The sequence below is a fragment of the Cibotium barometz genome, chromosome 44 (assembly GCF_041138505.1).
Source record: "Cibotium barometz isolate CiBa-2024 chromosome 44, ASM4113850v1, whole genome shotgun sequence".
NCBI classification, from domain to species: domain Eukaryota; kingdom Viridiplantae; phylum Streptophyta; class Polypodiopsida; order Cyatheales; family Cibotiaceae; genus Cibotium; species Cibotium barometz.
In genome coordinates, this window is record NC_141089.1 from 43,046,584 (window position 1) to 43,118,672 (window position 72,089).

Here is a 72,089-nt window from a genome sequence, read left to right on the forward strand (position 1 = left end):
TTATATAATATATAATAAATATATATTTATATGTAGTATGTAAATAAAAAACTTTTATATCAATGTATATAACATCTATTTATTTGTGTGATAAACATATTTACATATTTTTAATATAATAAATATCTATTTATTATATAATAATTATTTAATTATTTTAAAATAAATTATATATATATATATAAAGTATATAATAAATATCTATATAGATATGTATATAGTAGATTTATAATAAGTATATATAAATATAAATATGTATTATATAATAAATATGTATATGAATATATATTTAATATATAATGAATATGTATATTTATCATAGAAAGAGCATAATATGTTTAAATTATAGTGTGTGTGTGTGTGTGTATGTATGTATGTATACATGTGTACACACACACACACACACACACTATGTGCATTAAAATTGCATGTGTATATGTGTGTACTGTTCGTGTGCACATACATATGTGTCTTTGCATGTGTGTATTCTCTTTGTGTGTGCACATGCATATATGTGTGTTTTATGTGCGTGTGCACATACATATGCTATGTGCATGTATATTACATGTGTATGTGTGTGTTCTCTTTATGTGTGTGTGTGTGTGTGTGTTGTATGTGTGTGTCCATGTGCATGTGTATGTGTCATAAACACTAACAAGTATGGACAATGGTTTAGACCAATCAACAACTTACTTGCCAAAGGCGAGTCTAACACTGGGTCGGACTTGTCTCGTAGGCGGGTTGGGCCCACTCGAGAAGAGTTTCACAAAGCTGCCATGTTGCACGGATTTAGAGGTTCGAGAAGGGGAGGTGAAAGTTATGGTAGAATTTGAATTTGGAGCTCTAAAAAAGAAAGAACTGCAAAACATGCGTTCTATATTATCCATCTATTTAAGCACCAGAGTAAAGGGGGCCAAGTGGCAAGACGGGAAAAGAGTGATATTTAGTATCCGAGTTTCTCAATGGAGTCAAAGGGTGGTGGTGAATAATCCAAGCTCAATAAAGACATTGGGAAGAAAGACTTCAAATGGAGCATTAAATTGAAGTGAAAGATAGGAGCGCTACCCGCCGTTGTTTTTTCAGGCGAAGCGTCTTCCAGCTTATCAAATGCAGCTCTGGTATGTCGGACTTTACAGGTTTCCATGTCGATGCCCTGTCCCTTTGTTACTTGTATCGTGGTATCTGCTTGCCGAATTATCATTGTGCGCTGTTATCTTTAGCCTACCGTGTTTTGATAAGGTCAAAACATGGCATGCAGTGAAAGAAGTCTCACCCTCCTTTTTTTTCAGCGTAATGGCTTTATCCAGAATCTAGAGTATCACTTACATGGCTCTGGGCATGAATTGCTACGGGCATGACCATGCCCATCCCATGGCTTGCCATAGCCATTGCCTGCCGGGTTGCCATGGGCATTGCCATGCCCATGCCATGAATTGCCATAGGCACTATCATGCTCATCAAAAAGTTGTGCCTGGGATGATCACGCACATGCCATATGGGTATTGAGCTTGCTTTAGCCATGGTTTGGGCATGGGTTGTCGAGGCCATGGCCTGCTCTGACCATGGATTGCAGTTCATCATAACGCTTAATGTGAGCTTCTACATATAAGGGGAATTATCAGTCAAAAGGGTCATCATACAGTTTGGAAAGAGCCCATTTCACTTAGTCAGCCAAATGATGTGACCTCGTAAGGTCAACCTTGATGCGGACAGAAGCCAATTGCTCAAGCTGCAAAATCTTCTATGCTGATGGCTTACTGAATGAATTTTCTTAGTTGTTGAGTGTGGTATGTGTTTGTGCTCATTTAAGTAGCACATATTTGGGGATTACATTTCCTTTTGACGTTGCAGTTTTTTGCATCTCTTCATGTGAATGGTTTTTGATAGTTGCAAAGCTGATTTAGTTCATATGGTCAAATTCTCAGCCAAAGTATTTCTTTCATGATGTTTTCTTTTTATGATGTATCTTATTATGTGTTCCCATGGCTTCATGCTTGCCCTTGAAGTTTAAGTTTTCAGTTCTCGTGTGATGACCAAATGATGTGACCTCTTGGGGTCAACTTTGATGCGGTCAGAAGCCCTTGGCTGAAGCTGCAAAATGATCTTGTCTGATGGTCATATAGGTTCCCCTTTTGGTAAGATACATGATCTTGTATACACAATACTGGCTCTAATGACTTGAGTGCTTCAAGATTACACCTCCAGTACTTCTGTATATGTCTAGAGACAGTTTTTGGGCTGAATTTTGATAGATGGGAAGTGTAGGGTTGCATCTAGAGGCATGCATGTGGTTGCTTGTATATGGTTAACGTAAGCTGGTTGGGTGTTACCTCTAAATAATGGTCAGCCCTCTCCTGGCTGCTGTTGCATCCCTATTTCAAGTCTGGGATCAGTGTCAAAATCTATGTGCAGGCTGGCAGGTATTGAAATTGGGCACGTAGTTTCCGGTTATGGGGAGATGATGTTATCCTTTTGGGTTAACCTTGATGCAGGCAGAAGCTGTAAAATTTCTCTCCCTATTTCAAGTCTGGGATCAGTGTCAAAATCTATGTGCAGGCTGTTAGGTATTGAAATCGTGGTTTCCAGTTATGGCCAGATGATGTTACCCTTTTGGGTTAACCTTGATGCGGGCAGAAGCTTTTCGCTGAAGCTGTAAAATTTCTCTCTTATGGCTATTCGAAGTGTCTTTTGAGTGGTATGATGGCAGTGCTTATTAAAGTCTTATTGATCAACCCGACGAAGGCGTTGGTAGTGTTGGGATTTTTTAAATTAAAATATTGTGAGGGAGGGTATTGAAGTTGAGTTGAAAAGTGAGGGGAAGGATGTGCACCCTTATATATCCCTCCTATGAGCTGGTTGGCTAGCTGTAGCATGCCGACAGCTGTCCTGTAGCATAAAAATGCTATAAAAAGCAAAAAAATGGTAGAAAAATCCCAAATAATATCTGCTAAAATATGCTAATGGAGGGACTCATAAAATGACTAGTCAAGCATGAAAAAGGTGTATGTAGACCCTCTGGAGACGATATATTCCAACACCTCCTCTTTAGCATCAGAGGGGCGGTCCAATACCAGCACACTGAAGTAACACCTCCAAAGTAGCTCTCGGAAGTGGTTTGGTGAAGAGATCAGCCACATTGTCCTTGGTAGAACAGTAGGCTAGTTGAAGAAGTCCCAACTCGATTCAGTCACGTACAAAATGATAATGCACCTCAACATGCTTGGATCGTCCCCGAATCATAGGATTTTGAGCTAGAGCAATAGCACTCTGAGAATCCGAGAAGATGGTAACTGGGAAAGTGTCGGCACAGCACAAATGCTCTAGAATTTGATGAATGCAAAGTGCCTCAATAGAGGAGAGAAGGTAGGATTTATACTCAGCCTCAGTGGAAGGATCAAAAAACAATCCTCTGCTTTTGAGACTTCCAAGAAACCAATCCTGTTGTCAAATCCCACGGATCCCCTCGTGATCGATCTTGGTTCGAACTCGAATCCTGCAAACAAACGAACAAACAAACAAGCAAGGGGGTGCAGGCCTGACTCACTTCCCAACCATGACAGCCGTGGGCGAGCCCACAGTCTTGGCTGTCCCCACTGAGCCACGAGCTGAGCTAACTAGGTTGACGTACCGACCAATCTCCTCCTCGCGACGTCCCATACCGCCACGAAGTTGCCCTCGCGGGCCTCGAGACTGCTGCCGGCCTCGGCTGCATAAAGCAGGTGCACGTCTGCACTAGATCCAGGCTCCAAGACCATAGAGCTCTCACAAACTCGCGAGACTCTCTATAATACAATAACTAACCTTGGCCACCCTTTTATAGGCTCTTGGCCGGTCATCGGGCGTCCACACTTGGCCGCCCGCCCGTCCATACTTGGGTGCCCGCCCGTTAGTATATCCCTAACTCAGCTTGTCAATCAGCCTGCCTAGTTCCAAGCTTCCCCAAGCCTCGAAACTAGTCTTGCATGCGTATAGCACACGGTAGATACCCACTGTGAGTATGTCAAACATGACATACTCCCCTTCCTCTAAGAGCTCACTCTTGAGCTCACTAAAAAGCCAGGGTAATCTCTCTGAAGAGAAGTCAATGTCTCCCATGTAGCGTCCTCCTCAACACGATCCTTCCACTTGATCTTGTATTCCGTGATAAGCGTATGACGCAATCTTCGTTCACGAAATCCAAGAATCTTTTCAGGTTCGTGCGGAACAAATGTCATGTCCTGGACATCTATAATTTCTTGAGGAGTAACTAACTGATCTGCTCCACCCAGTACTTCTTTAAGTCTACTGACATGAAATACAGGATGAACTTTCACATGAGAAGGCAAATCCAATTCATATGCAACTGAACCAATCCGTCGTGTAACACGAAATGGTCCACAGTAACTAGGGGATAATTTCGGAGATCTACCTGTCCGTAAAGTCTCGGAATCTTTCGGAACTCGCAAATACACCATCGTTCCTTCAGAGAACTCTCTAGGTGAACGATGTCTATTAGAGTAAAACCTGTCTCGGTCTTGAGCACTTCTAATAGATTCCTTTGCAACTTGTAACATTTCTTGCATATCTTGCAAAAAATTACGTGCTGCATCATGCTGAAGTCTTGAGAATCCTACTGTAATAGGTGATCTTGGTTGAAAACCGTACATAAGCATGAAAGGATTAAACCCTGTACTCGTATGCTTAGTACTGTTATATGCAAATTCTAACATAGGAAGATAATCCTCCCATGAACTTTGTCTTTTGGATACATATGCTCAAAGCATATCCTCCAAAATCTGATTCACTCTTTCAGTCTGGCCATCAGATTGAGGATGATCAGAGGAACTCAAATTCAAAGTTGTTTCCAACTTCTCAAAAACAAGTTTCCAAAATTCACTCGTAAACTTAGAGTCCCTATCACTGACTATGTCCTGCGGTAACCCGTACAGTCTAAACAATTGCTCGATAAACTGCCGAGCTAATTGCGTAGCTGTAATATTCTTCCGGGTCGGTAAAAATCTAGCCATCTTTGTCAAGCGATCTACCACAACCCAAATAGAATCGTGGCCTTGATGTGTTCTTGGCAATCCGGTAATAAAATCCATGGAAATACTTTCCCACTTATTACTTGGGATTTGCAAAGGATGCAACAATCCAGCCTGTCTAAAGCGTTCAGCTTTATTTGCCTGACAAATCTGACACTTGAGAACATAATCTTCTACATACCCTTTCATCTTCGGCCAATAAAAAGTGTGTTTCACTAATGATAGTGTCCTGTGTACCCCAGGGTGTCCAGCAGAAGGGGCGTCGTGACACTCCCTCAGAATCTTGGACCTAATGTCCGGGATCTGTGGTACACAAATTTTGTCATTACGGAATAGTAAACCATTCCGAATCATCCACTGACCTCCTGCAGCCTGAATGGTAGACTGCGCAGTCACCAAGTCTTGGTCAATCAATGAGCTCCCGTCCTGGATCTTCCGCCAAAATGGACCAAAATAACTATCAGTCCTGCAAAGCCCTCTCAATGTGACTGAAATAAGTCAGTAGAAATCTCGGTGAACGACAAAGAATTCACCTCTCTAATCCGACTAAGCGCATCTGCAATACTATTCATGGACCCTTTCCGATAACGGATCTCAAAATCAAAATCTTGCATTAACTCTGCCCAACGAGCTTTCCTGCCTCTCAAATCATCCGCATCACACACATACTTGATTGACTGATGATCAGTCAATACCACAAACTTGGAGCCATATAAATAATGTCTCTAAACCTTGAGAGCATGAATCACAGCATAAAGCTCCTTCTCAAGGGTTGGCCAACGAGATTGAGTGTCGTCTACCTTTTTACTTTCAAAAGCAACCGGTCTACCATCTTGAAATAAAGCAGCCCCGATAGCATAGTCACTGGCATCAGTTTCAAGAACATAAGGCCGACTAGGATCAGGTAATGCTAAGATAGGTGCTTCCTTGACTTTATCTTTCAAAAGTCTGAAGGCCATATCCAAATTGTTATTCCAAGTGATAGGCTGATTGGACTTACGTCCACGACCTTTCAATAAGTCGGTCATCGGTAGTGTGAGCTGAGAGTACTCCCGTACAGATTTCCTAAGAAAAACAACAAAACCGAGAAAAGAACGAAGTTGTTTCACTGTTCGTGGTATAGGCCAGTCCAAAACCTTCTGAACTCGGTCATAGTCAATGCTCAATCCATCTCTAGTGATCTTGTGTCCCAAGTAAATGATGTCGGTCATAAAGAACTCACATTTACTGAATTTAGCATATAATCGATTCTGTCTTAAAATAGATAAGACAATCGTGAGGTGTCTGACATGATTCTCAAGAGTACGACTATAAATCAAAATATCATCCAGGAACACCACCACAAATTTTCCCAAATGTTCACGAAAAAGATCGTTCATCATTTGCTGGAAAGTAGCTGGAGCATTGGTTAACCCAAAAGGTAATACGAGAAACTCGTAATGGCCATACCTAGTCCGAAAGGCGGTTCTTTCGACATGCCTTTCATGAATACGTATCTGGTGATAGCCAGTACGCAAATCTATCTTCGTGAAATATTTCGCTCTTGCTAACCGGTCAATTAGGTCATCTGATCTAGGGAGAGGATAACGGTTCTTAATTGTCAGCTTGTTCAATCTTTTGTAATCTATACACATTCTCCAAGTATTGTCCTTCTTTCTCCTAAGCAACATAGGTGCACCCCAAGGTGATTTACTTGGACGGATCTGGCCCATCCTCAAATAATATTCGAGTTGTTTAGCCAACTCATCTTCCTCAGCTTGGCTCATCCTATAAGGTGGAATACTCACAGGATGAGCACCAGGGATCAAGTTAATACGATGATCTACTGCCCGTTCAGGTGGTAAACCCGATGGCAGTTTCTTAGGAAATACATCTTGAAATGAATCAAGTATCTTCTGTAATTCTTTGCTTTCAAACACACTTAATTCATTCACATCCATGGAAGGGATGAGAAAAGAAGAAAGTGGAATCAAGACACAATGGAAAGCGGTGTACAAAGAAGAATTCATTATATTTCCAAAATCAATTGTATTTACAAGAGGTCCCTGAGAGGGATGAATACAATCACCTAAAATACTATACTTGGTGTCCCTATGCTGAAAAGAAAAAATATGACTAGATCAATCTATCTGGACGTCAAGAGTCTTAAACCACTCAATCCCTAATAACAAGTCTACATTTTCCAGATGCATAACATAGCATTCCAGAGTATCTTTGTAGTCCTGAATCTGGATTGGAAGCATCTCTACCTTGCGATCCCAAACTTGTCTGCCCGCAGGTAGACGTACCTCATAGGTATGGTCGCTGAGTGTCGTGTCAAGACTCAATTTCTGCACAAGTTTGTAGTTAACAAAGTTATGCGAACTGCCAGGGTCTAAAAGAATGTGAATTTTATGGCCATTCACTTCTCCATAAACTCGGAGAAGATCATGCATGCCAAATACCTTAGAATTGAACAGACAATCAGAACAAGTACTAGGGCGAGAAAGTACAGTAATTGACTTACCTGTCAAAGACAACTGGTTAGCTGCCTTTGGCTTGGGTCCTGCGTTTGTCTTGGTACCCTTTTGCTTCGGGCACTCATTATGCATGTGTCCTTTTTCTTCGCAGATAAAACAACGTCCTTCTTTCTTGAGCTTTAAAGCCCTAAGGAGTCGTTTCTTCTTCGCTGGTGTCGAACTTGTATTCTTCGAAGGTTGGTCCGAAGACTTGCCTTCATTCGTGTTAGCCATAGGTGCGGAGAACTTTCTTTTATGCTTGTTCCCCTGCTCGGTAACGGGTTTTGACTTGGAAGAGACCATCGTATCATCATAGATACGAGCTGAATGAATGGCCTCGTCCAATGTTGTACATTTGTTATTTTTAACCTGTAATCGGTACGAGTCTGGTAAACCAGCTACGAAAAACCCCAACAGAGTAGTGGGATCCATCTTTGTAGCTTTCATCTGCAAGTCACGAAACTTCTGGAGGTAGACCTCATAAGTGAGGTGCTGCGAGGTCATGGTCAAAGCTGAAAACCGGGCAACAACATCATAATCATCCTCTTTCTTGAGGAATTCTTTCTTGAAAATGTCTTCAAATTGTGCCCAAGTCGTTGGCTTAGGGTTCAGTTCCTTCCACCAAAGCAAAGCTTTGCCGGACAGGAAACCTGCTGCTAACTGTATCTTCTTTCCATCATCATATGGATGAAACTGAAAGTGAACTTGCCACTTGTGTAGCCACGTGTCCACGATCTCCTTGGTTCGCTGCTTTTGCTCACCCCCGAACGGTTTCGGAGTAATGTTGGGGCCTAAAGCTGAAGCCAAGGTATCCATTCCCGAAAAAGTAGAGAGGGTAGTGGTCAATAGAGCGATGGAGTTCTGCAAAGCTTGCATTTGAGCGTCGATTTGTGCCTGACGTTCCGACGAAGAAGCTTCGAGAGCTACTTTGAACTCTTGGAAATCTGATTTTGACACAAAATCGTCAAAAAGATCGGCATCGGTACCTTCTGTAGCCGGCAAGCCTTCGCGTTCCACGAGGGGCTCCAACTCCGATTCTTGGGTCGACATCGTGAAGAGGGTATGAGGAGAGAAAAGTTGATCTTTGCACAATGAAAGTGCAAGCGAACTCGAGAGCTTGAAAACTTGAGAACTCGAGAGATGTGTGGCAAGAAGCCCACTAGAGGGGGTTTATAAAGGTTTCCCAAAAGCCAAAAAAAAATTCGAAAAGCTAGACTTAGCTTTTGCTTTAGCTTTTGTGTTTTTTTTTTCGTGAATAAATATATATATATATATATATATATATATATATATATATATATATATATATATATATATATATATATATATATATATATGGATATATATATTCGCTTTTCTTAAAAAAATAAACATCTTGAACCCTTTAAGAGAGGAGGACTTTTAAACCTTTAAAAAAAAATTTAAACTCCCCTAAAAAAAACAAAAACGAAAGCACTAAGAAAAGAATGCTTTCCTTGCGTTGTTTTTTTTTTTTTCGCTTCCCTCCTAATTTGCTGGCACCTGGATTAGCCCGCCGGCGCATGCTGCTGACGAGTTCTTGCTGTCGTCATTGCTGCCGGCGCCAGGACCTTCGCACCAGCCTGCGACGCCAGCCGGATGTGGTTCCTACGCTTGCCGCCTACAGGGCGTGGTTGGCGTAGCGCTGGCCTGGGCCGCCTGCGCTAGGCTACGTAGGCCTGGGCGCTGCCCGCTTGGCCTAAGCGTCGCCTGGGCTGGCTGCCTTAGCCTGGCCACAAGGCCACGTGGCCTGGCCTAGCCGCCGGCCTGGCCTGGTTGCTTGGCCGCCTAGTCTGAGGCGCCTCCAGCCCGCTGCCTGCAAACATGCCAACGCATCCACCTACCCGCGTAGCCACCTTCTCACACGTGCTCACTCGTTCAAGCGTTCAACGAAAGCAACATGCTTGTGCTCTTTTTTTTTCTGTTTTCTCTCCATGCAAGGTATGCGACTGCACACAAGGCCTCTTCTTTGCAAAGCAATCAACCCTATTAAAACTACCATCTCCCATCATCAACATGGGTATCTTTGATGAAGAAAAAACACATACAAATTCTGAAAACTGCAGTATGCACAGAAAAAACAGCAAGCTTTTTTAACACATACCGTTCTTCGACCTCTTCTTCTCTACCTACCGACTTGCTCGTTCACGAGGTATGCTCTGATACCACTGTCAAATCTCACGGATCCCCTCGTGATCGATCTTGGTTCGAACTCGAATCCTGCAAACAAACGAACAAACAAACAAGCAAGGGGGTGCAGGCCTGACTCACCTCCCAACCATGACAGCCGTGGGCGAGCCCACAGTCTTGGCTGCCCCCACCGAGCCACAAGCTGAGCTAACTAGGTTGACGTACAGACCAATCTCCTCCTCGCGACGTCCCATACCGCCACGAAGCTGCCCTCGCGGGCCTCGAGACTGCTGCCGGCCTCGGCTGCATAAAGCAGGTGCACGTTTGCACTAGATTCTGGCTCCAAGACCATAGAGCTCTCACAAACTCGCGAGACTCTCTATAATACAATAACTAACCTTGGCCACCCTTTTATAGGCTCTTGGCCGGTCATCGGGCGTCCACACTTGGCCGCCCGCCCGTCCATACTTGGGTGCCCGCCCGTTAGTATATCCCTAACTCAGCTTGTCAATCAGCCTGCCTAGTTCCAAGCTTCCCCAAGCCTCGAAACTAGTCTTGCATGCGTATAGCACACGGTAGATACCTACTGTGCACATGACACCTGTGCCAAGCATGAAGCAATATCTAGATGTAGACCTCCGAGTATCAATGCAGCTTGCCCAATTAGAATCTGTGAAACCAACCAAATCAGCACCATTGGAATAGGTGATGCCATAATTTGAAGTACCTTGAAGATGATGAAGAACTCTCAAGGCTGCTTGCCACCAATGAGACCTTTGAGCGGTTGATGAGAACTCGCTGAGAACACTCATAGCATAGGAGATATTTGGACGGGTGTTGACTAGGTAAAGCAAGGAACCAATAATCTACCGGTATTTTGTGGAATCCACTAAGGGTGTATCATCCTCCTTGGATAACTTGGCATTGGGATCCATGGGACACGAGAGGTGTACAATCTGACAACCCATAAAGTGAGAGCAGCTGCTTCACATACTTTTGCTGAGAAATGAAGATACAGTCATCTTTCTGACCTCTAGCCCAAGGAAATAATGAAGAAGGCCAAGATCAGTCATCTTAGATGTCATTGAAAGCTTGGATAAACCTATGTGACTAGCTTAGTATCTAAACCAGAAAGGATGAGGTCATTAACATACAAAACAATGACACAAATATCCCCATCAGAAAGAAGTAGATTGTTGTCAGCATATGCCCTTTGAAAGCCAAGAGATAACAAGAAGGCATCAATCTTGTGATACCAGGCACGGGGTTCCTATTTGAGACCATAAAGAGGCTTCTGTAGAAGATACACATGGGCGTCTTGTCCCTGAATCACAAAACCAGGAGGCTGCTCAACATTAACTTCCTCCTCTAAATCTCCATTCAGAAAAGCTGATTTGACATCCATCTGGAACTTGGGCCATCTGAAGTGTGCAGCTAGAGCCAAAACAATCTTGATGGTGGTATACCTGGCTGTAGGAGCAAATGTCTCATCAAAGTCTTCACCTGTCTTCTGAGCATATCCTCAAGCAACAAGGTGGGCTTTGTACTTATCCAAAATACCAGCTTTGTACTTATCCATAATACCATCTGCATGAAACTTGACTTTGAATATCCATTTCACACCAATCACACAATGATGTAAAGGCCATGGCACCAAAGACCAAGTGTGATTCCTCTCAATAGAGGACATCTCTGCTTCCATGGCTTGCCGCCACTACGGTTGTGAAAGAGCCTCCTCTGGACTCTTAGGCTCATCGATCTCCTGAAGAGAACTCATGAGAGCCATAATTCACTGTGTGATAAGATGTGGAAGCCCGAGATGAACGGCAAGGTCCAAGGGTGGTGGTAGAGATCTGGTTATGGAGCTGTGCATCAGTGAGACCAGAATCTCTAAAGATTTGCTGAACCCACCGAGGTAGGCCAACCTTCTTGTCAAAGCGTGAAGAAGAAGATCCAGCTGCAAAGTAGAGGACTTACCCGATGTTGTTGGGAGAGGTGATGAAGTAAGCACTGGTGGGGGTAATCTTGGAGTCAAAGCAAGACTCGTAGAGGGACTGGGAGCTGTAGAAGTTGGTGCAACACAAACTGGTGGTTGTAAAGTAGCAGCTGTAGTAGTAGTAGGAGGGGGAGGAGCTGGACGTGGAAGAGGTATAAGATCACTAACATTTGCCGTGAATGGATCATCCAGAAAGTCGGAAGATGCATAGGTGGAGAGGAGTCGATTCCAAACAAGCTCTCATCAAACCGAGCATTACGGGGAATGATGATGTCATCAACCTCCGGATTCTAGAGGCGGTACCCTTTGGATCTCAGACTCTAGCCTTTGAAGATCATCCTCTTTGACTTCGATGCGAGTGTGGTCCTTTTTTGATCTGGGACATGTACATAAACAACACAATCGAAAACACGTAGATGAGAAATAGAAGGCTTGTGTCCTATGAAAGCCTCCTCCGGAGTCATCCCCTCCAAGTCCTAAAACTGGCAAAAGCATTTGACTTGTTGCAAGCCAAAAAACATACCCAGACTTTGCAAGTGAAATTATCCACAAGAAGAAGAAAATATTGAGCCCCTCCAAGAGACTCAACCTCCATTGGTCTAGCAAGATGATTTGCATGTATTATCTCCACTTTTTTGGTTGCTCGATGAGTGGCCTCCTCTAGAAATGCATCTCAATGATGCTTGCCCAACATGCAAGATGAGCAGATGTGTGAAAGACCTGAGCTGAGGTAGTCCGTTGACAACCTGTTGACAATGGAACTTCTGTAAGGTAGCAATGGATACATGACTGAAGCGAGAATGCCACAGAGAAGTATCTGCCTTAGAAACCAAAGCCATCAAGGGGGAGAAAAGCTGATGAATATGTGAGTTAGTGTGAGGGATCTGAGAAGAAAAGTTGGTGATCTTGTAGAGACCCCCATCATGGACTCCATTGGCAACAACCGAGAGTCTTCTTATCGATCACTTCAATGACCTCATCAAAGTACACACCAAGTCCCTTCTGAGAAGCTTTGTATATTGAAAACATATTTTTGGAAATCTGTGGTACATATAAAACATCATGTAAGGTGGTAGAGGAACCCAAAGAAACATTACCAACACCAATGACAGGAAGCGAAGAGTTGTCGCCGATACGAATTGAAGAAGAGAGTGGTATTCCTCCAAGGTATGGGCTTGATTGGTCATGTGGGCAAAAGCACATTCCACCTCTTCAGGTGGGTCACTAACCTCAGTCATCGCTCTGATCACGAGGAGTGAATCCTGTGAAGAAGTGGATGAATTTGTGATTGCCATGTATGCAACTTTGGTGGCAGATCCCCCCTCTAAAACTTTGTCCTTGCCCTTGTCTTCGGTGTTGTCCTTGTTAGATGCTTTGGAAGCATCTTGGGCTTTATTCTTGGCTTTGGCTGCTCGAGAGCAATCACGACGAGCAAAGCAGCGAGCCTCAGTATGACTTGTCTTGCCACGGTAATCACACTCATTACTTTTGTCCTTGGACTCCTTTGAATCCTGTTTACCCTTGCCTTTGCCTTTGGTTTTTTTATTGTTGGAGGTCCCTTTTCCGCCTTTGCCTTTGCCTGTCACGTGCATCCCGCACTCGGATGCCACGTAGACATATCTGAACAGAAGGTGCAGGACCTGGGATGGAAAGCTGGTCCCATGTGAGCCCAGTCCAGGACGAGTTAGCTAGGGTTCCAGTCCAGTCGTCCGAGGTCAGGTGTGCATTGTCCTGCACATGCGTCCAAGGTCAGGTGTGCATTGTCCTGCACATGCGTCCAAGGTCAGGTGTGCATTGTCCTGCACATGAAATAGTGCCAGGCCGCGCTGTGAGTCTGCCACTGGAATGATGTGAGTGGTTCTGTGTATTTGGTATGCCCATAGGGGAGGTGTAGAACCCACCCCATAGGGGCCAGGAAGGCCTTGGCTGTGCCCACCAGCCATGGAAGGGCTGTAGGCCAGCCCTAGGGCTTCTGGACAGGCAGCCGACAGGGTACACAGCCCCTAGAGGACTGTAGGCCAAGTGTGGGGCAGCCCACACAAGCTGCCCAGCAGCCAGAATCTCATGCGCATAATGGCCAGCAGTCCATTTAAGTGATGCGCAGCATTTCTAGCATTTAATGCTGATTTTACAGGCCGTGGGGCATTTTTTAGACAGCCGATTGGTTTTAATCCAGCCGACTAGCATTAGGGAGGGGTATAAATACCCATTGCATAATTCAGTTCCAATCATCTCATATTTCACCAAGTGCTGAAGCTGATCAAAGGCCGAGGACAGCCAATAGATCAAAATGGCCATGTCCAAATCTTCTCCCTCGTACATAACTTGAGAATCTAACTGTCTAGTCTACCTATACCATTCCAAGGCAATGGAATCGGAGTTGGACCGCCAACTCCAAGAATTGTTGCAATTTGGCTTCATCCGTCCCAACGTGTCGCCATTTGCAGCACCGATCCTGTTTGTCAAGAAAAAAGATGGGTCTTCTCGTTTGTGTGTCGATTATCGTGCACTCAATAAACTGACTATCAAGAGTAGTTTCCCGATGCCTCGAATAGATTATATTCTTGAGAGGCTAAACGGGGCTAAGGTGTTCTCGAAACTTGATTTAAAGACTGGGTACCACCAAGTGTGGATTGTGGAGGGGGGCATCCCCAAGACAGCCTTCCGTACGGAACGGGCCCACTATGAATTTGTGGTCATGCCTTTCGGCTTGACCAATGCCCCAGCCACATTCAACCGCATGATGATGCGTGTGTTCCGAGAATTAATTGGAAAGTGTGTGTTCATATTTTTGGACGACATACTAGTATTTTCAGGTACGCTTGAGCAGCATGACATTGATGTGGAGAAAGTCTTGAAGTTGTTGGAAAGCAACGAGCTCTATGTCAATGAAAAGAAGTCGGAATTTTATTTGTTCGAGGTTCATTACCTTGGATATATAATTAGTGCAGATAGCATTCGACTTGATCCGGCTAAGGTGGCCGAGATTGTCAATTGGGAAGTACCTCAGATAGCTTATGACATGAGATCCTTTGTGGGTATATGCCAGGCATACTCCACCCACATAGACAAGTTTTGTGACCTCTCGGCGGATCTCACCGATCTGCTTAAGGGTGTCAAGACAAGAAGGCAACGGATTTGAATCACTCCATGAGCATTGGAGGCATTCAAGAACCTCAAGGTGGCTTTATCAGAAGCGCCTTGTTTAGCACTTGCCTTGTGGGACGAGCCATTTCAGGTGATCACCGATGCGAGTAACATTGCAATTGGTTGTGTATTACAACAGAATGGTCATCCAGTAGCTTACATGTCTAGCTTCTTGTTGATGCATGGTAGACTGTGCGCTACCAGGCAATTACGACTCAAGGTTATGATTGAAAGTCATGCTCCACTGTATGCAGGTCATAGGGGTCTTGAGGCCACGGTAAAGGTAGTTGAGGCTTTCTTTTATTGGCTGACCTTGAGAAGAGATGTTGATGCTTTTGTTAGGCAATGCATCGTATGTTAGAAGGTGAAGTTTGACCGTCAGAGACACCAGGGTTACTTCAGCCTTTACCTATTTTAGATAGACCATGGGAGAGCATTGCCATGGATTTTATATTTGATCTTCCGAGGACACAAACGGGGAATGATGGCATTTGGACTATCATATGCAGGTTCAGTAAGCAGGCTCATTTCATTCCCGTGCGTAAGAAGATCAAAGTAGATCACATGGTGAAGTTGTTCATGGCGAACATCTTCAAGTATCATGGCATGCCTTTGTCTATCATTAATGACAATGATCCAGGCATGCCGAGTTTATTTTGGAGAGGGTTGTTTGACAACATGGGTACAACTCTCAAGTTTTCATCATCGTTTCATCCACAGACGGGTGGGTAGTCGGAAGAGGCTAATTCCACAGTGTTAGATCTTCTCAAGTGCTATGTGTCAGAGCACAAGCAACAATGGGAAAAGTATCTTTGTTTGGTGGAGTTCGCTTATAACAACACCATCCATACCTCGATGGGCAAGGCGTCTTTTGAGATTGTGGAAGGAGGGAAGAAGGTACCACCCATTTTGCACACAAAGGATAAGATCTTTCAGGCCGACCAGTAGGATGAAGCTTATAGGAGAGTTAAGTTGGCACTCCAAAGAACTCAACAAAAGCAAAAGAAGACAGCAGACCGTCACAGGCGTGCATTAGAGTTAGCATTGGGTGATTGGGTTCTTTTGCGAATTGAGAAACCTAGGCTCAAGAAGATGAAGGGTAAAGAGCGCTTATTTCCTAAGTTGAGCATGCGCTACTATAGAGCTTTTTAGATATTGGAAAAGATTGGTGAGGTGGCCTATCGTTTGAAGCTACTAGATCACTGGAGGATTCACAATGCATTTCATGTGAGTCTACTTAGACCTTTATGTGGGATGTGCCTAAGGATGTATCAGATTAGGCTCAGCCGGAAGTGGAGGAACTTGATGAGGTTCTTATTCCCGAGCAGATACTGGCACATAAGGAAAGAAAGGTATGAGGTAAAGTTTCTTGTCGCTATCTTGTGAAGTTCAAGAACTATTCACCCCTTCTGGCGGGGGGGTGGGGGGGGGAGGGGGGGGGGATAAATGTTTTGAGAGGACAAAGGTTTTAAAACCTTTTAACTAAAAGAATACTTAAAAAAAAAAAGTGAATCGTGGCTTAGGGGAGCCCACATTATTTTTGGAGGAAGCATACTCTTGGGGAAAAGTCGGGCTGCAGCTTGACACGCTTGCTTTTTCTCATCTTCCATACTGGCGGCTGCAGCAGGAATGAAGAAATGACTGAGAACAGGTTGTAGGCGGGCTTGACAGAAGATCATGCGCTCATAGCGCTGCACACCCTTGGAGTTGGCAGGCTGTGCAGGTGCTTACCAAGTTGGGCTGCAGGCCATCACCATAGGAGGATCAAGGCCATCATTTTACACCATCACATGACTCCCTGACTCCGGCTCAGCTTTATCACTTTGAGTGCCATGTTGCACCGCCCCCTGCGGGATATCTTAGGATGATATGCGAGCCTATGCTCTTTGTACAAAGCATCTCAGCTTTGTCATTTTCTTTCATTTCATTTTAGTGCCCATGATGATGATGATGATGTATTTCATGGACATGATGTAATCCTTTTTGTCTCACCGGTCATTTTGGCCTTTTGTAGACGTTAATATTACTTTCTTTCTTTCTCTTTGCTCTCCATCTCCATCTCACCATATACCTTTGATTCCTCGTCTCCATCAACTTCATTGCATAACTTGATGTCTTATTTTAAAGAAACTCAGAATAGAGATACAACATGAGTGTTTGGAGAGGATGGCAGTAATACTCAGTAATGGCCACTTAAATAGACAATGAAATTGTGTAAATGCCCAAGTTTTTGTGCTCTATTTAACCATGGACTTGGGATCTGCAACATGGTTTAATAACTATGTTAATAGTTAGTAGGAAGTGTTTACTATTGTAGTGCCCAACATATGAGGTACTTTTGCTTCTTGTTTGAGGCCCATTGAATTGGATGATCGTACCCCATGAGGCTTGCTTCTGTGACTGCGTGGATGGTATATGTGAAGCTTCTAATAAATGCTTATTCTTTTTCTAACTGCTCTCTCTCATCATCATGCTAAACTCTCTCTCGTACAGCATAGGAGAGGGGCTTCTAGATAGGAAGGAGCACTTGCTTGCCATGGTATCCCCTCCAGCACAGAGAAGGCCCCTGTGCCTTTCTCTTTCACCTCGCCTGAGGTTTTATCTCAGTCAGAATCATTGGTTATCTCTGTTTCAATGTGCAGGCTCATGGCAACACAAAATATCCAGCACCATAGCAGCATTCTCCAGCCTTCGCGTCGAGGAGTAGTACCATCTCCAGCGCTTTTGAAAAGAAAGTGCATTTCCTGCATAGCTTGTGTGGAGCATAGCAGTGAGGCTTCGATTGAGAGTGATGATGGCAGCCGGCAAGACGAATCAGCAACAGCCAGGGTTCCGGCAGCCTTCTCAAGGCCATCCAGGGCTTCGTCTGCCATAGATCTCAAGCTGGCATTGGGCATAGACAAAAATGATGTGAGGTGAGGGTAATTTTTGTAATGCCTTTCTTGTAATGGTGCGGGGTAACTCCTTTTATTGCCGGAAATCCCATTTTCCGCCAGCCCCTCGCTGGATTTTTTTTTTTCCCGTGTGCAGGTCAGATCGTGCAGCACCAGAAAGGTTGTCACCTGGCATAAAAGAGAAACCTGAGAGGAATATTTTCATGGACAGGCTGCAGCAGAGTGCAGACTCTCTTAGAGACTTCACTGAAGGAGATTTCTGTAAGTTTTTCACTTCCAGTTTTCTGTGTTTGTAGATGACAAAGATGCATGTGAGAATACAAAAAATTCACTAAAGGGGTCTCTATACCGTAAAGAACACGTGAATAAAGTGGTCTTGAGCCCCAAGAGACTACGTACTCTATGAACACAATCAAGCCCAAGTGATGTGTGCATGAATGTGCATTGGGTGGACATGCGTGCAGAGGTGTATGGTGCAGGTGTGCTGTGACACACCTATGAGTATGCAGGGCAGAGCCAAACGTCAGATAGCAGCCAACAGGCAGAGTTTGACGGTGCATGTGACATGTGGCATTGCCACCTGTCAATGATGACATGGCGGTGGTGATGGCATTCTGGTATAGCTGGCCGACTAGGAGAATTGGTGCATATATATACGTGGGTAGCCAAATTGTCATATTCATATGTTTTCCTCAGCATTGTACTTCACAAAGCATTTCTATGTAGGCGAAGTGCTGGCCAAGAGTGAACAGTAAGCGCACTTTCCCATATGAGCATTCAATAGTATAGGTCTGAGGAAGAGTTATGGGATAACCACTTGAGATATCATCCCCCTAATCTTAGATAGGTCATCCAATGGGTTCGCGGATCATTGCTGTGCTCACACACCAGGCTGATCCCCTCTTCGAAAGCTTCGTAGTAGGTCACACGGCTGTGATTTAACGTCTTCATTCTCGGCCACATCTTGTACTTGAATTTCACTTGTATTACTTCTTTCTTGTACATAATACAAAGCAATAGTTTAGGACTCGTGTGTGTTGTGTGTGATTCCACCGCACTCTTCTTTCTATCTCTGGAAAACCCTACCACATAGGCACAAGTGTTCTAAAGGTGGTATTAGAGCCTAGGGAACTTGCAAATTTTTCCTTTTTGGCACGAATGTGCGTTGATTGCTTGGGTACAGTAGAGCACCTAGATTCCAAGAGCACACAAGTTCGGGTTTGGTAAAAGTTAATATTTGGGTTCTCTTCATTGCACCTGGATTATTCGGGGTATATTGTGATGTCCTGTCCCACCAAACCCTTACCTCATCGTGCAGGGTTGAATCCCTCGCCCGGTCCTGATTGTTGGAGGTGGCAATTCTTGTAGCTACTCTCGGGTTATCGCATGACTGGAAGTTGTGGATTATGCCATATGCAAGAGCATGGGAAGTCGAAGAGCCATATATAGGGTGTGGTGGCACCTTGTCATAGATATCTCCTCCGGTCGGGTTTTTGGGGGGGGAGCAACGGCTAGGAGATGGGAGCCCAGCCACCGATGTTGCTCAGTGCCCTAGGGTGATGTGTGTGCTGCTGTTGCGTGACTTTGACATGGTATCAGAGCTCGGCCTGTGTGGTCCTAACCTCTGTTTGATTGAGGTGCTCGAATTGAAGGAGGGTGTTGGAGGTAAAAAATCCTTGCGACGCTCGCTGAAGCTACGCCCCGTCTCCTGCCTGCGCGACCTGCACGCCTGCACCCCCCCGCCATTGCGCTTGCTCTTGCCCCCCCCCCCCCCCCCCCCGCCTGCTGTTGTTCCTGCGCCCCCTTCCCTCATTGCTCTGCCCGCCACCCTTCTTTCTTCCACCCCTTCGCCTGCTTGTTGCTGCGCCCCCCCTCCCTTGCTGCTGCGCACCCTCCTCGCCCCCTCGCCCCCTCCCTCCTCGCCTCCTCGCCTTCTTCGCGCCCATCTCACCTTTGCATCGCCCCCTTCCGCCAGCATTCTCCTCCCCGCCCTTCATTCGCGCAGCTGCCGCCCCCCCCCCCCCCCCCCCGGGCTTTTCCTTCGCCGTTTTTTTACCCCCCCCCCTCCCTTTTCGTGCTGTCTTCCGCCCCCCTGGGGGTTTTGTTTCTTTTTTTCCTCCGGTCTTCCGCCTCTCTGTGTGCAGCCCGTTTCTTGCAGGATTTCCGCTTTCGCCTCGCCTACGCCTGAGCTTCAGACTCTGATGGAGACTCCTCCCGCCTCGCCTCAGAGGGACTCATCCGCAGCCCCCTCGCCCGCCCCCGAGGACACCCCCATCAGGCTTTCTCTTTCGCCGGAAGAGGAAGCGAGCCTCACTGCAGAGGTGGAATGCCTTCAGGCCCATTCCACCATCTGCCGCATAGTCGGCACTCACCCCAGCAGAGGGGAGATCCGGGATCTTCTCTAGGCCCGCCTGCTTGCAGATGTGGGCAAGATCCTGGACGTACAGCTTCTGGGTCGGGGACATTATCAGATCGAGTTCGAGACCGCCTAGAGTGTGGCCAAGGTCCTTGCCATGAGCCCCCTTGACATCAGGGGTGCTCGGGCTTTCTTCAGACCTTGGCAGCATGGCTTTGATCCAGCAGCGGCTGAGCAGGGAGAGCGTCTTTTTCATGTTACAGTTTGCTTCCCTGGACTCCGCCGGGAGTATCTTCCGCTTCTCTCTCGGCTAGGAGCATTGGTGGGCTCGGTACTCGAGACTGGCTCCACAGCAGCTTCAGTGGTGGCCAGAGCAGCTGGGCTATCCTCCGTCAGAGTTTTGGTGTCTGACATCTCCTCCCTTCCTAAGGTCATTCAGCTACCTAGGATAGGGGGGGATGGATTGATCAGAGAGTGGAGTTCTCGGGGCTCTCGAACCAGTGCTTCATATGCAGGCAGGTCGGCCATCTGGCCAAGGCCTCCCTCGCAGGAGACCTCGACCCTCACCACAGCAGCAGGCCCCTGATGGCCCGCCCACAGATGCGGCACGGCAAGCTGCCTCCGGGACACCTGCTCAGGCCACAGAGACCTCGGAGTGGCAGCCTGGACAGGGGCGCCGCCGAGGGAGACAGTCACAGCAGCACGCACAGAGACCGCTGCAGCAGCAGCCACAGGCTCAGCCTCACCGGGTTCCCGTGAGGAACAGCTTTGCTCCCCTCCAGGAGGAGACCCCTGCAGTGACTGAGGACCAGGAGATGCCAGCACCCCCTCCTTCACCCCCCCCCCACCCCCTTCCCCTCCCATTGCCTCGCTTCCACCTTCGCCTCCTCCCGGCCCCGCTCCGGTCTCGGCAGCGGCTCCCTCTCCGTCCCCCTCGCCCCCTCCTCCTCCCCCCCCACCCGCCTCACCTTCCCGGGAGACCCTGGCAGTCCCCTGGCGCTCGCCCGCAGTCCGGAGAGCGCTGAGCACCGATCTCGCTCGAGCACCACAGAGGAGACCTGCCATGCCGATCCGGGCTTCACGGATATCATCTATCCGCAGTCGGCTGAGTCGCCTCGGTGTTAGACAGCGATCGGAGGCTTTCGGTTACGCCTTCACTCGGCTTTTTGGAGCAGAGGGCCCCCATGAGCCAGCACCCATCCGCGTTCATGTAGTGATACCTCCGGCCCGCGGGGAGGAGGCACTTGATTCAGCAGTGGCCTTCTCGTTCCCTCTCTGTGGCCCTTGCGACCGGGAGTGGACTCTAGAGCTCGCTATTAGCACTTTGAAGACTCAGGCAGTTGAGTTTTCACATCATGTGAGCGACTTGGAGGTGACAGATGTGATAGGCCGGCTCTGGGAGTTGGCTCATTTTTTCTTGGATCCCGGGAGTGTGGATGCCTTAGGGATTCGTCATTTGGTCGTGCGTATAGTGGAAGACTTACCACGCGACCCTGGATATGTATGTATACACGAGGTTGCTCTGTCAGAGCGGGAGGCAGTCGCCATGGGCCACAGCCACCGGCGCCTGATCCGGGATTCTTGCAGTACACCGGGTGGGTAGATTCGCAGCCGCTCGGATGGGGACTACTCTCCATCCAAGCCGCTTGCGAAGGCCCGCCGCACGGCTGAGACAGCATCTACCTCAACAGGTCATCCATGAGGATCATCTCATGGAATGTACAGGGCCTGGGCGGAGCACATTTTATACGCTATCGAGGTTGCTTGAGGCAGGAGCTTCAGAGATGCCTGGTTGGTGGCAGCATTGATATTTTGATGATGCAGGAGCACCACTTGGGTGAGAGCAGGATCCGGAGATATGGTTCGGTGATGCTTGGTAGATGGGATACCTTTTGGTCTGTAGGGTTTGGTCCTTTGGGTGGACAGGGAGGAGTTTGCATGGTCATTGCAGATATATGGCGGCAGGCCATTGTGGATCGAGGGATCATTGTGCCTGGTAGAGCACAGTATGTCATTCTGAGGATGCATGATGAGCTATTGGGCGTGCTCAACGTCTATGCGCCTAATCATGCTAGTGCTAGAGCAGAGTTCTGGACCCAAGTTACGGATGCATTGCCAGAGGCCGCACATTGGTGTGTCGGAGGAGACTTCAACACGCTTGAGGGCCCGGCCGATAGGGTGGGAGGCAGTCATGTTACAGTGCACGGCACGGAGCTTGCAGCTTGGGATCGGTTTTGCATGACACTGAGGATCACTGATGCATGGCAGCATGGGGCTTTCTCCCGTTCTCAGGACAGTCTTAGTTTCTCTCGGTCGGATCGTCGACAGGGAGGGACTAATCTATCACGGATTGATCGCTTTTATGTGGGCGACTGGTTAGGGGAGCGAGGGGGCTCCGTCGGCATTCTCGCTGGCACCTCATTTTCAGATCATGCGCCAGTTATCTTGACATGGGAGGAGAGGACACGGGAGCCCAGCTTGCAGTTGAGGATCCCAGAGAGGGTACTTACAGATCCCAGTCTCGCTGAGGACATTGAGAGGATCTGGCATGATAGTCAGTGCTCTGACCAGGATGCAGCAGGCCAGTGTGCCCAGGGACTCATCGAGCTTAGCTCTTTTCTGCACGCTGCAGCTTTGACACGGCTGGGAGAGATTCGCGAGAGGGAGCATCGGCTGAGACGCAGCCTTGCCTCGTTACAGCGCCTCCAGGAGCAGCAGCTGGCATGTGAGTGGTTGGCGTCCCAGCTGAGCCAGGCACGCCAGGAGGTTAGAGAGGCAGAGGAGCAGAGACATGAGTTTTACTATCGTCGTCAGGCCTCTCAGTGGACGCAGCTTGGTGATAGAGTGACTGGTGAGTTTTTTGAGATCACTGGACCCCGCCATGCGCGGGCAGGAGTCCGTCAGCTTGGTAGACCGGATGGTTCGGTAGCTACTGAGCCCGGGGAGATCAGAGCCATAGCCACTGCATTTTATAGAGACCTGCTTTCAGCGGAGCCAGCCACTGAGGACAGAGATGCTTGCAGACAGACTGTGTGGGCCCATGTGCAGAGGAGGGTCACAGATCGTATGCGTTTGGTTCTTGGTGCGCCTCTTTCAGAGATTGAGCTTGCCAAGGCCTTGAGGGTCCTGCCGCGACATAGTTGCCCAGGGGAGGACGGACTGACGCCGGCCTTTTTTATGCGCTATTGGGACCTTTTGGGGCCAGGCCTCCGCAGGGGCTTTCAGCATGTTTTGGACACTGGGGTGATGCCGCAGAGCTTTTCAGAGGGCTTGATCTATCTTATCCCCAAGGGGGAGGGAGTATCAGATGATATTCGGCATTGGAGGCCTATTACGATCCTCAATACTGTCTACAAGGTCTTAGCAAAGGCCTTGAGTTTGAGGATCTAGCCCTTCCTGGGGGAGTTGATTCATGCTACTCAGACAGGATTTGTCAAGGAGCGCAGTATCCTTGACAACATCTTTACTTTCTGGGAGGCGACGGCCAGAGCTAGATTTCTTGGCGAGGACTTGGTCGTGATGCTTCTCGATTTTGAGAAGGCATACGATAGAGTTGATTGGGGTTTCTTAGAGGGCACTATGCTTCGCCTGGGCTTTGAGCCAGGATGGATCAGAGGGGTGGCGGCTCTGTATTCCACAGCTCGCAGCCAGGTGTTGATTGCAGGAGGACGGGGGCCGAGTTTTGAGCTGACCAGATCAGTCCGTCACAGGGGTGTCCCCTTGTCCCCTTTCTTTTTCTCTTCTTTGTGGAGGCTATGAGCATGTATTTGACGGCAGAGGAGGTTGGTTTGAGAGGACTTCAGCTCCCAGTCCGGGGGGAGGACTTGCTTGATGCGGAGTTTGCAGACGACACGGGCGTATTTTTGCATGGCCAAGAGGCCAATCTTCTTCGGGCAGAGCAGTCGTTCCAGGTTTTTAGTGTAGCTTCGGGAGCATTGATCAATTGGCGCAAGACAGTGGCCTTTTGGATCAGTAGTGCTCCCACTCCGGCATGGAGCCCGGACCCCGGTTTTAGATGGATTCCTCCAGGCACAGCAGTGCGGTATTTGGGATGCCAGATTGGCCTAGATTTGTCACCTGAGCAGCAGATTGCCCCGCTTCTTCTGAGCATTCGAAAGAAGCTTTTGTATTGGAGTACAGCTCGACTATCCTTGGCTGGGAGGGTGGTGGTGGCAAATCAGGTGCTGTTAGCGACCATGTGGTACATTACGTCTTGCTGGATCTTCTCGAGCTCTTGCATCAGCCAGGTACAGAGGCTGATGAGGAACTTTCTGTGGTCTGGGCGGGACGGTAAGCCAGCTCGGGCAAAGGTTGCATGGGCAGTTATTACCCTTCCGCTGGCTCAGGGAGGTTTGGGCATTATAGATCCAGTCGATGAGAGCAGAGCCTTATTGGGGAAGCTTATTGTTCGGGGGTTGCTTCCAGGCAGTGAGCCTTGGATAGAGCTCCTCTTGCAGCGGCTGCAGGCTCGGGCGCCCCCAGCAGGGGGCACTTGGGCACCAGAGATTCGCTGGATCTTCATAGAGATGAGGAGGACAGGCCTCAGTAGAGGATGGGAGGACAGATTTGCTTTGAGTATCCTGAGAGCTTGGGAGCTGCTGAGACCGGTGCTCTCTCAGCGACCTCCTTCTTGTGTTGAGGAGCGGGCTAGACAGCCGCTCATCTGGAGCCCAGCGGTTCGCACAGAGCAGGGTCATATGCTGGGTTCTCGGCCTCGTTTAGCCTGGGGGCCTTTAGCGGCAGGCCTAGCTCGTAGTTTTGGAGACTGGCAGACCTTCTGCAGTCTCCCAGAGGAGATCCAGGTGGAGAGGCTGAGTCACTTCAGAGGGGGGTTGATTATGAGAGATGATATTCAGGAGGCACTCACAGAGGAGTGGTTCACGCCTCTCAAGCCAGTGACCCCACGGTGGATGGGAGCCTTTACACAGTTGGAGATCCTGATTGCTGTCAGAGCTTGCACTGAGGATGGTAGTTGCCTCTACTATGAGATTCAGGATGAGGGCAGACTCCAACGAGTGGAGGAGGAGTCGCCTTTGGTTGCAGAGTGCACCTTTCAGAGGATTCGGGTAGTGGCCGCCGCTTCTCGGAAGTGGCATATAGACCCCGATCCTGTTGATGTGCTCCCGGATTGGCGCATATGGGCATATGCAGCGTGCCCCTTGGCCCGGCTACAGTGGGACCCCGGGGAGTATGAGTGGCACGATCCTTATGCATCCCTTGAGGCCACAGAGATTACCTTTTCCAGTATACTGTTCGGCTGGGGCGGCATATTTTGACGGCGAGGAGGACGGTCTCTCCAGCGGTAGCGGGGCATTGGCGGCTACAGGGACTCTCACAGGAGTTCCTAGAGGATTTTTGGGCTCGGCTCTGGGCTAGTCGACAGGCCCGCAGGATCTCGACTTTTCAGTGGCTGGTCGCCCACAGGGGCTCAGCAGTTGGCACTTGGCTTGTTTACAGCGGTCTTCCGGCGGCCTGCGTCCGATGCGGCCACCCTATGGAGACACAGAGACACTGCCTTTGGGATTGCCCTCAGGCACAGCAGATTTGGCTGCGGATGCTGTGTATTCTGGCTCCCCTCTCTCCAGAGGGTATGTTTACGTGGGGTGCCGTTGCTTGGTCGACTTCGTCAGGGCCTGCTATGGGCTATGAGATGGAGCAGGGCAGTCAGGCCATCAGATTTATTAGGGTCCAGCCTCGCCTGGTTTCGGCACTGGATTTCTCGTTCGCCAGCTGGACACAGGAGCGGGATTTACGATGGGAGCTCCTCAGCAGCCTCACCATCTGGTTCACCTGGAGGGCCCGGTGCTTTACGGCCTTTTGAGGGGAGATTGGAGCCACCAGCAGAGACTGTACGTGGGATTTGGCAGGAGTTGATCCACACCCTGCGAGGACAGTACGACCGCATCCGGGGAGACTCGGATGAGGCGATCTTGCGGCGCCAGGCCTTTCACACCACTTGGCGTTGTGGCCCCTTCTACACCTTACACACGGGATCCCCCCGTTGGCACTACAGGCCACCTGTTTGGCTCTTCCTCCCCCCTATTGTATGATTTAGCCTCTCAGTCCTTTGTACTGATGCTTGTATTTTGCAGCACCTAGGGAGAGTCTCCCGGGCTGCCATGCTGTATTCACTGCTCTATTTCTCTTATGAGCAGGAGAGATCTTTTGTAGCCCTACGGGCGTTTTTTCTATAACTAATGAAAGGATCTTTTCTCGGAAAAAAAAAGGAGGGTGTTGGAGGTGGCAATTCTTGTAGCTACTCTCGGGTTATCGCATGACTGGAAGTTGTGGTGGATTATCCCATATGTAAGAGCATGGGAAGTCAAAGAGCCATATATAGGGTGTGGTGGCACCTTGTCATAGATATCTCCTCCGGCTGGGTTTTTGGGACGAGCAACGGTTGGGAGATGGGAGCCCAGCCGTCGACGTTGCTCAGTGCCCTAGGGTGGTGTGCGTGCTGCTGCCGCGTGACTGACATTGATCACTAGATATTTGTCATGGATTCACAACACAGTGATTTGCTTCTGAGCATGAAGGGATCCATCGATGTGCAAGTGGCTTAAATGGAGGCTATATCTTCTTGTCTCTCATGAGAATGGAGCCGGCACCTCATATTCCGGATTTGGAATCTACAAGGGTCCGTGCGTCGTAGCAAGTGTTGAGGACGAAGTTCATTGTTTGGGCGTATTTCGGAGTCTCTTGTGTCCTGTATGTCCACCACATGTACCTGTTAGTATGTGTGTAACCATCTATACGTGTTTGTGTAGGTGTGAACACCTCATGTATCCTATATGTGGGTGAACACCCTCTTATGTGGGTAAGATAAGTGTGCCATGTTGTCAAATCCCCATAGGATCACCCCGTAGAACGCTCTTGGTACAAGACTCGAAACTTGCAAACAAACCAAACAAACATAAAGGGGGGTGCAAGCCTGACTCACCTCCCAACCTTGATAGCCGTGGGCAAGCCCACAAGTCTTGGCTGTCCCCACCGAGCCACGAGCTGAGCTAACTAGATGGATGTACCGACCAATCTCTACCTCTCGTGATGTCCCATACCGCCATGAAGCTACCCTCGCGAGCCTCGAGACTGCTGTCGGCCTTGGCTGCATGAAGCAGGTGCACGTCTGCACTAGATCGAGGCTCTTGACCATAGAGCTCTCACAAAGACACGCGAGACTCTATGAACTATTGACTAACCTTGGCCACCCTTTTATAGGCTCTTGGCCGGTCATCGGGCGTCCACACTTGGGCGCCTGCGCGTCCACACTTGGGTGCCCGCTTGTTAGTCTATCCCTAACTCAGCTCGTCAATCAGCCTGCCTAGCTCCAAGCTTCCCCAAACCTCGAAGCTAGTCTTGTGTGCGTGTAGCACACGGTAGATACACACTGTGCACATGACAGACTTTCCTTCCTCTAAGAGCTCACTCTTGAGCTCACTAAAAAGCTAGGTTAATCCCTCTGAAGAGTAGTCGATGTCACCCATGTAGCGTCCTCCTCAACACGATCCTTCCACTTGATCTTGTATTCCGTGATAAGCGTATTATACAATCTTCTTTCACGAATTCCAAGAATCTTTTCAGGTTTGTGTGGAACAAATGTCATGTCCTCGACATCTATGATTTCTTGAGGAGTAACTAACTGGTCTGTTTCACCCAGTACTTCCTTAAGTCTACTGACATGAAATACAGGATGAACTGTCACATGAGAAGGCAAATCCAATTCATATGCGACTGAACCAATCCGTCGTGTAATACGAAATGGTCCACAATATCTAGGGGATAATTTCGGATATTGTCCCGTCCGTAAAGTCTCGGAATCTTTCGGAACTCACAAATACACCATCGTTCCTTCATAGAACTCTCTGGGTGAATGATGTCTATTAGAATAAAATCTGTCTCCGTCTTGAGCACTTCTAATAGATTCCTTCGTAACTTGTAACATTTCTTGCATATCTTGCAAAAAATTACGTGCTGCATCATGCTAAAGTCCTGAGAATCCCACTGTAACAGGTGATCTAGGTTGAAAACCATACATAAGCATGAAAGGACTGAACTGAAACCTGTACTCGCATGCTTAGTACTGTTATATGCAAATTCTAACATAGGAAGATAATCCTTCCATGAACTTTGTCTTTTGGATACATATGCATATCCTCCAAAATTTGATTCACTCTTTGAGTCTGGCCATCAGGTTGAGGATGATCTGAGGAACTCAAATTCAAAGTTGTTTCCAACTTCTCAAAAACAAGTCTCCAAAAATCACTGGTAAACTTAGAGCCCCTATCACTGACTATGTCCTACGGTAACCCGTACAGTCTAAACAATTGCTCGATAAACTGCCGTGCTAATTGCGTAGCTGTAATGGTCTTCCGTGTCGGTAAAAATCTAGCCATTTTTGTCAAGCGATCCACCACAACCCAAATAGAATCGTGGCCTTGACGTGTTCTTGGCAATCCGGTAATAAAATCCATGGAAATACTTTCCCATTTATTACTTGGGATTTGCAAAGGATGCAACAGCCCAGCTTGTCTAAAGCATTCAGCTTTATTTGCTTGACAAACTTGACACTTGAGAACATAATCTTCTACATACTCTTTCATCTTTGGCCAATAAAAGGTGTGTTTCACTAACGATAATGTCCTGTGTACCCTAGGGGTGTCAAGCAGAAGGGGCGTCGTGTCACTCCTTAAGAATCTTGGACCTAATGTCCGGGATATGTGGTACACAAATTTTGTCATTACTGAATAGTAAACCATTCCGAATTATCTACTGGCCTCCTGCAGCCTGAATGGTAGGCTGCTCAGTCATTGAGTCTTGGTCAATCAATGAGCTCCCGTCTTGGATCTTCTGCCAAAATGGACCAAAATAACTATCAGTCTTGCAAAGCCCTCTCAATGACTGAAATAAGTCAGTAGTAATCTCGGTGAACGACAAAGTATTCACCTCTCTAATCCGACTAAGTGCATGTGCGACACTATTCATGGACCCCTTTCGATAACGAATCTCAAAATCAAAATCTTGCATTAACTCAACCCATCGAGCTTTCCTTTCTCTCAAATCATCGGCATCACACACACATACTTGATTGACTGATGATCAGTCAATACCAGTACGTAAATCTATCTTCGTGAAATATTTCGCTCCGGCTAACCGGTCAATCAAGTCATCTGATCTAGGGAGAGGATAACGATTCTTAATTATCAGCTTGTTCAATCTCTTGTAATCTATACACATTCTCCAGGTGTTGTCCTTCTTTCTCCTAAGCAACACAGGTGCACCCCAAGGTGATTTACTTGCACGGATCTGGCCCATCCTTAAATAATCTTCGAGTTGTTTGGCCAACTCATCTTCCTTAGCTTGGCTCATCCTATGAGGTGGAATACTAACAGGGTGAGCACTAGGGACCAGGTCAATACGATGATCTATTGTCCTTTCAGGTGGTTAAGCCTGATGGCAGTTCCTTAGGAAATACATCTTGAAACAAATCAAGTATCTTCTTTAATTCTTTGCTTTCAAACACACTTAATTCATTGACATCCATAGAAGGTATGAGAAATGAAGAAAGTGGAATCAAGATACAATGGAAAGCAGTATACAAGGAAGAATCCATTATATTTCCAAAATGAACTGTATGTACAAGAGGTCCCTGAGAGGGATGAATACAATCACCTAAGATACTATATTGGGTGTTCCTATGTTCAAAAGAAAAAGTATGACTAGACCAATCTATCTGGACTTGAAGAGTCTTAAACCACTCAATCCCTAATAACAAGTCTACTGCTCTAGTACATAATATAGCATTCCAGAGTATCTTCGTAGTCCTGAATCCGGATCGGTAACGTCTCCACCTTTCGATCTGATACTTGCTGACGTGCAGGTAGACGTACCTCATAGGTATGATCACTAGGTGTTGTGTCAAGACCTAATTTCTGCACAAGTTTGTAATTAACAAAGTTGTTTGAGCTGCCAAGGTCTAGAAGAATGTGGATTCTATGGCCATTCACTTCTCCATAAACTCGGAGAAGATTACGCAAGCCAAAAACTTTAGAGTTGAATAGACAATCAGAACATGAACCAGGGCGAGAAAGTACAGTAATTGACGTACCTGTCAAAGACAACTGGTTAGTTGCCTTTGGCTTGGGTCATGCATTGGTCTTTGCACTCTTTTGCTTCGGGCACTCGTTACGTATATGTCCTTTTTCTTCGTAGATGAAGCAACGTCCCTTCTTCTTGAGCTTCAAAGCCTTAAGGAGACGTTTTTTCTTCGCTAGGGTTGAAGTTGAATTCTTTGAAGGTTGGTCCGAAGACTTTCCTTTTGTCGTGCTAGCCATCGGTGCGGAGAACTTCCTTTTGTGCTTGTTCCCTGCTCGGTAACGGGTTTAGACTTGTAAGAGACCATTGTATCATCATAGATACGAGCGGAATGAATGGCCTCGTCCAAAGTTTTGCATTTGTTGTTTTTAACCTGTAAATGGTATGAGTCGGGTAAACCGGCTACGAAGAAACCCCAAAGAGTTGTGGAATCCATCTTCGTAGCTTTCATCTGCAAGTCCCTAAATTTCTGGAGATAGACCTCATAAGTGAGGTTCTGCGAGGTCATGGTCAAAGTAGCAAACCGGGCAACAATATCATAGTTATCCTCTTTCTTGAGGAACTCTTTCTTGAAGACTTCTTCGAAATGTGCCCAAGTTGTTGGTTTAGGATTGAGTTCTTTCCACCAAAGCAAGCAAAGCTTTGCCTGAGAGAAAACCTGCTACTAATTAGATCTTTTTGCCATCGTTATATGGATGAAACTGAAAATGGACTTGCCACTTATGTAGCCAAGTGTCCACTATCTCCTTGGTACGTTTCTTTTGCTCGCCTCCAAACTGTGCCGGAGTAATATTGGGGCCTAAAGCAGATGCCAAAGTATCCATACCCGAAAGAGTAGATAGGGTAGTGGTCAACAAAGAGATGGAGTTCTGTAAAGCCTGCATCTGCGCTGGCGATTTGTGCTTGACGTTCCGAGGAAGAAGCTTCGAGAGCACTTTAAACTCTTGGAAATCTGATTTTGAAACAAAATCGTTGAAAAGATTGCCATCGGTGGCCTCCGTAGCCGGCAGGTCTTCATGTTCGGGAATGGGCTCCAACTCGGATTCTTGGGTCGACATCTTGAAGAGGGTAAAAATAAAGAAAATATTTATCTTGTACAAGGAGAGTGCTAGTTGAGAGCTTGAGAGATGTGTGGAAAGAAGCCCGCTTAAGGGGAATTTATAGGCTTCCCCAAAAGCTTACTTAGCTTTTGCTTTGTGTGTTTTTTTGGGATAATATATATATATATATATATATATATATATATATATATATATATATATTGCTTTTCTTAAAAAAAACACTTAGAAAGCATCACTTGGGTTATTTAAACCCTTTCACTAAGGTTCAGCAAAAAACGAAAGCAAATAAACAAGGCGTGGGTTTTTTTGTTAAAAAAAAAACGAAAGCTAAAAATAACTGGTACGCATAATACATATGTTTTTCGTTTTTTTTTCTGCCTCCCGCCTATAATTAGCGCCCGCCCGCCTGCGTGGACCACTTGCGCACGTGGTTAGGCGCCTGCGCCTATGCCTTTGCATACAGCCTGGGGTGCGATACTCGCTTGTGTGCGCAGCTTCGCGTGTGTACCTGGCCGCCTGCAAGTACCAACGGTCGGCTGCGCCTGGCTGCGCATACAACCCGACTGCCTGCATACGGCCTACGTGCGCTTGTCCACTGGACTGCACAAGGCCAGTCACCTGCCTACGTGTACAGCCATAAAAGCTACGACTAGGCACAGTTTTCGCGTGGCTTTCTCTTCACACATAAGGCTGCGCTACAACACCTAGACGTCACCTCTCTCTCTCTCTCTCTCTCTCTCTTTTACGAACAGCCAACTGGCTTTTTCCTCTTTTCTCTCTCTTCAAACTGTTCATACAGTTGCAAGAACACATCTAGCCCTTCTTCTTGCAAAGCAAATAACCCTTACAAGACCAAACCTTCATCACGGGTTCCTACGATGCAAAAGCAACATGCTGAACTTGAAAAAACAGCAGTATGAACAGAAAAACAGCAATCTTCTCGAACTCGTACCTCTTCTTTGACCTCTTTCTCTCTACCTACCGACTTGCTCGTTCTCGAGGCTTGCTTTGATACCACTGTCAAATCCCCATAGGATCACCCCGTAGAACGCTCCTGGTACAAGACTCGAAACCTGTAAACAAACCAAACAAACATAAAGGGGGGTGCAGGCCTGACTCACCTCCCAACCTTGACAGCTGTGGGCAAGCCCACAAGTCTTGGCTGTCCCCACCGAGCCACGAGCTGAGCTAACTAGATGGACGTTGTCACCAGCCTGGACATTTCCTAGTATGAAAGGGGTCTGGTGGACTCCAGGATGTCTAAATATTTGGAAAGTACTAGCTTTGGGAATGGGGGATTATCCTAGAATACAAAGGACCACACTCCTAAAATTTAGGAGAGTTGCTATTTTTGGCCCGACTCCGATGGAAATTCTGTTCGCATCATTACATCTCGAATTGAGCAGATACCAAGAGTTGGCAAAGTGCCTATGACAGAATGTCTACCAGTTGGGATATTTTTAGAGATAAAGTTTATGGAAGGACCCATATCTTAGATTGGGACATGTGGCAAGAAAGTGGACCAAAGTGAGACAAGTGGCCTGACACTTGTTACAAAGTGAATCAAAGTGAGACAAGTGGCCTCACACTTGTCACTTCAGCTATTGTGTGGCTCTCCACTTGTCATTGTAGCCTTCTCTTGCCATTTTAGCTCATGGGAGACCCAAATCTATAAATTGGAGCCCTCTCTCTTCATTAATGGAGGCTCTCTTGTTACACACTAGCCTCTACCACCGTTTTACAGGCTGCCCTAATGATGGCTACTCTCTTTCTCTCTCCCTTGAAGGTTGCCCATGAAGAATACCGGCTGTTGGGGACTGTTTTGGAGGCTTCCATCGCGAAGAAATACTGAAGGCAAGGATATTTAATCATTTATTATGATTTCTAGCCATTGTACTTGTTGTATCAGTCTTTGTACCTACTGTACGAGCCATTGTACTAGCTATACCAGTCCTTGCAAGCTCCCTTTATTGGGATGGATTATATCTATGGAGATTTCTTTCTTGGACGAGATTTATATAGATATTGGGCTTCACAAGCAATTTCTATGGACGAATCTGTTCGAGTTTATAGAGAAGAAATATTTGGATATCTCATGGATATAATGCTTTTATGAATAAAAGTCTATCTCTACTCCAAGGCGTGTGAGTAGCACGGAGTATGTGGTAAGAGTTATGGTATACAAGGATTATGGTATACAGGTCTATGGATTCTTGGACTTCTTTTCTAGGGATTTAGATCTATCCTCAGGTTTATGGATTATTCTTTTTGGCTCCCTTTATTTGGGATGCATTGGACTTATGAAACTCATGGTTCACATACCCTGTGTCATGTGCATCACAGATGCCATGGACATTTCTAGGGCTAGATCCAGAAGAGGGCAAGCAGATAAAGACTATGAACCAGTAGAAGATGGACATGGAGCAGAACTTGGAGCCAAGCATGGATTAGAAGGCTGTTGGCTGCATGGAGGCTGACGTCAGCAGTACCAGATGGCTGTCGGCTGAGTGGTTGGCTGTACCAGAAGGTGTGGCAGCAGCAGGCGCATCAAAGACAACAACCAGATCCAGTCGGCTGCATTTTAGGGACTTTTATGAAGCTGTAACTGGCCGACCAGCAGTCGGCCAGTTCATCATTTATTCCAAGGGGCTATAAATAGCCCCCTTGCTCAATGTCTTAGGCATTCCACCCACTAGGGGTGTGAGTCAATAGGAAGTCCCATAGGGGACAGAATTTAGGGTTAGGAACCTTTTTATGAAGGCAGCCCATGGCTGCAAAGATCTGTACCTTTTTTGTACATAGTATATACTGAAATTCCAGCACTTCTCACTCTCTCTCTCTACTCTCTCTCTACCTGCGTTTTTGCATCATGGTGCGTTTTTGCATCAGAAGGTCTTCAAGAGTGTTTAGGGTTGAAAGAAGACTACCCAGATTGGTATCAGAGCATCAGGCTCAGCAAAGCTAAACACTGATTCAGTCCCAGATGATAGTGTACAGGTCCAAGGTACAGGAAAGTACACCGATTCGAAGCCCAAGGCGAGGAGCACAGATCGGGAAGAACTCCCAGGAGGTTTGTTGGTGGTGTTCCACAGTGCCAGATGGGGATGTCAGTTCCGTGAGCCAGATGGGTTCTAAGGGAACGGTCCCAAGGGAGGTTGATCCTCTAAGGGTGATGTGAGAGTGCCAGACTCAGTTCCAGGAAAAAAGACCAAGACGGTGTTCAAAGACAGGGCAGGAATGGATTGTGGACTAGAGGAAGACCAGATGCATAGATCTTCATCAGAGACGGAGTGGTTTGGAGAACAGATTGGATTTTCAGAGAAAAAGGTTTGCCAGGGATGGATGATGACAGAGGGACTTCGGAACAGGATTGGGATGATGACAGTCATCCAAGAGCAGATTGGATTCCCGTCATCAAGTTTAGCAGAGGGGGATGTCATGTGCATCACAGATGCCATGGACATTTCTAGGGCTAGATCCAGAAGAGGGCAAGCAGATAAAGACTATGAACCAGTAGAAGATGGACATGGAGCAGAACTTGGAGCCAAGCATGGATCAGAAGGCTGTTGGCTGCATGGAGGCTGACGTCAGGAGTACCAGATGGCTGTCGGCTGAGTGGTTGGTTGTACCAGAAGGTGTGGCAGTAGCAGGCGCATCAAAGACAACAACCAGATCCAGTCGGCTGCATTTTAGGGACTTTTATGAAGCTGTAACTGGCCGACCAGCAGTCGGCCAGTTCATCATTTATTCCAAGGGGCTATAAATAGCCCCCTTGCTCAATGTCTTAGGCATTCCACCCACTAGGGGTGTGAGTCAATAGGAAGTCCCATAGGGGACAGAATTTAGGGTTAGGAACCTTTTTATGAAGGCAGCCCATGGCTGCAAAGATCTGTACCTTTTTTGTACATAGTATATACTGAAATTCCAGCACTTCTCACTCTCTCTCTCTACTCTCTCTCTACCTGCGTTTTTGCATCATGGTGCGTTTTTGCATCAGAAGGTCTTCAAGAGTGTTTAGGGCTGAAAGAAGACTACCCAGAGCTTCCGCACGTTACACCCTGTGTAGTGTTCTCTTGTCCTACATGCTCTCTTGAAGATTGTTTCTACCATGTGTGGGTGGAACAATAGAGAGCAGATGGAAGGGAACATGGGCACTTCAGAGGGTAGTGTGGAGCACAACATACCGTGTAGTGTTCTCTTGTCCTACGTGCTCTCTTGAAGATTATTTCTACCATATCTGGGTGGAACAATAGAGAGCAGATGGAAGGGAACATGGGCACTTCAGAGGGTAGTGTGAGTTGGTGGCCGAAATGCCTATAAACTATGTGTAGCATAAAAGCTTATGAAACACCAAGCTATCTATGCTTGCGAGTGATTGTTTTATCTTGTTACTTGAGTCCACCTCTCATCCAAGGTGTGTGGTCAGAGTACCAACACGGAGTGCAAGTGGTAAAGTGGACATGACGCCTCGTTGGCACAGGACTTATGTGTATGCCAAGGGTCATGTGGATTGGCACATGTTTGTGTGCTTTGAGCTTGGATTATGATATCTGGATTATGGGACTGTTTTGTCTCGCCCGTTTATTTGGGACATGGATTTATTTATCTTTATGCCATATTAGAATCACTATCTCCCCATACAGAGGCCAAGAGGTTCATTGTTCATCTCACCATGCATGTGGATTCATGTTGGGATTGTGAGAGGACAATTCAATGAACACTCCATCATACACGTGGATTCGTATCGCGATTGTGGAGTGAGAAGTGTTTCATTGTTTCCACACCATGCTTGTTGATGAGAGTTGGGATTGTATGGGAGAACATGGAAACTGTTGGGATTGGGAGAAAGGATTGCCAGCACTATGGAGATCCATCTTTTCTGTCACCATGGTTTGTGCTCTTGAATGGCACCAGTTTGTGTGCATAGCACATGTTTCTGTGCAAGGCACTTATTTAAGTGTCTTAGCACCTGGTTGGTGATTTTCATTGGCATATGGTTATCTCATTGATATTGGTGATTGAGACACAATTGGCTCTTGTGCCTGTGTCTAGTATTATCTTCCATGGAATTCTCGCCCATTTATTTTGGGACATGATTTTGATATTGGTATTATGGAGACTTATTTAGTCTCATCCATTTCTTTGGGACATGGATTCTTCAGTTATATTGGATTTTTGAGACTGTCTCGTCTCGCCCACTTGATGGGACATGATTATATCTTGAATATATGGCTTGAAGCTTAAAGTTGCGGACAACTTTTAAGAAGTTGGAAAGGATGTCACCAGCCTAGACATTTCCCAGTACGAAAGGGGTCTGGTGGACTCCAGGATGTCTAAATATTTGGAAAGTACAAGCTTTGGGAATGGGGGATTATCCTAGAATACAAAGGACCACACTCCTAAAATTTAGGAGAGTTGCTATTTTTGGCCCGACTCCGATGGAAATTCTGTTCGCGTCATTACGTCTGGAATTGAGTAGATACCAAGAGTTGGCAAAGTGCCTATGACAGAATGTCTACCAGTTGGGATATTTTTAGAGATAAAGTTTATGGAAGGACCCATATCTTAGATTGGGACATGTGGCAAGAAACTGGACCAAAGTGAGACAAGTGGCCTGACACTTCTTAGAAAGTGGATCAAAGTGAGACAAGTGGCCTCACACTTGTCACTTCAGTTATTGTGTGGCTCTCCACTTGTCATTGTAGCCTTCTCTTGCCATTTTAGCTCATGGGAGATCCAAATCTATAAATTGGAGCCCTCTCTCTTCATTAATGAAGGCTCTCTTGTTGCACACTAGCCTCTACCACCGTTACAGGCTGCTCTAATGATGGCTACTCTCTTTCTCTCTCACTTAAAGGCTGCCCATGAAGAATACCGGCTGTTGGGGACTGTTTTTGAGGCTTCCATCGCGAAGAAATACTGAAGGCAAGGGTATTTAATCATATATTATGATTTCTAGCCATTGTTCTTGTTGTACCAGTCTTTGTACTTGTTGTACTAGCCATTGTACTAGTTGTACCAGTCCTTGTACTTATTGTACCACCCATTGTATCGGTTGTACTAGCTTTTGTACTTGATGTACTAGCCAACTGTACCTGTTGTACTAGTCACTGTACATGCTGTACCAGCATTTGTACTTGCTATACCTAATGTACCAACCACCGTACCGGCTGTACCAACCATTGTACCTATTGTACCAGCCACTGTACCGGTTGTATCAGCCATTGCACCTACTGTACCGGCTGAATGGAGAGTTGTACTTGCTGTACCAGCTCTATTGCATGAAGACTTGTGGTTTTTGGGGAAGAATCAGTACCCACACGGAGGTATATGGATTATGTTGTTGGCTCGGCATTTCTACAGCCTATGTTCTGGCTTGGTTGTCTCATGTTGGGCTGTGTTATGGCATTTGTATATGGATAATCCGGCATCTCCCGTGGGGAGAGTAAGGCCCTCAAAGCTTGTACATGATATTATTCTCCTTGGGTAATAAAATACTCCAAGGGGAGGGTCAGCCCATTCCGGCCTCTATGCGGTGTCACACGTGTAAGCTCCATTTTCAGCATTTGTGGATGTTTTGTCCAGCTTTATGTTTTATGCAAAGTGATGATGGATATGTGTTAAGGCTGTGGCCGTGTTTAAATGTTTTAATATGCATTGATGGTATCAACAAGTGTGTCAAAGGCCCTAGTCCCCCGGGCACCCGCCGCCGCGAGTTACAGACGTACCGACCAATCTCTACCTCGTGATGTCCCATACCGCCACGAAGCTATCCCTAACTCAGCTCGTCAATCAGCCTGCCTAGCTTTAAGCTTCCCCAAAGTCTTGTGTGCGTGTAGCACACGGTAGATACACACTGTGCACATGACACATGTGCCATGTCTCCATATGTGAGTGTCATTTGTGTGAGTCAAAAGATAAGGTTTGCAATCTATAAAAGCATATACTTGATGTACTTCAACATCACTAATCAAGCTATCATTGAGTAATGCATTTCTGGTGTACTCTCTGTACAATCATCTCTCTCTCTCTCTCTCCAGTTCGCTTTCTTCTCTCTCCACCATGGAGTTCCATGGCTGCTACATACCCTAACCCTAGTAAGCCTGTCATCAATATTTGGTATCAGAGCGGGTGATCGTTTGCATCGCATCCTGCGTCGCCCACCATTATTCTCATGTTCTTGTGGTCGTCCCACACTTCTTGCGCCATGCACTGGTGATCTTCGGTTGGTCGCTGCTGTGTCGCCGTGTCTGCCCATGTGCGCCACCCAAGTGGTAGACCCCATGATAGGGTGCCACCACTTAGCTTGCTGGGTGGACCCCAGCTGAGCTGCCCGCCTCCCAAGCGGCGATAGTGCGCCTAAGCTCTTATCGGGCCACTGCATGTTTTCGCCCCCCCACCGGCGAGTTTTCATCCTTTCCTTACCATCTCCGTTTTTTTTTGTGTCTGCGCCTTCCGCTGTCTAGTCATTAACTCCCTCGCTGGTTTCTTTTCCTCCTGTGCCTCCGTCTTCTACCTATTCGGCAGTTCTTCTCGCAACCAACTATGCCTTTTGCCTCTGTTGCGATTGTTTGCCGTGTCTTCTATGCCTTAAGCTTCGTCTGCTGCCGGTTCTCTTTGCATACCCCAGAGTCCTCACCTCTTTTGTAACCGATCGGGGACCCGGAACAATAGAGAAACACTTCAAATATGCAAACATAGTATGAACACAACAGGAAGCCACAACAATATAAAGATAGCACACTGAGCCGGAACGGCTGGCCCTCCGTAGGAACTTCTTTATTCAGTAGAAACTTTACAAGAACTCAAGGTGAGGGTGTTCATAGCACCAGATTTTCCACAAAATACTGAGTAACTTTTCACAAAGCATAAACGAGACTCTAGCCTGGCTCTCTTCCTAGAACCAAAGACAAAAAAAACAAATTCCAAAAGCTGTCCAAAAACTCTGGCTCAAAATAGTTCCAAATCTATTTGTTGCACGGCCAAGACTGTAAGAGAGAAAAACACCAGCTGAAGTCACACGTGTGGTTGATTGAACGGCTGTAAGTACAGCCAGCAGTTGAGCACTTTGGAGGCGGTTAACAGATATGGTACAAGGCTATCGACCAGCTTCTCAACAAAAAAATGAGAGAAGTTTCTGCTGCTGCTGTGCTGTGCGGCCAGTCGAAAAAGAGAAAAGAAGGGCAACAGCCCTATGTATGACTGGTACTGAAGAGAGAATCAAACTCCTGCTCGCCTGCGCGCACAAGAGAGGGAAAGATATCTTCTGCAATTGACTTGTGTGTGCTCATGCGCATGCAAGAGAGGAGTGCCAGGTACTCTCAAGCTTATGCCATCAAGGAGTGCCCTTGTTCCTTATTTATGGAGTCAACCAGCCAATAATAGTCTCCATGCTTTTCCTTTTTGGCCAAAAGTGGCTGTGCTTTTCCTTTGTGCCAAAAGTGGCTTGGCTACCAAAAATATCTGCTTTTTATTCTATTTGCCAACTTGTTGCCCAAGCTGTAGCTAGGTGCCTCCTTTTGTCCACTTGTACATGCCCAAAATGATAATATGTCCTGCAAGGTTTTAATGATGTGTGAACACAATGACTTATAAACCATATAAGTCACTTAAATGATTCAAATCCCATGATGCTCATGTTGTATAACCATCTTTCAAGCCAATCCTTGCTAGTGAATGCTTCAGCTTCCTTTTGTGGAAATCTCTGTTCTCACCTTAGTTCTGTTCAATGTGTGGGCTTGCCCCAAAACACTGATCAAGACTGGTGAAGTGACCAAATGGTGACATTCTTTACTAGTCACCCATACCTACTATCGTGATAGCTGGGTCCAACCAGCAGTTCTCTAACCTGCATTTACAGCTACATCAAAAGGTCACTCATTAGGGATGTGCCTAGATCAACCATCCCTTCGAGAAATTCTATGGGGAAAATTTTCCAACATGGCAAACCAAAGTGAGGCTTATACTCATGGTACTTAGTTTGTGCAACATAGTAAAAGGAACAGATGAGGAGCTGAAACCTCCTCTCCTCGTCAAGGACTACTATCAAGCTCATCTCTCTAGACACTCAGTGGTCCTCGATATGGAGAAAGGGTTATTTTCAAAGCAAAGAAGCAAATTCAAAGGCAAGGCAATGAAGTGCACTTATTGCAGAAAGCTGGGCGATACTAAAGACAAGTTCGTGACGAAAATGGCCAAGGAACAAGAAAAGAACTCTCCAAACTTGGTGGGCAGAAGATGTAGATTCAAAGGAGGAAAAACAAGAGAAGCCAAAGACTTCTGCAGTAGCACGTGAAAATGCCTTTTTTGCTGAACTCTCCAATCTATCTCTTGTAGAGATAGGTACCGAGTGGGCTTTTTAGCCCATTTCATCTTTTTATGTGTTTGAGTTGGGTTCTCTACCCGGGATGCCCCTCAAAATCTGAAATATGATCTTGTGTGTGTGTTTTTCCCACCTGAATGTTTTTACCGCCTTGTGTTATAAAAGGCTCTGTGTGACATGCAGGGGATCGATCGTAGTAAAACAACCTTAGGATAATACTAAACTTCACTTAATGATACTTAAGAGGTAGACAATGGTGTCAATGCAATGCAACGCAGCTATATTAAATGGGTGAGTTACAATGAAGATCTATGAATAGATCTATGCTGAATATCCTTCTCAGAATGAGAGAGAGATGCTGAATGCTGAAGGTGATTGGCTGTTCCTTTCTCCACTGTGGAGGTCCACGCTTGGATGCTGGCTTTCCTCTATGTAGGAGGTAGGAAGATGACTGAAAGCTGTCTATGATGTTGTCTACTGACTACGTGCTGAATATACTGCTGATCTGCTGACTTCCAACGCTCCCAAGGAAGGAAAACGCTGAGAAGAGACGATGATTTGAGATGCTGGACTGAATGGCCTATTTATATGAGTGAATGCCGCTGGTTGGGTACTGTACAACAGTCAACCTCCTCACAAGTTCATTAAATGTTATATATCTGCTGTCGGCTGCCATAAACTGCTGTTGGCTGCCATAAATGCCCACGACCTGATGCTATTAAATGCTTTGATGACTCGTGCTGAGGATGGGGCTGAAACAGTCCCATACATGCTATGATAAATGCTTGAATGCCTGAATAAATGGATAAATGCTTGCTAAATGCTTATGGATGCTCTGATATGCCATGTCACTTGTACAGCTTGTGAGTGTGCATGTGACATTCCCCTCTGCTAAACTGTTGCTAGGTGGTACACCTGGCAACCTTTTGACTCCTCTGGTGATCCTCCTCCATTGAAACCATTGCCCCTTTCTGGCTTCTTCTGTCGCGACTGAGGTCGACTGCCGGAGTTGAATCCTTTGAGCCAAAGATTCCTTTACTGCGGGAGCTACATGGCGAATGCTGATAGATTTGCTCGGAAAACCTGAGTCACCATTGACCTGTCTGTGGAATCCTTTCACACCCCATCTCCGTCGTTCGTGAATCTCTAAACCTCTTGAGGTGATGTTGGAGCAAACTTCCGTCTTCTTCTGTGGAAGAGAACCCCTGTTGCCAGTTGAAGCCCAAAACTCCATTTACTCCTTTGATGATGGATGCCATTCTTCCCCAGAGAACTCGTGGGTAAAACCTGTATGGCTTGCATATGCAAAATGCTAGATTGATTGCTAGGATGTCTACTATGCTGATGCAAGCCCAACGCAACCCTATATGCTGTGCAAGAATGCAGATGGATGGGTTACTGATGCATGCCTAAGGGGAAAACCCTAAGGATGGCCTGCAAGATCTTGAGAACTAGATTTAACTAAGTGGAAGCGACTAAAATGCTGACTTACTGAATGACCTTTGGAATGAACATGAACTAAGGTTGCTTACCCTGTAAAGCTCTGATACCAATGTGACATGCGGGGGATTGATCGTTGTAAAACAACCTCGGGCTAATACTAAACTTCACTTCATGATACTTAAGAGATAGACAATGGTGTCAATGCAATGCAATGCAACTATATTAAATGGGTGAGTTACAATGAAGATCTATGCTAAATATCCTTCTCAGAATGAGAGAGATATGCTGAATGCTGATGGTGACTGGCTGTTCCTTTCTCCACTGCTGAGGTCCACCCTTGGATGCCGGCTTTCCACTATGTAGGAGGTAAGAAGATGACTGAAAGCTGTCTATGATGCTGTCTATTGACTACATGCTGAATATACTGCTGATCTGGTGACTCCCAATGCTTCCAAGGAAGGAAAATGCTGAGAAGAGAAGAAGATCTGAGATGCTGGACTGAATGGCCTATTTGTATGAGTGAATGCTGCTGGTCGGGTACTGTACAGCAGTCGGCCAGCAGTCAAGCAAGCAGTCAACCTTCTCACGACTTCGTTAAATGTTATATATCTGCTGTTGGCTGCTATGAACTGCCGTCGGCTGCCATAAACTGCCGTCGGCTGCCATAAATGCCCACGACGTGATGCTATTAAATGCTTTGATGACTCATGTGCTGAGGATGGGGCTGAAACAGTCCCATACATGCTATGATAAATGCTTGAATGCTTGAATAAATGGATAAATGCCTGCTAAATGCTTATGGATGCTCTGATATGCCATGTCACTTGTACACCTCCTGGCTGTGCACATGACACTCTGTAATTTCCTCGTTAATCCTGTTTTGAGTCAAGGGGAGGTAGTTCTGGGGGATCTCTTGTGTGATCGAGCTTTGTTTGTAGGCTTGGCTATGATCCGTTGTATCATGCCAAGTATGGCCATTGTGATCTTTTGCATTACGTGGTGCTAGTGAGCCCAAATCACCATAAGTATGAAGGCAATTCCTCATAACTCCACCCTTGCTTTGAAGGGGGGTTTGTTGGGTATTTCGAAGTCTCTTGTGACCTGTATGTCCACCACGTGTACATGTCAGTATATGTGTAACCATCTGAATGTGTTTGTATAGGTGTGAACACCTCATGTATGTGTAAGTGTGTCTAAATTTGTGTGAACGTCCTTTTATTTGGATAAGTTAAGTTTGTGCCATGTGTCATGTCCCTATATATTGAGTCGTGCATTACTCTCTCTATAGTCGTTTCTCTCTCTCTCTCTCTCTCTCTCTCTCTCTTTACAATTTGCTTTCTTTTCTCTCTCCACCATGGAGTTCCATTCAGTGTGGACTTGTTGTCACATACCCTAACCCTAGCTTTGTGAGCCCTAGTCTAGGACGAGTCACAGCCAGGGACCCACTTTAAGCGTCCAGGGTTAGGTGTACAAGTCCCCTACGTGTTCATGGTCAGGTGTGCATGTTCTGCACATGGAGCAATGGCAGTTTGTACTGTGAGTCACGCTTTGGAATGATGTAGAGGTGTATCGGGCTCTGTTTGGGACATTAGTATTAGGTTTTAGGAAGCTTATTGCATATATACTCTTGTATGTGGGCAAGTAGGTAAATGGGCAGCCTTGTGGCCCACCCCATAAGGCCTTAAGGGCCTTGCCTACAAGGTGGGTAGCCCTTGTGGGCCACCCTAGGGGCCAAGGAGGCTCCCATGCCCACGCAAACCAACCCATGGAAGGGCCGGGCAGCAAGTCGGCGAGCTTCAGAGCAGCTAAGTCATAGTCGGCCATCATTTGGGCATTCAGCAGCTAGTTGGCGAGCGACCAGCAGGCGGGCAGTAGCCCTATTGGGCCACGTGTGAAAGGCGCCCTCTTTATGGCGACAAAATTTAGGGCGTGGAGCTTTATGAACAGGTTGACACCCTTGATGCAAACCGACCAGCCTCTTTTGGGACCTATGTAAGCATGGGCTTGTCAAGGGTCAAATTATCTCCTTCTTCACAAAGTCCTTTAGTACTTCAAAGGCGAGGACAACCAGGGGAGTTTGAAGCAAGGGTGAACTTGAAGGCGGCCAAGAATTAGGTCATCTTCAGGCTGGAGATTTACAGCCAAGGAAGATCTCCAAGAAAGTCTTTCTTTTCATCATTCAATAAAGCAAATACACCAGTCCTTGGTGGGGGCCTTTCAGAGGGTATTTGGGACCCAGTTGGGTGTACTTGTCTTTGTTCTTCTTCTTCTTCTTCTTCTTCTTCTTCTCTCTCTCTCTCTCTCTCTCTCTCTCTCACTCTTATCTCATCTACATTGTGCAATCGTCAAGAACCAAGGTGCTGAATATTTATTATCAAAGTATAATCCTGTATGTAAGCGTGTGCATGTTACAGTAGTATCAAAGCTTTGCCTTTTGGTGTAGAGATTTAGCCAAGAAAAAGAAGTTTTTTTTTTCGTTGTGTGGTTGGTTTTTAGATGCCAGTTGCACTCCCTTTCTGGTTTGACTCTTGTCCCTCGAAGGATGGCTAGTTTATAGCCTTTGAAAGTGAATGGAAACGTCTCCCACACACATAGTGGATGGTTTTATTGCGGTCAGGAAAAAACTTTACCACTCGTGAGTCGCACTATGGCGAACTCTGACAATTAGAGAAAACACTAGACCCCTGAAGAAACTATTTCTTGGACAACGAAGATTGCATCACAAAGCCAAGTTATCAGTGGTGATACAAACACCGTGTAACTTCCAGAGGGCCCAGGGTTTCACAAAACACTTGACCATTAATGCAATTAAACACTAAAATTGGCCACAGCCTTAAACGCATGCCACTTAATCCACAGAACCGTAAAAGAGAGATGTGCACTACTGATACCGCATAGAGGCCAAAATGGGCCTCCCCCCCCTCCCCCCCCCCTTCCTCCTTTGGAGTATTTTATTATCCAAGGAGAAAACATCATGTACAAGCTTTGAGGGCCTTACTCTCCCCATGAGAGATGTCGGATTATCCATATACAAATGCCATAACATAGCCCAACATGAGGCAACCATAAGATTCAGCCTACACAAGTTGTAGAAATGCGGAGCCAACAATATATCCCATATACCTTCGTGTGGGTATTGATTCTTTCTCAAAAACTATGGGTCTTCATGCAATAGAGTTGCTACAACAAGTACAGCTCCCCATTCAACCGGTGCTGCTCTCCATTCAGCCGGTACAGCAAGTACATGGGCTTGTACAGTAGGTACAGCCCTCAAATCAGCCGGTAAAACCCTCCATTCAGCCGATACAGAGACGGTGCAGCCATGAAGAGGTTAAAAGAATAAAGTAACCTTCTGTTGAGGGGAGTGAAGGAGTGTAGGAAGTAGGGACTCTCCACAAGTAGTAGTTGATGAGAATGTGGGCAACCAACATGGTAGAGGCTAGTGTGTAGCAAGAGAGCCTCCTCCAAATGAAGAGAGAGGGCTCCAATTTGTAGATTAGGGGTTCCCATGTGTGAAAATGGAAAGAGAAGACTATGATGACAAGTGGAGAGTGACACAAGAGCTGAAGTGACAAGTGTGTGGCCACTTGTCTCACTTTAATCCAATTTCTTGCCACTTATCCCGATCTAAGAGATGGGTCCTTCCATAAACTTCATCTCTAAAAATATCCGAACTGGTAGCCCATTTGTCAGAGACACTTGGGCAACTCCTAGTATTTGCTCAATTCTAGACGTAATGACATGAACAGAACTTCCATCGGAGTCGGGCCAAAAATGGCAACTCCTAAATTTTAGGAGTGTGATCCTTTGTATTCCAAGATAATCTCCCATTCCCAAAGCTTGTACTTTCCAAATATTTAGGCGTCTTGGAGTCCACCAAACCCCTTTGATACTGGGAAATGTCCAAGCTAGTGAAACGCCATGTTTTAGGAATTTATGCGCATCATAGCGCAACAAGGGAAACATATGTTGGCATGCAAGGCTTCTATACAGGACTTGGAGAAATGGATACCTCTTTAGGATACCTCGATTGCCCCCCCCCCCCCCCCCCCCCCCCCCCCGGCCAGTCATCACTAAGATCCCTTCCCAACACCCGTCCCATATATCTACTTCAGCTACCTCCATTGCGGAGTTAACACACCAATCTTGCGATTTACATGATTTATAGGTACGAGAATTAGAGCTTCGAACATATGCGGTAGCGCGAATGGCAGCTTGGGTTGCTGTATAGGAGGAACGACGATGACACGTGGAGCACGAGTGATTCCTTGTGGCTCTTGACGCAAGGATAGTTCTCGCAACTTCTTTGATTCACCTTCACAAAATAGTCTTACCTGCTTGGGACTACCCATACTAAGAATGCCTTGCATCATGCGCAAGTTAGTGCGGTAGTAGACCAACTGCTCCAACTGTCGTGTGCTCAGTCGATTGCGTATCCTCGTGTGTATGAGAGAATAGGAAGTCCAGTTCCTCTCACATGCACCCGTAGAACAATCTTGGGCTAGGACCCTTAAGGCTATGGGTTGGAGATACTCTAGTCTATACCCAAAATTGTCCCACCAAAAAAAGGGGCTTCACAAGTGACTCCCTTCTCTAGCAAGTGGGAGACGAAAAGGAGGTTTGACCTCTCTGATCAACATAGCAGCCCAACTCCTCTAGAAAGGCATTTTGCTCATCAACTGGCTCAGCTCGAAGCATATATGCATCCCGATCTTGTCGAAGCTCCCTATCGGTGCAAACTACTGGAGACTTGTAGGCTGGATGTACCAATGCTGCAAACCCGTGGATTGGTTTGTGCATCCACCTCCGTCTCTTCTGTGCAATCTCCATGATTTGTGCTCGCTCGTCAAATGTAATGTCTGTGCAAGCCTTCAACTCCACAAGGACAGCTCTAAAGAAGTGGACAAGAAGGCCCATGGTGGACCCCTCGCAATCTGTCATCCGCAAGAGCCTATAGAATGGAGTCATAGTAATGACAATTGCTCGGACTCTAGTCCAAAATCTCTCCTCTAGGCAAAAGCGTTGCATGGCTTTGGCCTCTTCAGTGACGTGCTCATCCCATTCGTTCCACATGGTGGAAACAACTGTCTGGCGAAGGGCAGGCCTCACATTGTATAGACGCTCCAATACCAGCCACATGTAGGCAAAGCGGGTGGCTGATGGCTTCTTCAAGTCAAGCCTGCTATGCTCACGAAACATAGCAAGCACCTTCACCTTTAGCATGAAGAAGTTGACAATAGATGTAGCTTGTTGCACAATCCTCTTCACCCACCCGAGCTTCGCCACATCCTCCATGAGTAAGTCAATGCAATGACTTGCACATGGATTCCACACAATGGTGGGGAATTCTGCCTCAAGCAAGCGGCCCATGCGTCGACAATTTGATGCATTGTCGGTGATGACTTGCACCACGTTTTGAGCCCCAACCTACATGGTAGATAAATCATATGAGTTGAGGGCTTCGCACAAATGACAAAATCAGCCACACTTAAGTAAAATAATGCTTACCTCTATGATCGCTTGCCTAATATGGCGGTAGATGAAACTCCCGGTAGTCTTTCTCCCCCTTCTCCCAGTGTCAACTGCACGCAAGACACAAGGATGTTGATAATGCCACGCTTCCTTTGATCACTCCATCCATCTGTGAGAATAGAACATCCATACTTCGTCCATGCGGCTCGAATCGGGTCAAGGGCTCGATCAATTCTCTCCTTCTCTTCATCAATCTTCCTCGTGCGCATAGCCGTGTAAGAGACCCCCGTCCACCCCTCACATGGGCCCACATTCGCAATCGCCGTCACCATCTTCTTCCATTGCTCCTTTTGGAGTACATTGAAGGCAAGATTGCATTCAATAATGGTGCACCCCTTCACGCTCCACCACCCTTTGCCTTTTGCCCGGTGCAGAGGCGGACCGTGAATCCATGGAAGTGGCAGTGGAGGATACACCAATGAAAGAGCCGGTGGCCGTTTCATCATGTGCCGATGGTGGTGCTAGTGGTGGTGTCGGTGCGTGTGTTGATGATGCTCCTCTACTTGAATTTGAGCCGCCGCTCATCTTCCACGAAATGTCATTGGCAATGCTTTGCGGAATCTCCTTGCATGGGGCAACTTGTCCCCCAATCTTTGAAAGGTGCTGGAGAAGCCTTGTTGCACCACTGGTGTATGACTTGCCGCAATATCGGCATGTCCTGGACTTCTTGGTGTCCTTCTCCACATTGAGGCAATGCAAATCAAAAGCCTCATGCTTCTCCCGAGGCATGATGGATAAGAGAAGGGCTAAAGCGTGGAGTAGAGGAGAGAGCGTAGAGAAGATGAACTATGGGAAGAGCTTGGAGGAAGAGAACTTGGAGTAGAGGCTCAAGTGGGATGGAAGGAGCTTGGAGGAGGGTGGAGGAGAGGCTTGGAGTAGAGGCTTGGTCCTTGAGGCTTGGAGTAGATGGAGGGTGGTGGAGGAGAGGCTTGGAGTAGATGGAGGAGAGGCTTGGTCCTTGAGGCTTTTATTATAGGTCTCAGGAGAGATGAAAGGAAAACAGCCAAAAAAAGGGGCAAAAAACGGTAAAAAAAAATTGGCTATTTCCAATGGGCAGAAACAGGGCAAAATTGTACCTGATCGTACGGATACGTACGGTACGAATCGTACGTACGATCTTATCCGTACGACGTACGAAACTAAGCGTGGGTAGTGATGATGTGACAGCATTTGGGTATAGCTGGTCGACAGCTTTATAATTCTAGGAGCATTGGTGCATATATATAGGTGGGTAGCCAAATCGTCATATTCATCTGCTTTCCTCAGTGTTGTACTTCACGGAATGTCTCTCTATAGGCGCCACTTCTTCTGAGCATTCGGAAGAAGCTTCTATATTGGAGTACAGCTCGGCTTTCCTTGGCTGGGAGGGTGGTGGTGACACAAGTGCTAGCCAGGCATGAAGAGTGCTTTCCTTGGGTATAGCTGGCCGACAGCTTTATAATTGGCCGACTAGGAGAATTGGTGCATATATATATGTGGGTAGCGAAATTATCATATTCATTTGCTTTCCTCAATGTTGTACTTCACAGGACGTTTCTGTATAGGCGAAGTGCTAGCAAGGAGTAAACAGTAGGTCAGAGGGCTGTGATTCGACATCTTCGTTCTCAGCCACATCTTGTACTTGAGTTTCAGTTGTATTACTTCTTTCTTGTACATAATACAAAGAAGTAGTTTAGGACTCAAGAGGTGTGTGCTGTATGTGTGATTCCGCTGCAGTCTTCTTTCTATCTTTGGAAAACCCTAGCGCAGGTGCAAGCGCTCTACATGTGCACACTTGACACATATTACATGTCAGTTCCTTTTGGACCATAAGAGAGACTGTTTTGCAGTTCACATACATGCTAACATAGTATCTAGGATCTTTACAGACAGGATGGGTGAGATCTCTTCTTTTTATGGGTGAAGCTGTCTGTAAACCCTCTTAGAATCATGGAACCATTATTTGACATGTTAGCATGTTACATGTACTTCAACTTCCTTCTGAAGTCTTTGACTTTTCGCATTTTGTAGATCAAGTGCGTGGCTTACAATTCTTAATCTCGTTGTTCCCAATCTGGTTGCTATACCTGCTGGTGGCGGCAGGGGCTATCCAGTTGCCTTTCACTTTACCTTTTCTGGATAACTGATCAATAAATTCCTTCATTTTGCAAACAGTTTGGTGCCACATGCTGAAGCATGTGTATAGTTTTGACATGTATGATTGATGGTTTCAGTTTCACCCCACCATGTGGTGCTGACAATGTTGCAATAAGTACTGCTTCAACTTTGTATGTACATGTGATACATCTTCATGTACATGTCCAATGATACGAGTCTTTTTTGCTACTCTGCCTGCCCCACTTCTAGTTGTCATATGATAAAGGGAGGGATAAAAGATAATCACATGGTCTTGTAAGGTGCTAATCTGCAAATTATAGTCCATTGCTTTAGTTAGAGAGACTTTATTATGTGAAGTGGTTGATCTCTCAGATGTTTAGTAGTAGATCTATTTTGATGACATTGTAAGGTGCACCCCTCTAAGGTAGGTGTCTTAGGTTTTACCATTTTTCTTTTAGTGAAAGGTCACCATTTATTTAGCACCTACACATTATTACCGTGTTTTGTAGATGCAAGGAGTCTAACTTAGGCTGGGTTGTGATCTTTGATCAATTAGTAAGCGTGTATATGCTAGGATTGGGGTCATTGGCTTACCATACTCCCCCGCAATTTCCCATCAATATTTTTTTAGCACTATTAGCACCTAAAGTTATGATTAGTCTTGTGACTTTTCCATGGATTCTTTGCACAAGGTGCATCTTTTGCCTTGCATTTTTGTATTGTACCTTTTGCATGGTTTACCAATGGATCATATTTTTCCTTGGAGTTTTTGCATTTGTATGATGATTCCTCCCCAAGTGAAAATAGTGCACAATAAGAATTTGATTGCAATAAAGCATAATGTTAAAGCATTGAAGGAAGTAGATTCACATAACGCGGAGCCCAAAAGAGAGTAGAGTAGCTAATAGCTTTTCAAAAACACAACCAAGGATTTTATTAAAATATAAAGAATTTGACTTATACACAGAACATAAGATAGTGGTAAGATGCCTTATACTTGGCCCTTTGCTTAATAATCTACACCTAAGTTTATCTACGCTTCACTTCATATAATCAATCCAACCTCAATTCAATGGCCTATATGTTTGATTTAGTCCAGATCAAAGAGCTTTAATGAGGGCATGATGAATAAGATTATGAAATGCTTAAAAATGAGATTAAGTTTGATTGAGATTAATAAATGGAAGCATGCACAAGTTTCAAAAAGATTAACAAAATAAAGCATGTACGAATTTTAAAAACAGAGTTGTATTACTATGGAAGGGGAACACTCCTTTATTAACAAAGAATAACTTTCTTATTTTTACTTTGCCTTGGCTCTTAAACCTCAAAGAGAATGTGGGAAGGAGGGAGAGCTTTAGTTCCTTGCAAGCAACCACATACACAAGAGCGAGCAAGATACAACAGGGAAAAGAATGACTAAATTTTCTTCTATCTTTTTCTTCTCTCAAATCTAGTATATATCATAAAGATAGAGTACATACTATAAAACATACAAGGTTGGTCCATAGTGTAAATTTATATGAGCTGGTGTTATAACTATGCTATACTCTTGCAATCCAAATGTGGTTGTCACACAATCTGTTATCCCACTGGTATCATATTAACCATAATCTCATCAATCATGCCAGTGGTATAAGTGCGAAAGCTAGATCATCAATGTCCGCATCAGTAGTTGAGTTCAATATCTCAACACTTCTTCTCGAGCTCACTCCACACACTGCACTCGAAGTAAGCTTCTAAACCTGTGAAGATTCTCTGTACCCAATGCCTTCTTAAAGATGTCAGTTACCTGATCCTCTATATTAACATATATCAAATCCACTTCACTTGCTAGAACCTTCTCTCTCACGAAGTGATCATGCACCTTAATGTACTTCATCCTAGCATGATAGATTGGATTATTGGCTACGTGTTTACTACTCATCTTGTTACAATAAATGAAAATGGTCCAATCTACAACTCAACTCATATCACCAAGGAGCTTCTGAAACCAAGTTACCTCAAAAGTTTCCATAACAGAGCCCGTCTGGCCTACTAATGGTCATATAGATCAGGTTGCCCACTATGCATCTGTACATAGTAGGGTCTTCCAAAAGCTCACTTGTATTTATGGAAAGCTTTGTGTTCTGCTTCAAAGGCACTAGAATAGGCTTAGAGCATGTCATACCATACTTTGACAACATGTCTAAGCCCTATCGTCTCTATAACAACAAAATGCCATGACATGATCTCACCACCTCTATACCAAGAAATATCGCAGTTCACCTGAATCCTTCATTTCAAACTTTTCCTTCAAAAGCATCCTGACATCATGTATGTCAACACGACTATCATCAGTGCTAATCAAGTTATCCACATAGATGACTAACAACATGATCCCTCAATCAATGTTTTTCACATAAAGTGAAAAATCTGCATTGGATATCTGAAATCCAATGGTAACAAGATACTCCCCAATCTGGTTTGGCTATGCTTTGGGTGCTTGCTTCAAGCCATACAAGGATTTGCATCACCTACACACAAAATTTAGGTGTGCATCACTTTCATAATTGAGTGGCTACATTATGTATACTTTTTCTTATAAATTACCATGCAAGAAAGCATTCTTTACATCCATCTGATTTTAACTCTTCACAGCCAGAGCAATGAGAGCTCTTATGGTTTGCCATTCTTGCAAACTGAGCTAAATGCCTCCTTATAGTCAATGCCATAGGTCTCCTTATAGTAAGAGCTGCCATAGCAATATCATGTATAGTTCTTCTTGTAAATCACCATGCAAGAAAGCATTCTTTACATCCATCTCATTTCAATCCTTCGCAGCCATAGCAATGAGAGCTCTTACGATTTGCCATTCTTGCAAACTGAGCTAAATGCCTCCTTATAGTCAATGCCATAGGTCTCCTTATAGTAGTAAGAGTTGCCATAGCAATGACAGCTCTTATGGTTGCCATTCTTGGAACTAAGCTAAATGTCTCTCCTTATAGTTAATGCCATAGGTCTTTTTATGGATGAAGGTGTCTATAAACCCTCTTAGAATCATGGAACCATTATTTGACATACATGTTACATGTAATTCAACTTCCTTCTGAAGTATTTGGCTTGTTCCATTTTGTAGATCAAGTGCATGGTTTACAATTCTTAATCTCATTATTCCGAATTTGGTTTGCTATACCTACTAGTGGTGGTGGCAGGGGCTATCTAGTTACCTTTTACTTTACCTTTTTTGAATAATTAATCAATAAATTTCTTCATTTTGTAAACAGTTTGGTTCCACATGTTGAAGCATTTGTATAATTTTGACATGTATGATTAATGGTTTCAGTTTTACTCCACCATGTGGTGTTGACTATGCTACAATAAGTACCGCTTCAACTTTGTATGTACATGTGATACATTTTCATGTACATCTTCAATGATACAAGTCTTTTTTGCTACTCTGCCTGTCCCACTTCTAGTTGTTACATGATAAAGGCAGGGATAAAAGATAATCACATGTTCTTGTAAGGTGCTAATCTGCAAATTATAGTCCATTGCTTTAGTTAGAGAGACTTTATTATGTGAAGTGGTTGATCTCTTGGATGTTTAGTAGTAGATCTATTTTGATGACATTCTAAGGTGCTGTATTGGTAGGTTTTGCATGTACATAAATACGACAATCTATGTGTGCATGGCACTATAATGAGGGGTTTTGGCTTACTGAAGTGGTTGATCTCTCGGATGTTTAGTAGTAGATCTATTTTGATGACATTCTAAGGTGCTGTATTGGTAGGTTTTGCATGTACATAAATACGACAATCTGTGTGTGCATGGCACTATAATGAGGGGTTTTGGCTTACTGATTAGGCTGGTCCCATTTGCTATGTTCAGTATTGTGACTTGTTGTATATTTAGAGCACATATATCTTTATTAACTCTATAGGGTGTTATTCTTGATAAATAGCTCATTAGAAATTGATTGTAGCAGGGATGGTTGGATATCTTGGTCTACTTTGACTGAGCAGTCTGAAGTGGACTCAAGTTCACATTTGGAAGTGTAAGGAGGTTTAATATTGATTTTCTTTACGCTTTCATGAGCTTATTAGAAGTATTTGTATTATTGCCTGTTGGGATTTATATACTCTAGTACATTTTTATCCTTTTTTTTCCAAGGAAATGGCTATTTATATTAAAAAATCAGGGAAGTTACATAGAATAGAGAGCTTTTACCAGCAAAATATCTTTGGAGATAACAATCTCCTTCATCCTTTCTAATTCTTGGAATTCCTTGCAAATCATGTCAATTGTTATCCTTATGTGCTCCACCAAGAACGATAGTCAATGCACCTTTTACATGATAGGACACTTATTTTAATGAGTATTTTTTGAATCCCTTTGAAAAGCTTTTTCATTCTCATGTACTCCTTCTTTATGTTTTTTTAGTGAAATGCTTATGCTTGTTGGGGTGTTGCTATTGTAATCATAGTGTTTCCACATTATTGATTCCCCCCGCCCCCCCTACATTCATGGTAGTATTCCTTGGCACTAGTCACTCTTGAAGTTATAAGAGTGATTTGTTGAGCACTTTAGGTGTGACTTGGAACACTCAGCGTGTTAAGAATGTATGACCTTATCTTTTTTCTAAGTGGCTTGATTAGTTGAAGTTGTCATCTACTTTTTGAAAGTAGATGACAACTCTAACCAAAGTTTCTAGGCTTTGGAGCTAAAAGTCATTGTAGATGACAACTCTAACCAAAGTTTCTATTCTTTGGAGCTGAAAGCCATTGAATTGCGATATCTTCACTCTAATTTTCATTGAAGTGTGAACATTGTGACCTTTTATTCAATGCTTGCAGAGCTTATTGCTTGATGACGCGTGCAATTAAGATTTAAGATTCTATATGACACTATAATCTTTTATTCAATGATTGCATAGATGGTTATGGAGATAAAGGGTTAGGTTCTTATAAAGGGGTGAGACTTATTGTCATTGTTATTAACGTATGACATTGATAACAAGTTGGGTATGGCCTTGAAACTTGTTTATTTAAGCACAAAATTGAAGTTCGAACTATTGTGTCTTTGCTTGGATGAGGACATGCATCAGTCTTACTCTTTATAATGACAATAATTATTTTACTTAATTGCATTTACATATTTGCATTTATCAAGATATTTTGCGCTAATGGTCAAAGACTGAATTAGTGCAATGATATCAAGACAATGAGTTCAATTTTTGGTTTTGCAAATAAATGTGTTACTCTTTAGATATGTTCATTCCTAATTCTCAATTATGAGTTATAACATTATTTTGTGTGTGTAAATGTTAGTCAAGAAGCTAATCAAGAAGGTGCCATTTGGAAACACATAGTGCTTAATAGTTGCCACAAAGTAAGAGAGAAATTAATCCTTCTACATGACCACATCAGCTAGTTTTTCCTTCGAGAGTGTGGCATATACGTGAATCTCTATAGGGAGACAACAATAGTGTGCCTTCAATAAGATTAACAAATCTCTATAGAGAGGCAACAAGGTTTAGATAGGAAACCGTAAATGGATTAGACATTTCTAACGGATATTCTAAGTAACAAAATATTTTCTATTTTAGAGGATATTTTACTAGAATATATTTCATTTTCATTAAATTCATAATAGATTTGTTTGCTCTAAAATCCATCACGTGGACCTTTAAATGTTATTGGATTAGAGCTCTTAAATTCTCCTTCAATCTTATACTAATGTGCAAGTGGTAACATCTTATCGGATCCTCTTTTTTAATTCTTAAATTTTCTAATCACATTTTAAAAGGAAGGGGCTCCTTTTCTTGCCATTAAGCTCCAAGTGGAGCTACTTTCCATTATGAGGGACCACGTGGCGTAGGTTAAAGTGGTATTTACTACTATAAGGTGAAGGTAAGGGACCCTTACAGAGATTTTTCGGAGAAATATGTGACAATATAGTCGAAAAAATTATGGACTCATGGTTATTATAATTGTGCTTACCCCCATTGAAGTGACAAAACACATCATCTAGATACATCTTGTTGGCCAAAGAAAAGTTTTTATGCACCAAAGAGTCTATCACTTAACTCATTAGAGAAATATTCTCTCCCACTATTTGACCTTAGGCATTTGATCTACATACTTTTTTCTTTCTTGACCAAGACTTTAAATATCTGAAAACGAGCAAACACCTCACTTTTCTCCTTCATGAAGTAAACCCATATTTTTCTAGTGTCAATGAATGTAACATAGGACTTGCAACCTGCAATTCTTGTAGTCTTTGTCAGTGCACCCATACATCAGAATTTATAACATCTAATGGCCTTGAACTAACGTGCTTTTCATGTGGGAAAGTATGTTTGACCTACTTATCAAGTTTGCATGCTTTACATAATTTGTGCGTACCATCAGTCTTAAACTTTGGAAAACATAAAACAATATTTTGGGCTGCATAGACTTTAGACATCATGATCAATGCGTTCGTGCCATACACCAATATTTACAACAGCACATGTCTCATGCATTGTCTTCACCTCAGGAATGTTAACATCCAAAGTAAACATCATGGCATTTCTGTTACCCTTTACAACCACGCGACACTAATTTTTGAATTCTTTCACAAAACATGGTTGTCCTTACGCAGGTATATTAACATCTAAAGTAAATATTCTGCCATTTTTGTTATCCTTTACAACCAAGTAGCATTGATTTTTAAAGTCTTCCACAAAACACCTTTGAGGATTGAAACTCACTTATGTAGTTCCTACTCAACTGTCTATCTAACCAAAACCAGGTTTTTTGTAATATTTAAAAACATGAAGAACATTTTGTACTTCATTTTGTCATCTTACATACATAATGACACTTTAATCCAATATACATGATGGGATGCACAACATCATCACCTATTTTCATAGATCTTGGTTTTTCTAATTTTTTGCATATATCTAAACCACTCACCATAACTAGTCATGTGGTTAAAGGCACAAGAATCCACATGCCAAATATCTCCAGATCCTAGCACGTCCCCTGTTGTCGTAGAACTAAGCATGTGCTGCACCACAAATAACTGCTCACTTTTGTCATCACTTTGCTTACTTGATGATGCGTAGCTGCTTTACTGTAACTTTTCACTTTTGATATCATTCTGCTTTTTAAAGCAATCCTTTACCACGTGTCCTAGTTTTTTACACTATTATTATTCTATATTATTTGCATTTTGATTTATTTTCTAACCACCTCAGCCTCTCTGGTCCCCCTTGCTTTTGAAGTGGCCTCTTCCACTTATTTATACAATAGATTTATATTATTGTTTTACTACCCATGATTTTTGTACCCAAAATGGCATGAATCTCGACCTCTAAATAATGATCTTCCTTTACCTCTACCTATATACGAGTAGAAGGCATGTTCATGTGAATTTCTAGTGGATGACCCTCCCCTAATATTTATCTCTTCACAGATGAGGAATAGCACAATCAATTCTTGAAAATTAGAAAAGTTCTTTTAAATTATTCCGTGCTAAGACCATTCAAGGTCACCGACACCATATCATCGTCATCTACTGGAGACCCAATAGAAGCAAGGGCATCTGCAAGTCCTTTAACCTTCATCACTCACGAGTAATCATTTATACTCACCGACTCTCCGGTCACATTATGTAGATTCTGCTTTAGCTACATCTTTCGAGCTTAAGTGTTTGTAATGTATATCTTCACCAAGGTGTCCCAAGCCTCCTTAGGCATTTTTGCACCCTGTATATGCACAATCATAGAGTCTGTTACACTAACAGATAACCAATATAACACCTGGCTCTTTCATCGCCGCTATGCTTTATATGTATGCACCTGTTGTGAGATGAGATGGGAGTTTCTTCAGTAATCTCTAGCTTCTTTTCATCACCTGCGATAAACTCACAATATCCTTTTCTCATAAGAAAATTGGTCATCATGAACTTCCATGGTTGGAAGTTATTTTTGTCCACCTTCTCGCTCATAATCTAGGATAAACTATCATACATGATTACCTGCAAAAAAACTTTCCAAATAGTACTTATAAATACTTTTGCACTTACAAAAAACTTATAATTTTCAACACATCAGTACTATATACCTTTATACAACTTTATGTTGAATAATCACACAAACATATATTCACCACCAATCTACAAAACTTAGATTTTGTGCACAGACTGTCTTGCAAAGAAATGAGAGAGAGAGAGAGAGAGCAAGACATGGATGACCAAATTTTCTTCCATCTTCTTCTTCTCTCAAATCTAGTATATCATAAAGGTAAGAGTACATGCTATAAGGGAAAGTAATATCCTACTACTAGATTATACAAGGTCAGTCCATAGAGTGAATCCGACTATATGAGCTAGTTCTAGAGCTAGCTCTAGCTATGTCCACCTCAAGGACTTGGCTCCTAGAGCTACCATTGATTCATGATACCATGTGGAAAAATAGTACTTTAAAGACTTTAGTCCTAGAGATTTACTGACTCTTTAATCCAAGATCATTCTTGGGACTTAAATCCTACTACACCTATCATAGCATTCATGGAAAATTCCATGATTTTATTAAAGATAATCATCACCATTTGTTACTCACTTTTTAGTAAAGAAAGAGAGAGAGATATGGACTTAGTTAATGGAGTCATAGGAGCGAGAGTGACAAAGATATGGATTTGTGGCTTATAACATTAATTTTACTTTCTATTAATTTTGGCTAAAGCAATGTCTGTAAGCTTGCATGGCTTGCTACAACGTTTTTTTACTTTCAAAGGTTTTATAGTTTTAGTTTAAAAATTACTAGATCAGACCATAATATTTTCGTCAAAGCACCAAGAAAATAGTTTGTGTGTGTGTGTGTGTGTGTGTGTGTGTGTGTGTATAAAGCATTATTTAAAAAATCAACCAGTTAAGCCAAAAAAGTAAATAATCTAAAATATAACGCGTTTACCTAATTTGAAGAAAAACTAGGAGAGGCAGACATTCGCCAATTTTACCAGAGCAAGGCTCATAAAATATTCCTTAAAATTTATTTGATTAAACCAATAATCTAATCATATCACCCACAAAAATACAGTTAGTGTATGTGTGCACGTGCATGCGCGCACATGTATGTGCACTCATGTGTGTGTGTGCATGTGCACACACACATGCATGTGCACGCATGTGTGTGTGTGTGTGTGCATGTGTACACATGTGTATATGTGTGTGTATGTGCATGCACGTGTCTGTGGGGTGTGTGTTTATATATGTGTGTGTGTGAGTGTATGATCTCTCTAGGAGCACTACAACCAACAATATATCATATATACACCATGTCGATAAAGAAATCCACATAGAACCTTTTATCGCATTAATCACATAGACCTTGAAATTAGCCAAGTTGCCACCCATGATTTCTCAAAGATAAAGCCACTAAGTAGTAGAAAAATTCCATCAAGAATTGTGTATGAGAATCGTGCCCACCAAGGCATCATAAAGAAGAATTGGAATGTGTGTCGACTCATATTCCCAAAGGTCTTTCTTTGGGTCAAACGAGTCCGTTTGCCTTGATTTGCTTAGGCGCCAAGCGCACGTGAACCCTCTTAAAGATATTTTTTTCGAAAAAAGTGCATGCCGCTGGTGTCCTAGATGGAAGTCAAGGTCTTAAAAGCGCATGTGAATGCCCTCTTAGGATAAACTTTTCCAAAAAAAGTGCATGCTAGATGAAAGAGGAGGTCTCAAAACATCACTATCTCAAGATGAAATTTTTTTCCGAAAAGATTTTTCCTATTTCGCAGCCTATTTTTGAATGTGTTCCAAAAGAAATTTGAAAAAATGTTGTATGAGGAGAGAGTTGTATTTTTGGAGTACTTCAACTTTGTCTCTCTGATTTTTTCATGATTTTGTTGTTTAGACACTAAAAAGTAGCTCGAATATGGAACGCAATCTTTTTTGAGCTATTTTGGGCAATTTTTAGTGCTTTAAGGTCCGTTTTTGCCTCGATTTTCGGGTTGAGTTTTGAGACTATTGATTGGACGCCAAAATGATGGATTTTTCCTTCGAATGCTCGAGACCAATTTCGAAGAGCTCGATGCAGGCTTTCCGATGAGCACTAGAAGAACACGTTCATCATCGGCCTCACGGTTTAGAAGATATGAGCCTCCAAACAGGGTTGTTTCCTAGAAATTTTTTTTTTTGGGCTCACGTGGGCCTGTTTGATGACGTGAAAGAGGTGTTTCATGAAAATGTGAAATGGGCGTTTTCACAGTTTTTTTTTGTGGGCTTGTTTCACGAACGTGAGACGGGTGTTTCACAAAAACGTGGAATGGGTGTTTCACGGATTTTTTATTTTTATTTTGAAGTCTAGAGGAAAATTTGAGTTTCCTTATGTGTAGAGGGAATATTTTTTGAATTTAAATTGGGGAGATATGGACACTTTCCCAAAAAGGTAAGTGGAAATAAAAAAGTCAACACTTTTATGACAATCCCTTTACACCCTTCATAAATGACTCGCAAAATCGACAGGTTGACAACTCATTGGCATCTTTTCATTTAATGCTCATTAGCCTTATTGAGTTATGGAAAAACGTGCTTAAGGATTAATCAAAGATTAATTCTTTCATTAATCTTTCTCCCTTGTGGACTAATTAAGGTCTCTAATTAACCACACTAATTACTAATTAATTCACACCATTGAGCACATCATTGGATAGGGCGTGAAATTGCTAAGCTATGTGCATCAACTAATGTGTAAATTAGTTCATAATTAGAGATTATTTAAACTCTTAAATTTTGGTCTCTTCTCTTTATGCAAAATTAAGCAAAAAGAGAGCAAAATTCTTTTAATTGATAAAGAAATTGATGCAATTAGGTGTTTTGATGCATCTGGATGCTCTTAAAACACTCAAAAACACTAATTTCGACCTCTTACATGATCAATTTTGATCCCAAAAAAAACATTTTCTAGTTTTTTTTTGCGTCTTGAATTGGATTAATCACCCTTATTGATAAAAACCAGTCAATTAAGAAAAATTAGTCGATTTCAAGAGTTTTGTAAAAATTTTTAAATGATTAAGCTATCCCTAATACTTGTTAACACTCTAATGCATACAAATAAAACAAAAAACACACAAATCAAGCAAAAATTAATGATTCTAGCTCTATGTTTAACTCTGAAGAGAGCTAAAAATCATAAAATTGTAATCTATTGCATTGTTTGATGAAATGGATGCAAACTGAACCTAATACACTCTATGTGCACACTTAACAAACACTACAAACTAGATTAAAACTAACAAAACAACATATTTAAGCCAAAAAATCATCTATTGGAAAAACAAAAAAGGAAGCTATTTCTCACAAAATCACACACAAATCTCCATTAAAACCACATTGTTTTCATGGGAATCCACTAATCAAGACAATGGAAAATGGATATGCGTAGATTAGAGAGCAAATAGTGGAAAAAGCCAAGGGATGGCTCCCCGCCAGCAAAAAAGCGGCACCAAAAATGTTATGACTCACCCAAACCCCCTTTGAAACACATCCAGCAAGAAGATTACGTGGTGAACTGCAATTGTCGTGAGGATATTTCCATTGACCGAGCTCATAACCCTTGAGGTCTCCAAGCTCCACAAATCCTTGAGAAGAAATTCCACCGCGCCTCTCGCACGTGTTGTGTTGCACTACGTGTACTCGTCCCTCTGCTCACCTCACTTCATCACACACACTCACTAGCATGGATTAGAGAGAGATTAGCAAGAGCAAGACTCTATTATAGCACAATGGGAGAGTTCTCTGTATTATGAGAGATATTCACTTATATACATGGCCGTAAGTGTTCACACTCACTTAAACTATGCCGGCCGGGCACTTTAGGCTCATAAGACGCCTAATGCTATTACAATGACTACTCTCATAATATATCCATGAAGTACATCACACTTGAGACTTCATCCTAACTTACTACCACATGATCTTGTAGCAAAAATCTCCATAAGTATTCCATCGGACCATTACGGGCGTCCATTCAAGTTATAGATTTGGACACCATTGCTTCATATATTGAATGTATGAACTTTTGGTGTATCTACCTTGACTCCTTGATGTAAGATAATGGCAGTAGCTCTTGTTAACCCTAGGAATGGGTTAACACTATCTTTCCCTTTCTCTTCTTCTTTGAGATTCTATCTTCTCCACTGACGATGGTCAATTGTTGACTTTGGGTCTTCATACACATAGTCTTTGTTCAACTCTTTACCTGCATGACACTAAAAAATATAAGATTTATCACTGAAAGGACTTTTAGGAGCACCTTATTCCCATGTTAGTATTCTTTTGTTATTAGATTGGGGCTTCTGGTGATAGGCGGTGACTTGGGTATTAGTAAAGATGTGGTTGAGGGCACTAGAGGGTGATTTTCAACTCTTTGGATTAGGTCACTCAACACAGCTATGATTTTGCAGACTTTAGAATCACGGTTTATAGTATATTCTTTATGTATCAGAAGACTTAGGGAGATTCGAGGACTTTGAATTGGATAATATGTTCATGATGAATCATCCCCACGATTATACAATCATGGCAGTGGCGTGATTGTGCAGAGATGACATGGCACCATGATGTGGCAATACCGATCGTCGCAGGATATAGAATGACGATAAGAGTTTTGTTGAGATTTATCTTGGAAAGGGATTTTGACATCTTCTTTGACATCTTGTGGTTAATGTCAGGATGTCATGATTCTTGGTGATGTCACATTCCCAGTCGTGATTTTGCATGTGTAAAATCATGGCATGATACATGGCTTGATGTTCCTTTGTTCGGCATGGGAAGGGTTTGTGGTCCTCGAATTTGATGTTTCTATGGTGGACCTAATACGATGATTTTACTGCCACACCATAGACTAGTATGATTTTATAGTCATGATTGTTGACTCGTGATTTACCATCACATGTCAAAAATCACAACCATGATTGTGTAGGTTAAAAATCATGGTTAGGTTTTGGATGAAATTTATCTTAAAGAGGGCTATTGGCACCTCTAATGATGGTAGCTCTATAAGGTCAATTCCTATGTTTGAGATTTTAGTTGTGCCATAATTCTACAGTCTCACGAGACGATGGGCCACCAATTGTGTAGACTGTAGAATCATGATTTTCCAAGTAGCGATTTTTTTATTTTATTTTGAGGGTTTAAGAGGGTGTGTACACTTATTTTTGGTGATTACATGCATGGTGTGAAGCATTCATGAGAGGAGAAGAGATGAATCATGAGGGCAATGTTTTTCACAAAACGATGTTTATGATTAACTTGTGTTACTCACATGATGGATTAGAGAAATTCATCAACAAAGAGAAAGTGTGTAGCTGTGTGTGGCGGTGTCGAAGCAGGCAAACTTGAGTTATAAAAAATGTAAAGGCTTTAATAAAGGTAAGCTCAAAAATGAGAAAAAATATTAAAAATAGAAAGATAAATCACCTATTTATAGCCGATGGGATCAGGATGGCATTAATGCTTGAGTGACATGCAGAAGCATCCCAGTAGCCTGGATATGCATGTCGATGGGATCACAAATATGAATTAATTCTTGAGTGACGTGGTGACATACCATTAGCTTGGATATGCGTGTCGTGATCATGTCAGAACGTTTCCATTATCACATCGTTTGTGGTCATGTGATCACATTGTTTGTGGCCATGATCACATCAATGAATCACGATGAGAATCATTTGGATAAAATGCATCAAACATGTGAAATTCAATCATAGGCAAGCATATCACATCATGGGGACTCAAGATTTTACAGTTTTGGCTCATTTTTCTTGACGTGATTTTGTAGGGTTAAGAATTACGATCATGATCCTGCAAAATCATGGCAATAGAAATTGATATTTATGGGCTTGTGAGGTTTCAGATGGACTTACTTAGCATTGTGGGGCTTATATCCAACTTTCAATATGGGTTTTGCAAGATTTGGTGTGAAGTGGTTTTGCATTGCTAAGAATCACACGCATGATTTTGTAGAATCATGATGATGAATTTCTCCCAATTTTTAATGGGGAGGCTTTCCAAGGGTTGTTACTAGTAGTATTAGAACTTGGTTAGAATGTTAGTCCTTCAAATTTAGTGTTGCAGGCTCTTCATGACTTACTTTAGTAGCTTGATCCTTAATTAGCTAAACCCAAGCATATCTAGATGAATCTCTCGATGTAGAAGGGGTCTATTTGATACAACACTTGTAGTTCATCCTTGGAACATATCAACTCTTGCTCCATCCATTGTATCAGCCAATCCATAGAATTTGTAGCAGGTTCTTGCATATATAGGTCCTATGTGGATATGTATTCTTGTGTGTCTGCTATAATAGCTTTGCCCTTGGGGCAGGGAATCATGCAATTCTCCTATTTTAACCTAGTTTGATTGGCACTTGGTGTGACGTGAGGTTGGGAAGGTTCTTGTGGCATTTGTTCAAGTTCTTGTGCCAGTTACAACCTTAGTGGGTACTTGTTTGCGTCATCTTTACCACCTAACCTTGACCTCTTGGCTAGGATTAGTGAGTCTCAATTTTCAACTTGGTTTTTGTTTTGGTATGTGCCAACACATTCTTTGTTACTTGGCTTTGAGTAGCTAATTTCTTGACAGGGGCCCATTGTTTCTTTCCTTGTTTTGTCCTAGTTTCACTAGTTGGCTTTAGTGTAGTAGCCATGGGTTTTGGTAGTTGATGTTGAGGTTCTTACACAGATGACTTGCCTTGTTGATAAGGTACCTAAACCTTCATGTTTCATTCATAGTATCCTTATTCCTTTGGGGACCCAATATTGATGAACATGAGGCTTTTGGCTTTTAAAGGTTTGATGGAGAGTGGGAGTCTTTCCCTTGTTTTTTTTTGGCACGTTAGCTTCCTTTATTTGGATAGTAACCTACGCTGTTTTTGGAGTGAGAAGACGTAATATCTTCCTTGGTGGCTTTGTCTCTTCACTCTTGAGGTTGCTGCTTGAGTTGAATGAACTTCACAATGGCAATGTATATTTGGATCCTCTTAATGACAAGCGTGCCATCCTTTTCTCCCAATCCACTTTAAAACCCATTGCTAAAATCCAACTCCATCCAAGTAGCATCTCTTCTTCCAAGACAACTGTAGGCATCACAAAAACTTTACACAACCAAGGGTTATTTTCAGTGAAAATATTAACTTAAAAACTTCATGAGGCCCTTATTGTTCCTGCATGTAACACCCTTGACTTTGGCTATCTAGTTTGTTCAGCTCCACCCAAATTTCATACAAACACAAGTGCCATACTCCTAGGAGTTGATTCTATCAATCTGAGAAGCACGAACACTCCGGGTACCAACCTTGTTAGGAGTCACGTATGTCTAGTACTAGCATGCATACTTAGCCACACCAAGCACTATCGTACTTGTTTCACTCCGGAGTCACTTCCTTATCCATCACACTAGTCATGCCAGGAGCACACCCACATTTGGTTAAGAGGGATCACCATCTCAGATGATCACCCGTGTGATGCACCCCATGGATCAGCAATCCATAAGCTTATGTGGTACCCTCACAAGCTTCAGTAAAAAAATAACACATCACATGAATACACAATGTCCAAACAGTAGATTCAAAACATGAATTCAAGAAGCATGTAATATATTCATATCCCAATAGTGTAAACCATTGCAAGCTTGATGAGACGTCACAATTCTTAAGTCGAAACTCTAATCAAGTTGAATTCTTTCCAACTTCTTAGATTATGGCAAGGTTTTCTCTAGCAATTTCTTCTCTAACTTCCTTGGGGTCACTCCCAAGTTCTATTAGGAGAATTATTTCTTCTTAGTTGAAAAATGATTCATCTCAGACTAGAGTAGAGTTCTTCACATACACAAGGAGGGTCTTTCCAAGGTCATTTATTTACTTCTCTTATTTGGGATTTATCTTAATGTTGAAAACCTTTAAGAGTACTTATAGTCCTAGGTCTTGAATTAACCTATCTCAGTCCTTGATTTTACTATAATAATATGCAATAAGAAAATCTATTAAGGTCTCCATCTCCACAAGGTTTAAATTGCTTCAGGTTATAAGGTTAATTTTAGACCTTCAAGATCTCTATTCTTGAGGAATGTGCATAAATTAAGAATCTATTAACTTATATTAATATAAACTTAATTTATCATGGAATACATAATTAAACATGAAGGAATAAGAGAAACTATAATTTTCAAAGAAAGGGTCTATTTGTACCTTGAAATTATCTTTTAAGAGAAGTGTTACACCCTATGTGCTCAGAAATGAAGCTCCCTCCTCCGCCAATTGACACGGAAGTTGGTTGAGAAAGGGTCTATTTGTACCTTGAAATTATCTTTTAAGTGAAGTGTTACACCCTATGTGCACAGAAATGAAGCTTCTCCTCAACCAAATTGACACGGAAGTTGGTTGAGATAGTGCATTTAGTTACTTGACAGATGTATTTATATTGTTCCATGAACCATTTCAGGTCAACCTTATCCTTGGCCAACCCTTTGTTACAGATTATGTTTGAGCCTTCTAAATCCGGCTGTCCACCACACTTTAATTTATGCAAAAATTTCATATCTTTGGATGACAAAGAGAATTTGGTTTTGCGTTATTCTCAAGCTACCCATCCGGAGCAGGTAAGCCACACCATTTACTCAGAGTTGGTGCTAAGATTAGATAGATAGAGAGCTCTGTGGCTCTAGCTCAGAGAGGTTTCATAAGATGTGGTTTTTGTCGTCGTATCTGGCACAAAGATTTGAACCTAATAATTCACGCGACTATTTAGGAGTGGACTTGAACCACTGACCTAACAATTTTTAGTCCTTTTCTCTAACCAATTGAGCTACCTAAACCGTGAGAAGAGTCACTTACCAATACGTCATCATTACCCTCTTTGATTGCCAAAGAAGCAACCAATTTATTTTGCATCTTTTAGCAATTAGAGATCTAATGCCCTATGCACTATGGGTTCAAATCCCAGATTTTTCATATCCTTGTGGGTTGTTTGGAGCACTTTTACCCTTCCCCAGATCCAGGCTCACTAGTTTGGCTTTTCTCTCCAAACCTTTATTTAGGTTGTTCGCATAAATTCGTATCCTCATTTGGATATGAACCCTACCAGCCTTGGTCTCTTATCCATAAGTCGAACCGCCAACGTCAAGGTGAGATCACATTGGTCTAGTCCCCGTTGGCCCAATGGAAGGGTGAGGTGAATCCACTCAGATAGCACGGGGAGGTCGAATGATTGCAGCCACGTCAATCTGTGTTAGTAATTGTCTAACTTCTCCTAACAAGTGAAGGGCCGTCTTTTGACTTTACCTACTAGATAATAGATAACCGGTTTACCTACTAGATAATAGATAGGATGAATGATTTGGACTAGCCACTTCTCCAAGCCACTAGAAGAGATCTTTACCTACTAGATAATAGATAGGATGAATGATTTGGACTAGCCACTTCCTCCAAGCCACTAGAAGAGATCTTTACCTACTAGATAAGTAGCGTTAATTTCTAGATAAGTAGTACGATTTGTACGGAGTACTAAAAGACTAGATAAGTCACGCTAATTGCTAAAGGCTAGAGTGAGTTACTCCTCCAAACCAAATGATCTGCACCATTTAAAGATGGTTAAGCCACCACCTACAATGCTAGATAAGTATGCGAGAATCCATTTGGCAGTGCCAATAAGTATGCAACCAGACCAATAAGTGTGTAGTCGTTCGGGACCATCCCAAACCCCACTCCGATAAGCAGTTGGTTTACGATCTTGTTTCGTCTCACAAAAGGCTATTCTCACCAATTGTTCCCAGTTCACCTTGTGAGGTTACTTTCCATTCCTTAAGAATGGATTATTATACGATTATTATTTGATAATCTTCGTTTGCTTTTTTCCTGCTAATAGCATTACTTGTGGGGGTAGGATTAGAACCCACAGTCTTTAGGTCATGAGCGTGACGAGTTGGCCAAAAGTGAAGGATATGGAAAAGATACTACATTTGGAAGAAAAATCAAAGGAAGAAGCTGAGATAGTCATGGAATCCACTAGAAATGAGATCGAGAGGTTTTGTCTATGGAAAAAGGACTTGAAAGACGATTGGAAAGAAGACTGTCTCTAGAAAAAGGATTGAAAAAAAAGACATTCATTTTAAGGGCGATCACACAACGAGGAAGCCTTTTGTTTGATGGTGATCGCTCCCTTAAAGACCCCAAAAATGAATGTTTGAGCAGATTCAATGCCACGTTTCATGGACTGATTAAGAAAGCCGACATACATGTCAAAGGTTTTTCAAAGGCAAGCTTGCCGAACAAGAAAGTTTTACCTTTTTGTGAAAGAGTTGAAAGTTGATTTGTTGGTGAAATTTACCTTGTTTTATCATTGCCCAAACTTTAATGATTTGGAATAGTTGAGACCTAGAATAGGCCTAGTTTTATCATTGCCCAAACTTTAATGATTTGGAATAGTTGAGACCTAGAATAGGCCTCTCTCCAGGTCCATACATGTCTTTTTAAGGGTTATTCCTCATCTATAATACTTTGCAAACCTTCAAATCTTGAGGATGGAGTAGAACAGATCTCATACGATTCGGAAGAATCATCGGTATTGGTAGCTGATGTCGTACATGGTATCATTATGTATGTTAGGATACACATTAGAGTTAAATGGTGTAGCCTTGCCACTATCTGGTTGGATTTCTATTGAGACATTACCAAATGTATGATTTTTCGATGGGATAGCACCTATTTTAGAACAGCTAGTGAGATCGAACCCTATCTCTATAGGTTCTTCAGATCTCATCACTCTAGGCTCTTTGGAGCCCTGTACTTTAGAGCTCTTATATCCCGATCCTTCTTGCTCCTCTACCATTTCTTAGGGGCCCAGCTTAGAAGACCCGGCAAGGTCTATGTCGAAGGAGAAAGAAGAAGAAGAAGAAGAACCAAGGTTTGGTGGCTATTGACTCGAAGAAAAGATGTTATCACTCCCACTGAAAATATTCTTTTCAGATATTCCAATATAACAGAATTTAGGTTGTTTTTTTCAATTAAATCGTGGAGTATTCATGGCAAGGAAGGAGAGGGATTCGAGCCCTCAGTAAACAAGAGTCTATATAGCATTTCCAGTGAACACTGCTTGGCCACCCTTCCTCAGAGAAAGAAAGCCATGGAACAAAGGAAATTACCAACGATCTTTCTATATACAAAATATTCATTTGGGTTTTAGAAATAAATTCTAATAATTTGGACCTCTGTACAAGCCGTCCCTTTCCTGTGGTAGGTTGTCAAAGTCACTAGAGACTGGCCCTTTGAGCTCGGTTGAATTTGGTACATGTCTTTTGGGAGTGAAGGCTCACATAGAAGTTCAAGAGGTGATAGCATGGGCCCTAGTTTAGGGGTGAAGACACAGATGAGAGCCCACATGGGAGCGGGAGCCGATGTGGGTGCAAACTCCCGCATGAGAGCTCAAACTTTGACAAAATAAGTAATAAAATGACACCCCACCACCCTTGGAGAGTAGTGATACTCCATTAATGCTATCTTAAATAGTAAGTATATTAGCAGTTATGAAAATATTCTCTACAATTCTGATGAATTATTTCTTGATGCCAATGCTTTTATCAATTCCAGCAGTGAGAGCGGAAATTGAAATCAATCTTCGGCTCTTAAGATTTGGAATCGGGTTAGAGATCAATTGTGGTAGCACTTTTGGATGTTGTTATACCGTCTTCATCGGTTGTGGTAGCATTTTCAGTTAATGCCGTAAGTTCTCGGGTCCCTATTAGTATTAGTGAGATAAAGCCTACTTTGACCTCATGCAAAGCTGAACATTAGTGCGGTAAAGCAAACATGACAGAAAGCTCATTACCTGTAGGGACATGCATTTTGTATAGACGCTGAAGTGCTTGACTTTATTCATAATAACCAAGAGAGGCTGATCCCTGCTATTAGTGAAGAATATCTATGTGGCCCATTCATTTGTCGAGGTGGTGAGGGCCTATAGACCAAGACAGCTTCGGAGCGAACTCTTTTACTAGAGCCAAGAACAACTTTAAACAATTTCATCAGGCACCATGAAGGGCTTGAGAAGTATCGCAAGACTTGACTTTATGCGCCCTACTCTCAATGGAGTCAAACTCTCTTAAAATAGAGGTAGTAGTACTTAATTATTTGTGATGGGATATACTCTCCAATCATCTCATAGGACCGCCTCTAAACCAGACCTAATCACCTTACGATGGTGAGCAAGAATAACCCTCGGTAAACCTATTCAGGTCAATGAGACCATTTCAGAATTGGGAACATGGTTACACATCCCACATCCGCCGGTTTTATCGGGCCACTGAACATTTCTTTAACCATAAGGCCTTTTCTCACCAATTGCTATACGACCTTTAGGGACAAGACCTTTTCACTCGCCTGGTAGAAAGTCCATAGATCGACCATGAACCCCCATTTACTTTATTTCATAGAAGCAATAGTGGCATATATGCTGCTCGCTCTGTCTTTTGGTGCCATCCTATTTCTAATGAAAAGAAAAGCATGTGTTTTCTCTTTTACCTTGCCTTTTCAAAATTTGGGGTGTCAGCGCTATGTGCTCCTCCCCAGAGCCAAGGAAGCTTCAACGCTTCTCGCCCCTTTGGTCTATCTAATTTGTATATCGGAATGAAAGCTTTCATGAGGGAGCAAACTCTTCCATTAACAAAGGACTAGCTCTAGCTCATGATGGATGCAAGATGGAAAGCATGGAACTCGGCGCTTGGTTAGTGAAACTAACCATGAAAAATCTTAAGTTACCTACTATTGGATTCGAACCAATGACTTTTGCCATATGAAAGCCATAATCTAACCCCTGAGTTAAGTAGGTTGGGCTTCCACTATCATAGTAGCTCGTTCCATTGAGCCTCGGAAGTTAAGGCCATTCTATCTATAAGATTTTCTATTAATTCCTACCTGTTCAAGGAAGTTTTCTAGTGGGTTCCTTCCCTCAAATGCTCTATGAGCTGCTCTTTACGGCCCTTTCTCCATTTTTTCATTAAAGTCCCTGCATGCATGCCAAAGACTCCTCTGCCCCATTTCTTTTGATTGGAAAGGTTCGAAAACTTTTTTTTTTGTTTCGCCTTTCTAACATTTTTGAAAAAGTTAGCCCCAATCTTAGCTCTATAGAAGGGTACTTTGAGGGAGGGGGCATAAAAGAAAGCAAGCCAGCTTTCCCCCTTGGTCCTTGGGCGGTTCGGCAATTGTGCTTTCAAATGGATGATGTTGAGGCATAAGGTGGGTGTAAGGGGCAACATAACTGTACAGCCTAGCCACTTTAGGTGGCCCCTTCAACACAATTGGGCCAAAGGGAAGTGATCTTTGAAGTACACTTTCTTTTGTAATCATGTAATTATACGTCTCAAGTCTGGGTGTAGTAGGACTTTAACCTATGACCATTACATTAAAATCCCAATGCTCTACCAACTGAGCTATACACCCGAATGTTATTTTATTATGATTACTACTAATTATGAGATAGATTTCTATGTGGTAGTTGAATGAAAAAGAAAAACTCTGACCCGAGATGGTTCTCTGGGCATATTATGGCATTATAGTAGTATACATGAATGAATGGTATCTAGGTAACTATCCTTTGATTCCAGACACCTCATTCACTTCATGTCAACCACATTAATACCCCTCTCCGCTTTTCCATGGGCTATTTCCAAAATATCTCTCTGTCTTAGGCAGGCTACGCGATGATTCACATTCCATTTGAGTTTTGATAATTGAAAGGTTACATTCTCGAACTGGAAGAAGGGAAGGTTTTCTGGATTCAAGCTATTGCCCAACTTGGTACATCACACTCTCCCAAAGGAGGCCTTCTCGGTACTGCAAATCCCTACCCTTTCGTGGCCAGAAACCCTATGATTTCCATGCTGAGCCTGCTTGGATAAGAGCACATGGCCCGGACCTTTTGAATAGAATTGAATTGAAGGGTGGCCCACTTGGGTAAAGTGAGTCAAATAGATTATAGCAAAGAAAGAGGCATAAAAGCATAGAGTTTAATCGAGCAAAGAATGAGCCAACCGCCGCGAGGCCACTCCATGGGCTCTGAGGGACCTAGACTAATTCTTGAACACTATGCTAAACAATGAAAGGCATAGCGAAGTAAAAATGGTAGAGACTGACAAGGTGTTTCCGCTACACGCTCTACTCGGAGGGTAGGGGTGGTTGGGCTTCTTTTCCATCAGTATCATCAACTCTGACTTGGGAAAACTTGGCATGATGCTAACAGGGAAAACGGGGTTCAAACCTGCGACTTCTAGCGTGACAGACTAGCACTCTAACCAACTCCGCTATTTCCCCTGGAGATGGGGGATTCATTAAGCCCTTCCATCCTGTAGGTATAACCTGTTTGTTCTCTGCTAACTTTGCGTCCTTGAAATAGGAATGATATTGAAAAGGCCATCATCAAAGCAGACTGGGCAACAACTTCTGTTAAGGCAAGGCCT

The 72,089-nt window shown here is 43.8% G+C and overlaps 1 protein-coding gene and 1 non-coding gene across 3 annotated transcripts; one reads left to right on the plus strand and one right to left on the minus strand.

Moving 5' to 3' along the window:
- Nucleotides 1-960: 960 nt before the first annotated feature.
- On the plus strand, nt 961-49,940 carry CRR3 (chlororespiratory reduction 3). Of its 2 annotated transcripts, none has more exons than XM_086782601.1 (4): nt 961-1,118; nt 17,456-17,728; nt 17,844-17,968; nt 49,524-49,940. In XM_086782601.1, the coding sequence occupies exons 1-4, from the start codon at nt 1,108-1,110 to the stop codon at nt 49,637-49,639; spliced, it is 525 nt and encodes a 174-aa protein (XP_086638727.1). In that variant the 5' UTR covers nt 961-1,107; the 3' UTR covers nt 49,640-49,940. The 2 variants fall into 2 exon arrangements, with proteins under 2 accessions (XP_086638727.1, XP_086638725.1); XM_086782599.1 differs by having other exon boundaries at nt 1,036-1,136.
- A 16,441-nt stretch (nt 49,941-66,381) lies between these two features.
- Nucleotides 66,382-66,455, minus strand: TRNAF-AAA (transfer RNA phenylalanine (anticodon AAA)). Its single transcript has one exon. It is a non-coding gene; the product is annotated as a tRNA-Phe (tRNA).
- Nucleotides 66,456-72,089: the final 5,634 nt, after the last annotated feature.

Coding starts and splice junctions, on each gene's coding strand:
- CRR3 (XM_086782599.1), top strand. CDS start 1,108: ATGCAGCTCTGGTATGTCGGACTTTACAG. Junction 17,729..17,843: donor ATAGACAAAAATGATGTGAG/GTGAGGGTAATT, acceptor TCCCGTGTGCAG/GTCAGATCGTGCAGCACCAG. Junction 17,969..49,523: donor CTTCACTGAAGGAGATTTCT/GTAAGTTTTTCA, acceptor CGCATTTTGTAG/ATCAAGTGCGTGGCTTACAA.